This window comes from Ochlerotatus camptorhynchus, unplaced genomic scaffold (genome assembly GCF_037179485.1).
Source record: "Ochlerotatus camptorhynchus isolate MF236.1 unplaced genomic scaffold, CSIRO-AGI_Acam_v1.1 ptg000137l, whole genome shotgun sequence".
In the NCBI taxonomy this organism is placed as follows: Eukaryota; Metazoa; Arthropoda; class Insecta; order Diptera; family Culicidae; genus Ochlerotatus; species Ochlerotatus camptorhynchus.
In genome coordinates, this window is record NW_027040627.1 from 3,506,287 (window position 1) to 3,578,375 (window position 72,089).

General features: G+C 40.2%; 3 protein-coding genes across 3 annotated transcripts; 2 read left to right on the plus strand and 1 right to left on the minus strand.

The window, feature by feature from the left end:
* Window positions 1–18,227: 18,227 nt before the first annotated feature.
* LOC135700492 (proton channel OtopLc-like) lies at window positions 18,228–30,406 on the plus strand. The gene is made up of 4 exons (XM_065221025.1): window positions 18,228–18,444; window positions 28,045–29,480; window positions 29,538–29,969; window positions 30,041–30,406. Exons 1-4 carry the CDS (start codon window positions 18,286–18,288, stop codon window positions 30,180–30,182), a joined length of 2,169 nt encoding a protein of 722 aa, XP_065077097.1. The 5' UTR covers window positions 18,228–18,285; the 3' UTR covers window positions 30,183–30,406.
* Window positions 30,407–35,985: 5,579 nt separating this feature from the next.
* LOC135700482 (golgin subfamily A member 6-like protein 4) lies at window positions 35,986–37,303 on the plus strand. The gene is made up of 2 exons (XM_065221001.1): window positions 35,986–37,003; window positions 37,077–37,303. Exons 1-2 carry the CDS (start codon window positions 35,986–35,988, stop codon window positions 37,301–37,303), a joined length of 1,245 nt encoding a protein of 414 aa, XP_065077073.1.
* Window positions 37,304–45,815: 8,512 nt separating this feature from the next.
* LOC135700475 (uncharacterized) lies at window positions 45,816–48,458 on the minus strand. Its single transcript, XM_065220993.1, has 3 exons — window positions 48,351–48,458; window positions 47,683–48,288; window positions 45,816–46,193 (listed from the first exon to the last, which is right to left on the minus strand). The coding sequence occupies exons 1-3, from the start codon at window positions 48,456–48,458 to the stop codon at window positions 45,816–45,818; spliced, it is 1,092 nt and encodes a 363-aa protein (XP_065077065.1).
* Window positions 48,459–72,089: the final 23,631 nt, after the last annotated feature.

The window sequence follows — 72,089 nt, forward strand, 5'->3', positions numbered from 1 at the left end:
ACATTATTGAAATTTTGTTTATCTATTGTTATTGACGTTATACGTCCATTGGAACTCATAATGACGTTTTCAAAGTTAACGCTTTTTCTCACAAGAATAGCTGTGCTCTTGTGTTCAGTCCCTATATTGACGATAGCGGCATGAGAGGGGAGAAACCCAAAATCCTCAAAAGCCACCTCCTGTAAGAACACGATGTCAATATCGTTATTCCATACGAAATCTCTCAGAAGAGACTTCTTTACAAGCGTGTTAATAGCGTTGATATTAATTGTACATACCGTTCGTAGAAATACCATTACTCTAATAAGCACTCACTCTCTCAAATTAAATTCGTGCTCAATATTTATAACAGATTGCATCGTACTTACGCGCCTTTCTTTGATTTTGAACGGTTGCTTATTGTTTCAATTACCTGCTGATGCCCTGTTTTTTGTTCCGTTTGGTTCTCTGAGTAAGGAAGGGACCTTCCGTTTCTTTCTCACTGTCATCTGTTTGTTTCTCATCTGTTCGCGTTGATTTTTTTGTTTTCGTCGATTCTGGGGATGTAGCTGCTCGCTTTTGTCCTTGCTTCGGATCGATCTCCATCGATTCCGGTTTATCATCTACCTTGGGTTGTTCTGCCACGGTTGTCTCCGGTTTCTCGCTGGATTCGGGCTGGGGTTCTTGTACTCCTTTCGGGCTGGGTGTCATTTCGTTCGATTTGTCGTCTTTCTTCCTGGTCAGAGTCTGCATGTTGGCCACTAGCGGAGGTATGGTTGTGTTAGGCGTGGGTACTGGTTTCCCGTGAGCAGTAACCGTGCTGTATGACCGTGCACCTCCACCGTGGGAAGCAGAAACGGCTGCCAACTTAGGACAGTTCGCCTTCAAGTGCCCTTCTTCCTTACAATAAAAATAGCGATTCTTCAAACCATCGTAATAAATCCGCGCTCGAAAATGTCCAATGAATATGTTCGCTGGGATTTCCTTAGCAATCTCCATATGAACACCACGCACACCGCTGAACACACTCAGATTATATTCAGCTGGGTAGCGTTCTCTCACCTGTTGCCTGACTGTTCCAAATTGTCCCAAAACCAAAGCAATGGCCTTGTCATCGATTTCGGGAGGTAAATTGAAGATTCCCACATAGCGAAATATGCGACTGGCCATGACCAGAGTGACTGGCGTCTTTGAACTGTCGTCATACTTGAAGGCGTAGACCTCTTCCACGTGGTTACAGAATTCGTTGAATTTACCTTCATCAAGGAACTTGATGAAGAATAAACCGTCGTTTTCGTCTTTGTAGACTGAATGCAGGTCTGCTGAGCTGAGATCAAGTTGGCCTGTAATAAATCTGAGGACTTCCAGATGCGAAGGTATCGTAGCACCAGATTCGAAGCACAGTTTCAACGTGTTCTTTCGTACACTCGATTCCATTTCCATCCTATCTTTCAATAGATTCCGCTAACACTAACACTACTGCTACCACGGCAAGGCCGTGTTCAAGGCACGGAAATAATACGAGAGCAATTGGTATAGTCGACTGATCGGTCCAACGTCTCATCCGAGAATGTCTAGGAAGAATTTTACTGTCTTATCAAAGTCTTATAATTAGGACAATTGATCTAAATTCGTTGACTTTTGTTTACATCTGTATTCGAAGAATTTATGCTTACAATCTGTATCAGAGATACCCTTTTTTATTAGTTACAAAATCTTGAAAACATATGGGCTTGGGATCCCAAATTATTTTTATTTGAACATTCATAATGTTTAGAATTGTGCATCTGTAGCGTATTTTTTTTTTGATTTTTTAGTTATTTCGACGCTTTTGGACAATGCTTGACATTTCCAATTTTTTCAATAGTCGTCCAATTTTATCAATAGCATTGTTATCGATGCGTAGAAATATTTCTGATCGATTGGTGATACAATTATAGAAATTGGTTCAGGGGTAGCTGACTTATTAACGTTCAAAATCTTTCATAATTTCGTTACATGTTCCATGTTCAGTTTTCACAAAGTTTACTCCCATATATAAATCACAGACGAAGTCCTACGCAATAAATTGTGCATCTTGAGTATTTTCCTACGTCCTAAATATATTAAATTTATTATGTGTACACTTTACCTTGAAACAGCCAGAATAAAATAAAATTATAATAATCCTCTAGGAGTAGGATTTTGGTTCCAAAGCCTGAGATTTGACTGATTGTAAAATATTCAAAATCTTAAAAAAAAACTAGTTACAAAATTCATGAAATTACCTAACTCTGATAATTTTCTAAAGTTTGACATGCTTACATTTACAAGATCCGGACTGGACCATGAACAAACGATCATTGCTTGTTTAAAATCAGTAAGCGTTTAAGGCTCTCGCAATCGAGGTCCCTATCGTTGTTATGGAATAAATATAATCAAATTTATTGTTTCACCATTAAAATAATAGTTAGCCTCAATGTCATATTGTTGGACACAGAAAAAAAATGTACCCAAAATAAGTTGCCTTGCCGCAATTTGAGTGAGTTTTTATCTAACCTTAGGTCCCCCCTTCAGATAAATTTTCTAGCTACGCCAATGTTAAACCCTTCCTTCGAATTCAATCAATTGAAGACTGTTGCTTCCTTCAACGTCAGCTGAATGCTTTTGCTGATTGATGCATTCTGAATCGTATGGAGGTTAACCCGTTCAAATGCTCGGTTATCTCTTTTTCGCACAAGAAAGAGACTTTTATGTTCAAGTATGTTGAAATTGAGCACGTCAGCCAAATTAAGAACCTAAGATTCAAACGAGACGGGAGGAGCAACACAATAGTTGGGTAAAGAAGAACTGCATTATAACACACCATCAACTGGAAATGCTCTCGCGACGTGGGGCTTTAGGTAGTGATGAAAAACGTCGCTAGAACTATTCCACAGCCGCAGTCAGTTTAAGAGCAACAAGAATGACGCACATTTTTGCCTGTGGACTTGGAGACATACTTCAAGTCCCCGCGTACATCGTACGGGCTAGGCAAAAATGTGCGTCTATCTTGAAAACTGTCGCTTTAATGGCCCTTCGCTCATTTTCAACTTCTATTCAATTTTCATACTGCCGTACTCTAACGGAACTATCCACCTACACTCTTCTAAAGATCATTCTCTAGCTAATAAATCATCACACTAAAGCTTCATGTTAGCATTTCCAACCAACTCTGAACCTAAGATTGATTCTGGATACACAACTCTCTTTCAAGCAGAACATCTCGTATGTCGTCGACAAAGCTCCCAGAATTCTAGGGTTTGTCTTCAGGATTGTCCAAAGTCTTCACGGATATCTACTGCCTTAAATCGTTGTACAGCTCCTTGTCTCGCTCCATATTAGAATACTGCTCGGTTATCTGCACTCCTCACTACAAGAACGGTGTCGGAAAAACTTGAGTCTGTTCAGCGACGGTTCCTGATATGCGCTCCGTAAACTGCCGTGGACGGATCCCTTCCGATTGCCTAGCTACGAAAGTCGTTTGCAACTGATCAATCTGGAGCCCCTGTCGGTCCGAAGAGATACAGCAAGAGCATTGCTAATTGCGGATATTTAGCAAGGACGCACCGATTGCACTCTGCTTTAGCAAGTTGACATCAATGTTCAACCCCAAGCCCTGGGGGTTTACAGAGACGCACGCAATTGGTGGTTTACAGAGACTCTTCAAAAGGGTCTCCTCACTGTTTGACTTTGACCTAAAATTAAGTTAGTTTTTTTTCTAGATCAGTTTAGTTTGTCTGGCAATGATCCTTTTTTAACGAGATGAATATCTATGTACTTATTGATGTTTAGTTTTAGTACTTTTCATGTTTAGTTTAGGTTACATCATTTGGGCCAAAGACGCCTGTTGATGTTTAGTCATAAATAAAGAAATAAAATATGCACGCTGTGAAAGCTTCGCTTCTAAATCCTTTAAACAAAACTGAGTAACCTATGATTTTTAGGCACCATTAAAATAAACTGAGAAAATTTTATGCAACTATTTTTAAAATAACGTTTATTTTCGATAATCAATACTGCGCATTTTGCCCCAAAGTAAAAGCGAAAAGAGTCGTCACACGTTATTTGACGTAGGATTACGGTTTTCGGCAACATATTCGGGGTGAAATTTCAAAAAACCAAAATCAACCACGTTACGAAAAGTGGTCAGGATTTGACCACTTATAACGCTGTCAATATCGGATGGATTTTAATTGTAAACAAACAAATCGATTGGAAATTTTTCTACAAATCTGTTAAAATAAAACTTTTATAAAATTTTCAATAGGTGTTCATTTAAAATTGTCACCGATTACCTGCAAAAAGCGCTTTTCCATCCGGTCTCCCCAAACGGTGCTTATTCAATCACCGTGTGTGTTGGTGTTCGGTCGGTCGTCATCAGCAGTAGCAGTGCTTTTGGCACGTGGCGTTGAACATTGTTATCCAGTACACAACGAAAGGCTGCTTGCACATGAGCGTCCATTCACCGAAGAAGCTGAGCCGCTACTGATCGGATTCAGTAGCTCTTCGTGAGTCGCTGTAGACCATCTTTGTCAAGCGCGTCACCCTCGTTCCAAACAACATACAGCTCGCCAGCCTCATCCGTGTTGAACACCTTAGCTCAGCATTACTCAACCATCACGACAAAACGGTTCTTTCCAGGACTACCTTTCATTGAACGTTCGCTCGCCTTGCTGCCAGTTACATCACCCCCAAAGCTCTTTGATAATGTACCCAGCAACCAAACAATTGTGGTCAAATGCGTAACTGTATGTATGTATGTACATAAAAATTCTTGCAATGACCGAATATCACATGATCTTGTCAATTAATCAGAAACGAATTAATGTAAGGTTTTCTCCAGGATGCTATAAAAAGCAAAAAAAAAACTCGAATTTATATTATTGAACGCAAATATCTCACGATTTAGCGAGAGATTCCTCCAATCAATTTTCGCTTTTTTTAATTATCTATTGAATAAACCAAAAATTCCGTGCGTTTTGTGCACGAATGTGCGTAATTTTGTCATCAGAGACGTTTCCGTGATGGGAAAAAGTAGTTTCCCTATCACAGTCGCCGAATTGTCTTGGAGACAAACTCTTACTTTTTTTAAGGTGTGATTATGGGCAAGTGGCTCTAAGATATATAATTTTAATTAATAAGCATAAATGTTCTTAACTAGCCAAAATTCAGTCATAATTTGTATATAAGGATACTGGAGATAACGGAACTGTCCTTTGGAAGATCCGAAACATCTGTAAAAGTTATCAATCCACGAAACTAATCCTAGAGATCCGCGGTTGTTTTTAAAATATTAGGAACTGTTATGATAGAATTAATTTGTGGTCGTGTCATAAACATGGACCCGGATGGCCATGGGATCATTCTCCTGAAGATCCGAATCATCCGTAAAAGTGGTAAATTCATGAAACTGATCCGGGAGCTCCACAGTTTATTGAAAAACACTAGGAACTGCGATGATAGCGAGGGGGGTGACACATCCAGATCATCGCCTTTTTACCATAAATCACGCTCAGCCTTTATGTATCTAATCACTGTGCGCTATCTGTTTTCATCTGTGATACCTACTTCCATCGACTCTCGCAACTTTCATTTTTCTTCACATCGCTTGCATCTTCTCGTGAACGAATCAATCACCGAACGAAAAAAAGCAGCAAGCCATGTTGTTTGTTTACATTTTGCTCCGCAGTTTTTTCCACAAGTTTTCATCGAACTTTTTGCAGCTCAAGTGATAATTTCATGTGTGGATAATTTTAGAAGATATTGCGGTAATTCTTCATAGGTTTAAGTCAGAAAAAGCTGAAAAAGCCGCGCAAGGGGCCATTGCGAGATGGCATGGAGAAAGATTTGTACACCGATTTAGTGCCTAATCGATAACAACATGCGACGGTTGAATCGAGTCACTTTATTTCAGCATTCGTAAGTAACTTTGTAGTTTTGTATATAAGTAGTTATTGTATTGTTATTAATGTGATTTTTAATTTTCTCTTTGATGCTCGTGATGAAAACAGAATTAGATCTGGAAACTGGCAGCATCGATTCCGAAACCTATCCCAATACAAACACCTGCATTGGAAGATTGAAACAGTAGATCTCGGTCCTGGAGGAGCGTAACCTTAATACAGGAATTGAATAATTTTAAAAGAGAAGTGTTTATGATTTCATGTTCTTACACCACATAACCTTTCAATATCTCTCCAGACAAAGTTTCACAATTGAACAAACTGCCAAGAAACTGATTCGTTTAACGGTCATATTCCGCTGCCGGATTCCAAGTCATTGGCTGCATCTTGGGCTGTTCGACATTTGTGTCGTGCAATCTGATACACAATCCAACATCTGAAGCAGGGGTTGATACAGTTGACGTTTTTTACTACACTCGCTTCGTTGTCGTGCGCGACAGTCTGTTTGTATTCGAACACTCATGCTCTACCGTCGTCTCTCTCACACAACACGAGCAGTAGAATAACATTCGAGCTAAAAGAAAATTATCAAAATAGCTATCATATGACATGTGTGATTTCGTTGTAATTCCTCAATTTGGTGTAAATCAAACCATTTCTGATCAGAAATATTATTACTAGGACATCATTGCTTGCCATTTTCAGAATTCACACAAGCACACCATCAGCAGCTGACGGATTTCACGCCAACTCATCCAGTGGTTGGCAGCACCCTCTCAAAACCTTATGGAACTTTGTGGGTGTGGAGATTTAGCAATTTTAAGCAACTTTGCGTACTTATTTTTTTTCAAAATTTATCTCGCCTAACATTTGATAAGGGTCAAAGTTTTTTGTCGATTTTTTTTTTCAAATCGATATAGCTTAAAAATAACAAGTCCTACAAAAAAGTGATGTATGGCGAACTTTTAGCAAATAATCTGAAATTTAATAAAAAAATTTAAATAAAATAAAAAATCGGTTTCTACACTCTAAAAAAATATATTTAAAAATTAAAAGTCATTTTCCCAAAAATGGTACCCCTCAGATTTGCTTGATATTTTTTTTCATGAAAGGCAATATAATTACCTAACTTTTCTTCATACATCGCAAAGTGGACGCTTTTAAGGAAAAAAAGTTGTTCGAACATCAACTTTTTCATGTTAATTTTTTTTTAGCGTGTTTCACTCAAAGTCGAATAGTAATACGCGCACAACCTTATTAAAATTCGATTAAACTTTATGGGTATACTTTTCGATAATCTGGGCGAAATCTAGCCTAACATTTGAAAAGGGTACAGAGAAGTTACCTGCAAATCGTCCAATAAGAGTTCAGAACAAAACGTTCTAATGAGGAACAGCCATCTCAGCATGGTTTGCACTTTCCTGTGATGGATTGTATTATAATATATGCATACACTCCCAACAAACAATTTTAGCTGCAGCTTAGCTTATACAGGCAAAAATTAGCTGCATAAGGCAAATTTTGGCTGTATAAGCTAATCTGCAGCTAAAATTGTTTGTTGGGCTCTATCCAACTTCTATAAAACCACCCTCAAATTGTTCCAAATCAACAGGTAAACTAAGTAAAAATCACTTAGTATGTTTTATTCATGAAAAGATTTCAATTCATGTATTTGTGATTAATTTAATTAGAAAAATAATCATTCATTTATTTTTATGTATTAGGTGTGTCCATTAGTAAGCAATATGCATATATGTTTATACCTCATCTCTCAAGTGAATACATATAATAGCGCAGGTAACTTAACGATTATTTAAGGCATGCCTAAAATAATCGTTAAGTTACCTGCTATATAGCAGTTATATAACAACGCAGGTAGTCACATGAGAGATATAAGGTATAAACTTAAAGCACCGCAGTCTGTTTCTACCGACATAATCTAATATTTAAGTTTGGTGATATCACAACAATGCTCATAGTTGCTGTAGTGCATAGTTGTTGAAAGTGTAGTGCTGCATAGTTGTTGAAACGAAAAAGTGTTTATATATACAACAATGGAAAAATCTGCTGAATTGATTATTAAAAGGGTGCAATTTAGTGCCAACATAAACAATCCCAATTGCAGCCGCAATAATTTACGTAATTTATCATCAAGTCTAATAGAGAAAATACATTCATGGGGCTTTGATCATCAATTGGATGTAACAATGCGTATTTGTGAATCGTGTCGTGGAATTTTAGTGCACAATAGGACACCTCTCCCGAAAAAGAGGCGATCGGATGGAAAAGAATCAAGCCATGCTCGGAAGTTTGAAGAGCCGCAACAAGTCATCAGCAATCAGAACATCAGGAATTTGATGATACACTAGGTAAATAATAATAACTTTAACTGTTTCAACTGTGTGGTTTAAGGACTGTACATCGAAGATACAACTTCATTTTCAACATTTTTTTAAAGCACGAGCTGGATGAACCGCTTATCGTACAAATTTGATCGATTGGTAGGCCAACCTCGGTGAACAATCTATCAAATTTTCACGACTGTACGATATGCGGTTTATGCAGCTCGTGCTCCACAAACATGGGGAAAATTCAGATGCGGCTTCGATGTACCGTAAACGGGGATGTCTTTGATAATGGAGGTAACTTTGATAATGCAGCTAATCCAAAAAGTTATGACTTAATGCTCTTCGTATTCATTATTTTGGAAGGGAACATCGGTTTCCTATCCAAAATATTGCGTACGATGTGCCTTAAGTCATAAATTTTTGGCTTAGCTGCATTACCAAAGTTACCCCTATTATCAAAACCACCCCCGTTCATGGTACTATCACCTTAACAGCGTTATATATTAATGTGTGGTATTATTTTTTTTTTCTTTTCTTTAATTTTACAGATACAGATCCATCGCTAGTATCAATCCCATCAGCGGATCAGATCCAAGGTCCATATAATGTGGAACAATTCAATTGTATAGCTTCAACCTTACAGTTATCACCAATTTCATCGAGAAGTATGAGAAGTATGAATTATCGTGTTCAAAAATCTGCAGAGATCACAAAGGCAGTGCGTAAAAATATATTTGGGATGGATTCAGACGATGTCAACAAATCAAATGATTTTGACGAAATGATCATGCAGTTAAAGGAGAAATTTAATTTGCCTTCTACGAGTACAAATGACAAATTAAAAGTGTTATCAGTGCTCCCTAAATCATGGTCAGTGAATCAAATAGTTAATGAGTTTAATGCACCCCATCATACAGTGAAACAGATGAAAAGGCTAGTCAGAGAACAAGGTATTCTTTGTAGTAAGAAAGCAAGAAGTGGTCATGGATTTAATGATACTGAAAAACAAATTGTTTTAAATTTCTTTGACAGTGATGATATTAGTAGGCCTATGCCAGGAAGTAATGATTATGTTTCTGAATATCGAAATGGATATAAAGAGCATGTTCAGAAACGTCTATTGATGATGTCTCTTAAAGAGGCTTTTATGATTTTTGAAGAGAAATACAAAAGTGTTAAAATCGGAATTACTTCGTTCACTCAGCTCCGACCAAAGCATTGCATACTGTTGGATAGTACAGGTACACATAATGTATGTGTCTGTACTATACATGAAAATGTTAAATTGATTATTAATAGTGTAAAATTTGATTCATATAAAGAAATTGCAGACAAAATACTTTGCAGTAGTCCTATTAGAACCATAGATTGTTTTTATCGTACATGTGAAGAATGCATTTCCACAGATAGTATCGTGAGGGAACTTACATCAGTATTAGAAGCAGATGATATGGAAGAAGTTTTATTTCAACAGTGGTTGACTACCGACCGTTGTATTTGGAAACTATTATTAAACCTGCAGATGAGTTTGTTCAATATTTGACGGAAAAAGTTGAAAAGCTCATAACCCATGATTTTATTCATAAAGAGCAATCATCTTACCTAAGTAATAAAAAAAATTCTCTTCAAAACGGTGAAATTTTAGTGATTTGCGACTTTTCTGAAAATTATTCATTTATTATTCAAAACTCAGCACAGGGGTATCATTGGAACAATAATCAAGCTACGATACATCCTTTCGAAATTTACTACATAAAAGAAAACAAGTTGGAAAATTTAAGCTTTATTATTATTTCAGAAGTATTGACCCATGATACAATAGCAGTTCAATTATTTATATCAAAATTGTTAGATTTCATTAAACAATCTATTAGTTTCACAAAAATTACTTTCATATCAGATGGAGCAGCGGCTCATTACAAAAATAAAAAGAATTTTGCCAGTTTGTGCAACTTCAAGTCCAAGTATGGATTGGAAGCAGAATGGCACTTCTTCGCAACGTCTCATGGGAAAGGCCCATGTGACGCAATTGGAGGAACTCTCAAACGAATGGCAAAGAGAGTAAGTCTTGCTCGAGATTATGGAAACACAATCACAACTCCACAAGAACTGTATGACTGGGCAGTTAAACAAACAGATACAAGCATAACAAAATTGAACTTCTGCTTCATATCAAATGATCAATACACAAAGATGTCCGATGAACTCAAGGAGCTGTTCAGTCATGTAAAAACTATACCTGGTACACAAAAATTTCATTGTTTTGTACCTATTTCTCAAAACATAATTTCTACTAAGCGATTTTCACATTCAAAGGAAACTCCGAAAAATTTCACTCTGTTTCCGATAGACTAATAATCAATGAAAAACTCAAATTATGTATGGAGAATTATAGGAAAATAAATTATGCACTAAACAAAAACACTAGAGTTTTCATTTATTAAAACACCATTCGAAATGCAGGAAAATCCTCTGTATTAGGCCCTTTCAAATGTTAGGCTAGATTTTTGTTTTAAGCACGCCCAGATCATCAAAAGGTCAAAATCTTTATGCTCATTAAGTTTCAACGGATTTTAATAAGGTTGTGCGCGTATTACTATTCGACTTTGAGTGAAACACGCTAAAAAAAATTAACATGAAAAAGTTGTTGTTCGAACAACTTTTTTTCCTTAAAAGCGCCCACTTTGCGATGTATGAAGAAAAGTTAGGTAATTATATTGCCTTTCATGAGAAAAAATATCAAGCAAATCTGAGGGGTACCATTTTTGGGAAAATGACTTTTAATTTTTAAATATATTTTTTTTTATAAAATTTCAGATTATTTGCTAAAAGTTCGCCATACATCACTATTTTGTAGGGCTTGTCATTTTTAAGCTATATCGATTTGAAAAAAAAAAACGACAAAAAACTTTGACCCTTATCAAATGTTAGGCGAGATAAATTTTGAAAAAAATAAGTACTCAAAGTTGCTTAAAATTGCTAAGTCTCCACACCCACAAAGTTTCATAAGGTTCTGAGAGGGTGCTGCCAACTCCGAAGACGAGTTGGCGTGAAATCCGTCAGCTCTTATTATGAGAAAAACTAAAATAAATACATTCGTGACGGTCTTCGGCGGCAGTGTCGTATGACAGAGCCTGTCATACGACTTCTTAGTTTGGTACTGTACTATGATAGCTTGTTTTGCAAGTGTCGGAGGCAAAGGCAGTCAATTATCACAGAAAATGTGTCGACTACCGTGATCGCTTACAAGACTGATCTGAAGTGGGCACGGGAGACAGCGCGACAGTTATACGGGTTTGGCAAGAGCGTAGGAAGCAACCGATGGAGACTGATATCCTTCCGACGGAGAACGTTCTGGTGGAATCATAGGGCCCTATTATGTAGGACGTGATCACACCCACTATGGGACAAATTGCATCTACACCTTGATCTACACACTTAGTTTTTTTTTTACCGGGATGGGCACCACCGAGCAACTCAGCATTGTATTTTGCTGGATCGCAGTGAAAAACTTGTCGAGATTCAGCTAACAAATCGAAAGTTTGCCCAGATTTCAGCTAACAAACATAAATTTTGCTGAACCTAAAATGTTTAGTTAGGTAGGTTCTCATTCTACACATTGCACAGTGGTACAGAATGCAGATTTAGCTGGAATGATATGTTTTGAGCCTGAAATTGAAACTTTAGACTAAAATTCTCTTCTACAAAGTTGTTCCTTATAGTTAGGCCCTCATTTTTATGACAATTAATTCTAGGGTGGTTCCTATTATCATTAAAATCAAAAATCTAACTTTTTTGTTTGAATAAATTAAGGTATACATTCTTCAGCAAAGTTATAGCTGAGCTAATTTCAAGCAACTTTTTTGAAAATAACTTTTTTGTATCTCTTAAATTGGCCGATTTAGAGCTATTTTCTTGAATTGAGTTAGGGTGGCTCTTAAAAAAACAGTTTTTTTGCTCTATTTTTCTTATTTCGAATTTCTCAGCAAAGGAGTCTTCAGATAACTTTTAGATATTAAAAAGGCGCAAATTTTTGCTGCACAAAGCTTGTCAATACCTTTCGCCGATCAAGAGTTATTGACGTTTGTATACTAAAAATATGCATTTTTCAAATGGTAATATCTCTGGTTGGGGCAAACAAAAAAAAAGTTTTTTTGCAGCATTTGAAAGGGCGTATGTTATTCTCAATAATATGAAAAAATTGGAGGTATGTTATTTTTTAAACTCGTATAAAATTAATTTGAATTAATTCATATTTTTTACTTTATTTGAGTATATCTTTTTTATTAGAAGAGATACAGGCAACAAATTCAGCTATAAAACATTCGTCTTTAAGAGTTTAAAAATGCTCTAGAAGATAACTTTCATGAGAATTTTCAAATAAAAAAGTTATTGCTAAAAAACTATTTTTCCAGGAACACCATAAGTCAACTCCGAAAAATTACTCTAAAATGAGAACGTTAAGAGATAGAAAAAAATTTTCTTCGACAAAGTTGCTTGCAAGTAACTTAACTACAACTTTTTTCAACAACACATGTTTATATTTTGTAAAACAAAAAAGTTAGTTTTAAAAATTCCCTAATTTGAGGACCACCCTGACGTCTGCAAACACCAAAAGAAGGGAATTTTTAAGAACAAAAACTTCTTCGAAGACACTAAATGTCCAAATATTGAAACAAATGTACTATCTCATTTTATATAAATTTGTCATTAGAGTGGTCCTATGAAATCCATCTTTTGCCAATAACTTTTTTATTTGAAATTTATCATGAAAGTCATCTTCTAGAGACTTTTAAAACTCTTTAAGACGAATGTTTTATTGCTGAATTTGTTGCCTGTATCTCTTCTAATAAAAAAGATATACTCAAATATAGTAAAAAATATGAATTAATTCAAATTGATTTTATACGAGTTTAAAAAATAACGTACCTCCAATTTTTTCAAATTATTGAGAATAACATACGTTCTTTCAAATGCTGCCAATAAACTTTTTTTTTGTTTGCCCCAACCAGAGATATTAACATTTGAAAAGTGCATATTTTTAGTATAAAAACGTCAATAACTCTTGATCGACGAAAGATATTGACAAGCTTTGTGCAGCAAAAATTTGCGCCTTTTTAATATCTAAAAGTTATTTGAAGACACATTTGCTGAGAAATTCGAAATAAGAAAAATAGAGCAAAAAAACTGTTTTTTAAGAGTCACCCTAACTTAATTCAAGAAAATAGCTCTATATCTGCCAATTTAAGAGATACAAAAAAGTTATTTTCAACAAAGTTGCTTGAAATTAGCTCAGCTATAACTTTGCCGAAGAATGTATACCTTAATTTATTCAAACAAAAAAGTTAGATTTTTGATTTTAATGATAATAGGAACCACCCTAGAATTCATTGTCATAAAAATGAGGGCCTAACTATAAGGAACAACTTTGTAGAAGAGACTTTTAGTCTAAAGTTTCAATTTCAGGCTCAAAACATATCATTCCAGCTAAATCTGCATTCTGGACCACTGTGCATTGTTGATTCTTTTTTTCTACCTGTGATCTTGACATTTTATCTAGAGGATGAGTACTTAGGGGGGTTAGGTTTGTGATAAGTTTTTTAGCGGGAATAACACTTGTAACGTTCGGCTGTGATAACTTTTACGGAGAGGCATCCGTACAGGTTCGCGTGGTGAAATAGAATAATCTATATTCATTAAGGAGACTATTATGGAGCTAAACTCTACACAACTTATTCTAGGGGAAGGTGCTTAACTCAGTATGAAAAAGATGTTCCAAAACATAGTCGACCAATCGCGTACGTTACCGTATGTGTTGGCGACGAAGGTTACCAAAAGAAGTATGCCAGAAATCTGGGTTATGTTATTGCAACGATCGTGCTGTGTTTGGGACATGGATTCTAGACCACCGGAAAAGAAACATGTGGTAATAATAATTTCGAGTGTGGCAGTTTTTCTGGGACAGCAAGGGCAAAGGCACTTGCTATTTATTGTTATGGGTTTACAAGTCTGTTTACTATGCTATCAACTTGGAGGGTCTTGGAATTTGAGATGGTTGCATGTTAAACTTTAGCTATTGGAAAAGGTTGTAAGATAATATGCTACACACTGATAACGGCTGAACATTGTAGTTGAAATACGTATCTGTAATGGATACCAAAATTAATTAGGTGGAATTAAATGAAAGATAACCTTTTTTGCAGTTTCATTTAAAGCATTCCGCTAACAACCCAATTTTATTACTTCATAAAAAAACATTTTAAAAATAAATACAATTTTAGACTTTACGAAACATGTTTTGTTCTATTATGTTACCTGACTCATTATGAATATACGTTGTATCCGTGACTCTTGTCTTGTTTAACATACGATAATGAATGCACAATTAGACGGGTTTATGTTGAACTCTGTATGTCTGTAATGAAAGGTAGGTACACCCGTGTAACGGTTAACAAATATTAACTTGTACAACATGGCTCCTGATTCGACAGGCCCAGAAGCTGTGAAAAGAAAAACAAAACATGTAGGGGTTGATGCATATATTATGTCACGCTCTAAGGAGGGTGCATTAGGTATAGGAAAAACGTGACGATAGGGGGGAGGGGGTAATTTTTTGCTCGATTTAGCGTGACATAATTAATGCATGGGTCCTAGTTATTTATTATCGTTTATTCTCTTTCTAAAATCCATGATGTGTAAGGAAACAGCATTATACAATAATACATGTTTCAATCTGTAACAATGCGACAATCACATATTCATAAATCTATTGGGAAAACAATGTGGAGGACACAGTATGCACAAAATTCATAAACATTAAGAAGATCATGAAATTGATGGTTGAGACCGTTGAGACATATCAACATGTGTGGAAGAAGTTCTGCAAACTTAAGAAGAAGCTTATGACTACACACCCGCTTTATAAACGTCACTTCGGTCCTTTTTCTGAAGTCTTCGTTTGCTTACATAACCTATTTAAGGAAGGAATGGTAGTTTGGTTACAATTAGAGAATAAATTATCACTTTTAACCTAAAATCCAGTAGAAAATTTGAGTAATGAGTAGAGAAGGACAATGCCAGTTGAGAGAACTTTTGTTTTTGCTAATTGAACTACAGAATATTTGTATCATGTAGAAGTTTTGCCTAAATTGATAATAATTAAATATAAATAGCTGATGTCTAGTTTTACCATTGATGAAGGTACCCAATTTCCTAATGAAATTCTGAAATAGAAAAATCTTGTTAGTTTAACAGTTTCACTGCAGGCATGCTTAACAAAAATAGTATCGATGTGTTTTTCTATGTTGATTCATTAAACATGTATTTTGATTCGGTAATCTAGCCATGGAATGGTTTGACTCGACAGGTTTGCTCTCAATTTTGGACCTACATCCCAGCCTTCACGAATGATGCATGGGGGTGGACCTTGATGGTTATTTACTGATTGTTGCGTGCTTGAGACAGGTCTTTGGAAATTCCGTGTACTACTTGTGTAGGGATGAATCCTAAAATGACGTTAAACAATTACGCTTTTCTCAAGTACCTACATACATATATTTATTTAAAAACTGACTTTCTCCGAAAAAATATTCAGACCATACCAGATACATCTGCAGTTTATATGTTTCGTCAATATTGATTGCTGGCAATTATTTCATCGATTCTTAGCTGAAGTGAACACGTAACATGCATTATTTATGGAAAGTTAAACCAATTTACCTGAAGTATAGAGTAACATCCTAGTTGTTTTGCGGTGTTGCATCTGACGTATATAGTTAACATAAAATAGAACTGGCCACAGCGAGGGCCATAGCCAAGCAGCAATCACTTATCATTGATCCAACCTTGTCAAAAAAAAATCACAGCTGGCAAAGTTTGGTGTCTACTAGATTCACACAAAAATATAATTTACTCCTAATATCATTACTAACCAAGCTATTAACACGTAATTTTAAGCGCCCAAGTCCATTGAAATTTTTATAAAGCAAACATTTTTCGCTACGTACGCAGTACTCCGCTACGTACGAAGTATTCCTGCTTCACTCGGACATGGAGCATAAGGCTAGCTTTTTTCAAGGCCTTAAAGTTGTTTAGTTCACTAGACTTGAAGTGAACTAAATAAAAATCATTAGAAATCCCGTTGCGCGAATCGCCAGGGCGGGATTTCATTTTCATTTTGATTACTTGGAGTGGCACAACTCTAAGTATTTTTGCCAGTTCATCTTTGATCTGATCCAGGGGTTCACCACTGGGCAGTCCTTTCATGACAACCTTGATCACACGTTCAGTTTTGGTGTCGTAAGTAAAAAAAATATGCTGCTTCTCAGTAAGATACTTGAGAAGACGTTTGAATCCGTTCAAGGTTTCATTCAATACCCGGCTTAAATTTCACGAAGTTCAAAAGTTCCGTGCAAAGAGCATGGCAATCGGAAGTGGATACAACAATAAGGGGAATTAAGCTGGGAATGTTTAATGGAATTTTGCCTGGATGCTGGATCATTCTCATCATCCGCAAGCATATCAAATTGATTGCTCAATTGAATTTCATCAGAAGGGGGATCAAAAGATTGCGCAAAATCTGTTTATTAAGCTGTGGCTATCAAAAGTCGATGAAGAGAATCGATTACAGTTACTTGCACCCCTTTCCTTATAACCGCCTCAATTATACAAAATTAAGCTCTTTATATTTGGCGTACAGTCGACTTCACGCATTTGGCTACCCCGTTTTAAAAGTCGATACAACGGAATAATCACCTTCACGGCATTTGAAAAAAATTTGATATCAACAAGATAACCTCTTCTTCTTCGTGGCTTAGCGCTTTTACCAGTGTTTATTCTTTCTCTCAACTTAGTGTTCTTTGAAGCAGTTATACGATTATTAATTGAGAGATTTATATGCCACCTAATGCATGAATTTGTATTATGAGGGCGATTCATTTAGTACTTCACGCTAAATTGAAAAAAAAATCATTTTCCCCACCTCCCTTTCCTCAGGTTTTTTTTTCTTTACTTAATACATTGCTTTCACAAATTCTGAAGCGCCTATCTAATCTTAAACCATGACATACTTAATGGATGCCCCCTTATGTGATAAGCACAATGATACTCTACCCAGCAATAAAATAATTTTAATATCACATCAAAGTGGATGCACTTCAATCGTGTCGAAAATATGGTGTAATATTATTTGGCAAAAAGGACTAAATTATCATTAATACAGTGCATGAACTGAGATTACGCTGCTTTTATTGCATTGTTGTTGTTGTGGCCATAAAAGTTGCATGAGATTTTCGACATGATTGAAGTGCATCCTCTTGGATTTAATATTAAAATTATGTTTTTGCTGTGCATGCCCAGGAAAGTCGAGAACATGTTCAACCCTAAAGATCTTCTAGACCACCAAACCGGGAATCAATCCTGCCGCCTCCGGCGGAAAAATCTTCACGTGCAGCATTATAACTTGAAATTCTCATCTCAACGGATAACGCGTAATTCCTCGGAATTCAAAATCAATTGACTCTAATGCCAATGCATTCGCGTGACATTGTCCGTGTGTCACGTGTTGATTATCCTCTGCTTCCTGTTGGATCGTGCCAAATTGACTCATCAGATATTCGTAAACACCCTCCTCGACGGCATACAGACAGCAGACAGCAGACCACCAACCACATTACTTCGTCAAAGCACCTTTACACAGGTCGCTCGATGGAACGACAACAACGACGATATCTGTCATCCGAAATCAAAACGCCGAAAGCTTATCAATCGTTGGATATCCGTCTCGAGCCTGCTGCCACTTATCATTGATTTCGTTGTAATTCTATGGAAAGACAATAAATTTTCTCCGTTTCATTAGGCGCCTCTCTGTGCTACTGGATACCTGTCGTATCGTCGGATTTTGCACTTCCAGTTCCTCAGTCTTCGTTCGGATATCGTCGCGGACGCGTTGCTTTTTATCTTTTCGTTTATAGTGGTTTGATTGTTTCCGTGACGTTAATCATTAAGCTGCGTAATCCGGTGTAAAGTGTCGAAAGATGCCTATCGAAGGCGATCAGGAGCCTGCTGGGCCGGCGGCGAGTTCACCGGTCATTCCAACAGTAGTCATAGAGCCTGCAGATGATCTAGTAGCCACAACGGCATCCAAACGCATCACTCTGTATCCAACGTTAGACATCGAGGATGAGAAGCCCACGGTAGGTGAAAGGGTGGATTAGTTTTGCATAATTTATGACCAGTGATAGTGGAAATTCCCACTGGAAATATGTTTGCTCTGATCGGAAAGCTTTTTTTTTTTCATTATTATTTGTCACTGATTTGCCATACCTAAATGAAGCAAGAGTCCAAGAGACATCGAACACCTGTTCGGGTTTCCTCCTCTGTGTGCTTCATCAAATGGGCGATGGGGCCAAATTAGTGATTGAAGTTCCGGTGCGATGAGCCGGATTTTAACGCTCGAATAGTTACTTTGCATTTACCATGTAGCGCCGATACACGATGGGCAAAGGTTGTCATTTTCCCCGCAAAATCATAGCGGAAATGCAACTGAAACAAGAGGGAACATTACTTCCAGTGGGGGACTGCTTTCAAAGGAGCTCCTTTTGCTGGTGTGTCTTTTGCTCATTTGGATGAGCGATTATGAAGTTATGGTCATGTTGGGAATGTCTAGAGTCGGTGGAGATTTGGATATGCCTGCAATCGTAAATATAGGCACAAGGTATTCTTCGGTGGAACCTTTCAAGTATAACTTTTTGTTTTGGGTGTTTGATGAAATGGTATGCATATTTTTTGAAACTTCGGATTAGCAGAGTACAAGAAACCATATTAGGAAGCCTGTGGATTTTGAATGTTGTCTTCATTGGTTATGCATCACTTCCTCGCAACTCGGTGATCTCGACCTCACAGTGAAAACATTTCGACAGTGAGCATGCATAAGGGCGTAAACGCGATGATCGATTCTCTTCGTCGATTTTCTCTTTTGTTAATAACTCGCTAGAATTAACGTTTCTCGGTGCATTTGCTGTTGCTTTTGATAACCAATACAACCTGTTACAACTCTGCATTGAACAAATTCTAGAAAATTGTCTCGCTTAGCTGTGGCAATGCAAAGAGAAAATCGATTTGGTTGTTGAAAAGTAAGAAAACTGAGTTTTGTACTCACAAATCTTTCGTGACCGGCCATATTCATTATTCAATTAATCATTTTGTCAAGCTTCTGCCTTCATGTTGCATCAGATGTCACTGCTGTTTTTTGCGGTGACATCTATCGAAAACTACTCATAATCTGTTTTCGTTAATTGCTCACAGAGGACAGTGCAGTGCAAAACATGGCTGGTACCTCTATATATGCATTTAGATTAATATTCGAAGTCCCTCCTTTTTTACACATTCTGTACGCAAAATAGCTCACCCCCCCCCCCCACAGAATTTCCCGCCGATTTTTATGTATGGGGCAGGGCAGAAAGTATCTTTTGTGCAGAATAAGTAAAAAAGTAGAGACTTCAAATGATAAACTAAATGCATATACCTATAGAGGTGACAGGCATGTTTTGTAGTGACTCTTTTTTGTTATCTGTGAAAGAGAAATCACAAATCGAGTATCATCAAAATACATGGCATGTTGAGAGATTGAGCTCGTGAGAAAGAATTTTCTCTCTCAAATTTGTATTTTTTTTGGCTCTCTGGTAGTAAAGCAGGTAAAACTGTATGGGGAAAAATCATTTTTATTAATTGTAACTTGTTTAACAATAATTTCCGGGAAAAAAACTAAACGACAAAGTCCCTGAATAATTTATTTAGGTTGTCGTTCACTTTTTTGACCTGAATATGCACCGAAAGCGAATTATTCGCACTTATCTCAAATTCCATATGGGCATTTTTATCACTTCCTACTAGCGGAACAGAACCATCTCTGTGCAAATTATGATATGATTAATTGACCAGTTATTTTTGTTTTGCGAAATAGCTTGGATGAGTTTTGTTAACCGTACCGTTGGATGCCTGATTTTTTGTACGTGGAGGCATTTAGGTACATTTGTTATCCTTTCCAAAAACTTAAAATAAATTAGACAGCAACCAAGAAACCAATAGGCTAACAGTGCACGGCATAAAAAGATCTACCTATGTCGAATGTAAAAACGCATATAAAACTCATTTATTTTCCAAAAAGTCTGTTGATTTATGATTTATGTTTTCGATACATAAATAACAAAACTTTATGTTTCGTCCAGTGGTTGATCAGGACCCTACGTTATGATTTTTTGGCGGTTCGATGGATTTACTCCAAACAGGGTGACGGCAACGGATACTCGATAATCTGGATGAAATAGGACGAAGTAAATGCAACCGGTAGAAACTAACAATTTTAAATTTGCTCACTACTTGACTAGCCTATTGGTCCTAAGCAAATCGATTAACGTCCATCATCATCATCATCATCATCATCAACGTACCCCATTCTAGTCGAAATTTTAGTGCTACACTATGTTTGTTTTGATTCGCTATGACAGTTGTGATGCAACACTTAATGGCTTTAGCAGCAACTTGCATACAAGTTGTAACATGTTATAACGGTTGTCAACTAATTGCAACACAGAAACCACCATCAAGAGAGCGTTATAACATGTTACAACTCTGTAGTCTGAACAAGGCATTATTCTACTGCTGCATGGGAATTGTATTGATCTGCGAGATCTAAGAAGAAGAGTTAACAATTGGCTTCTTCCTCTTTTATTTCTATCTCTATCTCTATCTTTATCTATTTCTATCTCTATCTTACGCACATGAAATCGGCCAATCAGGAGCTGGTTCATATTTTCGCCCCGTATTGTCACCTCTTCTCTTAGTGCGAGATTTGCTCTTCATTTGACAGTTGAGACAGAGCCGAGTGCAAACTATACAAAATAAAAACAAAGTATATAAATAGAAACAAAATGAAAACAGTGAAACGCAACATACCTTGTTGTCCTCTGCTGTCCGAAGAAGTCGTCTCCACTCTACTCGATCCATGGCCACACTTCGCCAGCCTCGTAGTCTGCGAAGGGTCCGCAAGTCACCTTCTACTTGGTCGATCCACCTTGCCCGCTGCGCGCCTCTTCTTCTTGTTCCTGTTGGGTCGCTTTCTAGAACCATTTTCACTGGGTCGTCGTGCGGCATTCTTACGACGTGCCCAGCCCACCGTAGTCGCCCAATTTTTGCAATGTGGACGATGGATGGTTCTCCCAGCAGCTGGTGTAATTCGTGGTTCATTCGCCTCCTCCACGTTCCGTCATCCATCTGCACTCCACCGTAGATGGTACGCAACACCTTCCGTTCGAAAACACCAAGGGCGCGTTGGTCCTCCACGAGCATAGTCCAGGTCTCGTGGCCGTAGAGGACCTCCGGTCTAAACAGCGTCTTGTAGACAGTCAACTTCGTGCGGCGGCGAATTTTATTCGACCGGAGCGTCCTCCGGAGTCCAAAGTAGGCACGATTCCCTGCCATAATGCGTCTTTGAATTTCTCTGCTGGTATCATTTTCTTCGGTCACCAGTGAGCTCAAATACACGAACTCATCGACCACCTCGATTTCGTCACCGTCAATCTGAACTCGGGGTGGGAGGCTAACATTGTCTTCCCTAGAACCTCTTCCTTTCATGTATTTTGTCTTCGATGCGTTGATGACAAGTCCAATCCGCCTAGCTTCAGCCTTCAGTCTGATGTACGTTTCCGCCATCATCTCAAAGTTCCGTGCCATAATGTCAATGTCATCGGCGAAGCCAATTAGCTGGATGGACTTCCTGAAGATCGTGCCACTCGTGTCTATCCCAGCTCTTCTGATCACACCTTCTAACGCGATGTTGAAGAGCAGAGACGAAAATCCATCACCTTGCCGTAACTCCTTTCGAGATTCAAAGGGACTCGAGAGTGTCCCCGATACTCGAACAACGCACATCACTCGTTCCATCATCGCCTTGACCAATCGCGTCAGTTTGTCCGGAAATCCGTACTCGTGCATAATCTGCCATAGCTGATCTCGATCGATTGTGTCGTATGCGGATTCGAAATCGATGAACAAATGATGTGTGCGCGAGTTGTATTCGCGGCATTTCTGCAGAGCCTGCCGAATCGCGAAACTTTGGTCCGTGGTAGCGTGGGCACTCCTGAATCCCGCCTGGTATTGCCCCACGAACTCTCTTGAAAATGGAGACAGACGGCGGCATAGATTTTGGGAGAGTACCTTGTAGGCGGCGCTCAGTAGTGTGATCGCGCGGTAGTTGCAGCAATCCAACTTGTCGCCCTTTTTGTAGATTGGGCATACGACACCTTCCATCCACTCCTCCGGTAATATCTCCTCCTCCCAAATCTTGGAAATTACCCAGTGCAGCACTCTAGCCAATGCTTCACCACCGTATTTTAATAGCTCACTTGGTAGTTGATCTACACCAGTTGCTCCGACCGATCTCCTCCTCAAATTCTTGAAGATCAGGGGCCGGTAGCCTGTCGTCTTCTGCGCGTGCTCCAAGGTCTGTTGCCGTGCCACCTTCGTTTTCTGCTGCTTCACCGTTGAGGTGCTCGTCATAGTACTGCTTCCACCTCTCAATCACCTCACACTCGTTCGTGAGAAGGTTACCGTCCAAGTCCTTGCACATATCGGCTTGCGGCACGTAGCCTTTGCGCGAACTATTTAGCTTCTCCTAGAACTTCGGTGTGTCGTTTACGCGGTACAGATTTTCCATCGTCTCGCGATCTCGGTCTTCCTGCTGACGCTGCTTCCTTCGGAAAACCGAGTTTTGTCTGTTCCGCGCTTGTCTGTATCGCTCCACATTCAATCTCGTGCGGTGTTGCAGCATTCTCGCCCGTGCTGCATTCTTCTCCTCTACTAACAGTTTGCATTCGCCGTCAAGCCAGTCATTTTTTCGGTCCGGGATTGCAGTACCTAGTGCCGCTGCAGCAGTACTACCTATGGCTGAACGGATGTCCCTCCAGCCATCTTCAAGAGACGCTGCCCTTCCGTGGGTAGTGCAACTTCCAGCTGCTGCGCGTAGTCCTGGACAACTCCGGCGTCCCGTAGTTGCTCAATATTGGGTCGCGGCGTTCGACTTTGACGTGTGTTATGCACCGTTGAAAGTTTTGAGCGCATGCATACTGCAACTAGGTAGTGGTCCGAATCTATGTTCGCACTGCGGTACGTGCGGACGTTGATAATGTCGGAGAAGAATTTCTCGTCGATTAGAACGTGATCGATTTGGTTTTCTGTGTGTTGGTCAGGTGATCTCCAGGTGGCTTTGAGAATATCCTTGCGGGGAAAAAGGTACTTAGAACTACCATACCCCGAGAGGCTGCAAAGTTCACGCATCGTTGGCCGTTGTCGTTCGATACGGCATGCAGGCTGTTTGGCCCGATTGCAGGTCTAAACATTGCCTCCCGTCCTACCTGAGCGTTCATGTCGCCGACAACGATTTTGACGTCCCGTTGCAAACAGCCATCGTACACCTGCTCCAGCTGCACCGATTTGGCCACATCCAGCAATTTTGCCAACTTGGCTTGTGAGAACGTCGGATTCTCTTGCTGTGCAAGCAAAATTTTGACACGCTGCTCCTCTTGCCTGGACGTCATTTTGAAAACTGGAGAGCAAACGGTGAAAACTCACCATAGCAACCATTGTATATACACTCAACTTCCAAATGCAGCATTTCAGGTTTTATTTAATGCATTTTTAACAGAAATACACCAATTTGAAGTTATCCAATTTTGCGCGTTCCAGACTTTACAATAGACTGATGCAAAATTTGACTTTTTCACTCCACAGTGCTTAAATGGTTTCAAATCTGGTCCTGATTAGTCTCTCAAAGATACAAATCATTTGGTTAGAAACAGACTTCGCACAAGCCATTTGAAGTTTACATGTAAATTACTATGGGAAATCTCAACTTTTTGTTCATTGCCTTCTAGTCTTTTTCCATATTGAGCTGCGAATTAGTTCGATAGCAATTCTTATAGAAAATTTTCTCAGCTACAACTTAGCTCAAAAACATTTCTATGTAAAATGAGACAGGAAAAAGTTATTAATTATTTAAGAGATTGGTAAACTTATGACATGATCAAGCAACACTGTATTTTGCAGTGTGACATAGTAGCCATGATTTTTGTGTCCTATTCAACGCCCCAGAAACACCAATGTTGCCTGCTGAGCAGTTGATTGAGCATGATCATAAGACATCAGCGTGGTCTTCAGCAAAGTTGTAGCTGGAAAAATTTCCTACAAGTACAGTTGAAAGTTTTTGAAGCAGACATGAACAAAAATCATGGTTTTACCATAGTAATTCCCATACAAACTTCAAATGGTTTGTGTCATCTCAGCTTTTCACAAAATGGGTTCAAATTTTGAGAGGTTAGTCAGGATCCGATTTAGAATCGTTTAAGTATTGTGGAGCGAAAATTTAAAATTTTGCATCACTCTACTTTACATGTTCAGGTGTAAATTGAAAAATCGGTAAATTTGAAATGAAAGTTAAAAAAAAAAAGGTAAATAGTACCACTGAACTGTCAAGAAATTCATCCGGTTGAGGTTGGCCACTAACGATGCAAATCCTTTTTTTATCTAATTCGTTTATTTGTAAGACTCAATCGCGTTAGCTTTACGGAGCCGATAATTCATTGTTCTTTGTTTGTAACAAAATTACTTAATTCTATGTCTAGTAGAAGTTGGGCCGAATACTCTCGGCTTACTCGAGGTTAGAAGGGTGCATTATCGAAGGATAGGAAAAGGGAAGGAGCTTGGGGGTCGGGTTTCGTTGTCTCATCAGAGCGATGTCGTCAGTATGAACGGTAGTGTGGATCTTTCGACCAGCACACCCATCTGCTCCCTTACCTTTGAAAGGAATTAAGATGACTGGAGGAACCTACCTGGTTTCCTCGACCGAATAGCCTCAATCGAACTGAGACAATCCGAGAAGATGAAGTAATGGTCTGCGGGCATGTTGGACATCATCCCCAATGCGAAGTTAATTGCTGCCAGCTCAGCAACATAAACGGAGCAAGGTTCCTGAAGTTTGCGAATGACGCTAGAGTTTTCAATGAAGACACCGAAGCCAGTGGATCCATTGAGACGTGACCCGTCTGTAAAATATCTTTTCACGCAATTGACGTGTTGGTACTTTTCAGTAAAAATACGCGGGATAATAATAGGTCGAAGTTGATCTGGAATCCCATGAATCATTTGTTTCATGGACAGATCATATTAGCAAAGTAAAATTTTTGGCCCAGGATTTGTCCAAAGTCCATTTTTACGTAAGTTTCATCGTCCATCAAAATGTGAGTGTGCAGAATTTTTTCACGTCAATCACGTTCGACAACGACAACTAGAGGCGCTACATTTTTTCTTCTTTATTTAGGAGATTTTTAGCCGTAGGCTAGTTCATCTCAGGCGCTACAGTAATTAAAAATAGCGGCCAAATACTAACTGAAACAGACTTTAGTTATTTTATAAAGCGTTATGAGGTCTCCCGGATGAGCACCCCACCATGTGCCGCAAATCGAACGCAGAAAGTTGATCTTCTGTTGACATTTTTGCTTCAAATACGTAATATGGGTATTCCAAGTTCACTTTGAAGACCCCAAGGTACTAGAAAAAACAATGATTGAGTAATGTTTCTGCCCAAAAGATTAAGCTGCATTTGGGCTGGGTACCGATTTCGAATGATTTTCGTCTATGTACCAACATTAAAAATCCGATTGTAAAATTTGATCGAAATGTTCACGGTTTGCTTCACTGCTAAAGCTTGCTTCATTTAGAATTGGAACAAACTTTTGCTCATATTGTGGTGCTCCTGGTGGACGGATTTGAAAGTTCTTGGCGCCCACGTGTCGGGAATTTTGTCAGCTTCACGTATGTATTTTTGACATTCCGCAAATCGACTGTACTTTGTAAACAATCAACATGGAAGCCGAAAGAAGGGAAAAAATTGTGCACAGTTATTTGGAAAATCCATTGTGGTCTGCATCTAGGCTAGCTAAACAGCTGAAATTGCCCAGAAATACCGTATAACGCGTTATTAAACGGTATAAGGAAACATTGACGACGATTCGGAAGCCTCAAGCCAATCGTCGGAGTGGAACTGTCGACCGGAAACTGCGTAGTAAGATTTTGAAGACGATTAAGAGGAATCCCAATCTGTCGGACCGTGATTTGGCCAGAAATTTCGGTGCTGCCCTTAGTAGCGTGAGGAGAACTCGACTCCGGGAAGGAATCAAGTCGTATCGAGCTAGCAAACAGCCAAATCGGACCATAAAACAGAATAGTGTGGCCAAAATCCGTGCGCGGAAGCTATACGACCAGGTGCTGACCAAGTTCGACGGGTGTCTTCTGATGGACGATGAAACCTATGTCAAGGCTGACTTCGGGCAAATCCCAGGTCAAAAATTTTACTTGGCAACGGCTCGGGGGGATGTTCCAGCCAAATTTAAATTGATTTTTGCCGACAAATTTGCACGAAAATTTATGATTTGGCAGGGCATTTGCAGCTGTGGCAAAAAAAACGAAAGTTTTCGTTACAAATAAGACAATCCTAAGACAATGACGTCGGAACTATACCAAAAAGAGTGTCTCCAAAAACGAATTTTGCCGTTCATTCGATCTCACGACCATCCCGTAATGTTTTGGCCAGATTTGGCAAGCTGTCATTACAGCAAAGTCGTTCAAGAATGGTATGCAGAGAAAGGGGTCCAGTTTGTTCCGAAAAATCTTAACCCACCCAACTGCCCCCAGTTCCGCCCTATTGAGAAATACTGGGCAATCATGAAGAGGAGACTCAAGGCAAACGATGGACGAAGAAAGTGTGCGCCGCCTAATGAGCCGTGTTACAGGAAAAATTCGAGAATTCCTTCGAAACCGTGACGAATAATTTTATCCGTAATTTTTCTTAAAAGTATGAAGAAAACGCTACATTTGTATGAAAAAAGATCTTGAATTCAATAATAAATAACTGAAATACAGGCTATTGTTTTTGTTCCAATTCTATCTGAAGCAAGCTTTAGACCGTATTTTTCATGAGTGCTTCTTGTTACAATGAGAATAATCAAAATGTGCTGTCTATGAGCAATACCTTAAATAAATCAGAATAAAAGCCAAACAAGAAGAATATATTGAAATCCTTGAAGAATACTTATGATAAAAATCACGGGATCAATTTCTACTTCCAGATATCGGAGATTTATAAATTTAATTCTCGGGATTTGGAAATCGCAGTATTGGTTAAAATCCCGGGATTTTTTATCCCAGGAAATCCCGGGATGGAAGTTTTAAATTTTTCCAGCAGTTCAATCAGATGGAATTTTTAGTATTTCTTTCAAGCTCTTAGCAAACCTTCGGGTACCTCGTTGATATTCGCCTGAAATTTATTGCAACTTTCTGATACCCTAAATGCTTTATCGACGTTCTTTTTCTGGCTTCCAAAACTTCATGGTACGCGGGATGTGGCTGAAGAACCGGTTCTCTAACGATTTGATATGCATTCTATATCTGAGATTTGCTGCTTCAATGATTTCCCAGCTGCTACAATTTCTGCAAATCGAATATTCATCATATCAGCAAACGCCTCTGGATAGGTACGAATTGATACAAATGTTACAATCAATCAAAATTTCAACACATACTGTCTGTTTCTGGATTCCGAATTATCTGAAGATAAACCCAAATCCCCACGGAAAGAGACATACGTCGCAAAAAGACGTCACCGAACTTACTTACTAAAGACTACCGAGATTAATTCAGCCAGCTTAGACTAAATTTCCGTTATCTGTCATCTTTCCGAACAGTTCGTTCCTGCTATTCCAGCGACAGCTCCACCGGAACGCGATATGGCTGTTGGCGACACCTTCGATTCTACTCACACACCGATGACATCGTTTCGAAAACGACCCATCTCGGTCATATCCACCAGCAAGCCTCCAGTGATGCAACGAGCGATTTCATATCAACCTTCGATCGGAGGTCACTCACATCGATCACATGGAACGGCGGCGGCCAGCGAACACCTGATCCCTCCCCCGTCGTCGGCGGAGGAAAAGAAGAAGTTTACTCTTCGGTACTTGGCCGTTGTGACGGCGTTGAGCTATATGTTGTTCCTGATAGTGTTTGGTCTGATTGCCTTCGTGACCGATGCAGTGGAGAATAATAAACGCTACCCGTTGGCGGAGGTTTTCGGACTGTACATGGTATCGGTTGGGATTGTGTACTTTGTGTTTTTGTACATAGATATTCGACTTCACGTACACAAGACTCACAAGGCAATTGAAGAGTTGGAACGAAGACAGCAGAACTATGATGAAATGATGGCCAGGACTGCTGCGCAGTTCAATTTTGGGCCACTGGCTCTGAATCCTAATGCCCCACAGAAGAACACAGCTCACGAATGGGAGCTTCCAAGGCTAGAACCTGTTCCGCATAGCTATTGCTTTGTGAGCGGGCGGCATGGGGAGTTTATTTATCTGAAGCTGGGAGCTACTTGGTTCTGCTTTGGATTATTGATTCATTCGGTTTTGCTTCTTTCCTATCAAGGAATTTTGATGAATAGCACAGATGGAAAGTGGGCTGCATGTGCATCAAACGTCACCATTGCAATGGAAGTTCTGTTTCTGTCCTACTGCTTGTTTTTGGTTTTCTTTTTTTGGAAATATGCTAATGTTGTAATCAATCACTACCGTGGATTGGCACGGTTTGGATTAATGCATGCCATCGGCACTGCGCTGGCTTTCTGGGTTTATACGATCGTTCGAGAAACTCATGTAGCTATTAGGATCAAGCAATCCTATGATGATAACCAACAAGAGGAAGATGGTTTGCACGATGGGCTGGTGTTGTATTTTTGTCCTGGACCAGAAGAGCTGAACGACATATTGACAACATTTTCGCCTTATCTATATCCGTTCGTAATTGAGTTCAACATTCTGATCGTTGGTTTGCTGTACATGATCTATGCGAATATCAACCGCTGTCCGAAGAAACTCTCCACCAAAGGACACAGCGGACACGGACAAGGCCACGGTAGTCAGAAAAGCGTGCATACCAATGATGGTGACAGCGTGTGCTCGGATGTCCAGGAAAATACTATCGACCATGATATAGAGGTCAAGGGAAGAATGGTTGTTTACGGTGATTGTCATGCTTCAAGCCGAGGATTATTTGCTGGGCTGATTCTGGTCGTGGCTACAGTCGTCGTCATCATTTTGTTCCACATTGCCGCCAGAGATGAGTGAGTAGTTTAGTTGTTCGATTCACATACCTATTCTCATGCAATTATTGTTTTCAGCGATTATCGTGATACAGGCATCCTACTGGATTCCATATTCGAATTAGTCGTCTTAGTCATCATGACGTTCGCCGTCATACTTGCATATTTCCAAACTAGCCAACTGGACATCAATCAGCATCCCATTTCCCGCATGGACGACGTACTACTTTTCATAGCAATTCCTGCGTTCTTCTCGGAAAGCCTTTTCAGTATGCTTCCAGCCTTCGTGAACCAATCGATCCTCAACGGTTTCATCATCTTCACGCAGCTGTTGCAGATCCTGATTCAAACACCATGGATCATCGATACGCTGCGACGGTGTTCAAATACACCAGAGCTACGGAAAAGGAAACCTGGCAAAGAACTCGTCACATTCCTGACTATTGCAAATGTATCGCTTTGGATCTACTACACGTTTTCCGTCAAAACGGGTGACTTTGGCGATGAGAGGTAAGCTTGTTTTCAATTATCTTAAGGTCTTTTAAATCGAAACTTTATCCGTATTAATCGCTAATCCACAGATACGAGTTTTACGGTTACGTTCTGTGGTCAATTTTGAACCACCTTTCGCTGCCGCTGATAATGTTCTATCGGTTTCATGCTTCCGTCTGTTTGGTGGATATTTGGCAACATTCATACGAGCCGGGAGAGTTCGCTCACTGAAAGAGAATAAGACAGCTGAACTACACACCACGATATTAGATACTGGATTTCTGTCTGCTGGATCGGAGGAAAACGCACGAAATAACAGGAAGGCGATCTACGATGATAATCTACGTGTAGATAACAAACAACAGGCCATTGCGATAGGGAAGTTGATATCAAAGCCAGCTCTGCCAATGTCGTGCTGATACTGATAAATACATTACATTAGACATTAATTCATACGTAAACAGGAATGATAAATCAATATCACAGCGCCGCTTGGGAACGTTGAATGAGTTTAAACAAGAATTATGATGGGTTTGACTGGTCGTTCAATTCATTCCAATGTGATTTATCACCTGATGGTTGTGAATTGGGTAATCGGTTCAATTTTCGTAATATTAGTGCGCCGATAGCGTAGGAGGTTATTCAATTTAAAATATTTGGATAGGCGTTTGTAATCTACATCTGTATTACAAATAATTTCAACTATAGGCTCAACTAGAAATCCTTTGAACGATATAAATATAGGGGAGATATACCAGTCAGGCATGCCAAATCATTTACATTCATTTCGTGCATTCATTTACATTCATTTGCCTCTAACTTTTTTCATTAACATAATACTATGAAATGAAGTATGAAGCTTTTGTAGGTTTTAATATTAGCTTTTGAATAACTCAAATCTGTGTATCTTATGCATAATGAACCAGGGCGAACATAACTTACCTATGTTTTTCAGTGAATGTAAATTACATTCACTGAAAAATAGTAACAAGTTCTGCCCGCTCTAGTTCGTCATGCATAAGAGGTACAGATTTGAATTAACGACAAAAGTTGTAGTTAATATCAAAACCTACAAAAGTTTCATACATCATTTAACGGAATTCTATTGATGGAAAAAGTTAGGGGCAAATGAATGTAAATGAATGCACGAAATGAATGTGAATGATGTGCCATGGCTGGTAACAGTTACATTACCAGTTATGAAACGATCCAATGCTGACATTTTTTTTTTTTTTTGTTTATTAATTTATTTGATAAGGCTCAACCGAATTAACTTTACAGAGCCGAGGATTCTTGGTCACTATACAATACATCTTAAAACTATAGTCAAAAGGTACAACACAATAAACACTTTATCTTCCGCTATCCAAAAAGCCTTCTCCATCAGAACTGGAGCCGCTTCCAGTGGTATCATTGTATGGCAAATTGTTGTACGCCAACGAGGGTCAGAGCGCGTCCATTGCAGCAATGGACGCAAAACGTGGTCAGCACTCACACACTCATCACGAAACGGTTGCTTTCCAAAGTCGACGACGCATCGACCGAAAGAACTGCTGATGAAGAACAATGAGGAGGACCACACAATGGTTACTGCCGAGAAAATAGACGATCGCGCAGCACACATCGAGAGTGGCCTGCTTTTGTCGACAGCCGAGTGAACACTGAAATGCTGACATATGGAGTTTATAAAAATAAGTGCCTTAGTTGGTTCGTGAAAGCAGTATCATCTCGATAATACGACACTCTTTAATCCGGCTCTCGATAATCTAAAGATGCCGGATTAAAAAGTGCGTCACCAGTATGAAATATGATTCTTTATGGTAACTAAAGAGCTGATTATTAATTGGTTTTTTATATGAGCCCCCTTTAATCAATGACCATACTTGATATGTCAGAATGTTCACCCAATTTGGTTACATTTAGCTAAAGCCAGAGTACAAGTAAACTTGTGTTCTATCAACTTGCCATACAACTTATTATTAATTTATTTGATAAGGCTCAATCTAATTAACTTTACAGAGCTGAGGAAGTCGCTTTCAGTGGTTTCCTAACAAACTATCGTCTATTAAAGAAACGACTTCTTGACGATTTTATTCAACAGCATGCCTAATAGTATTTGTAATATTTTTAATAATATCTTCTGTTCAGGCTTTGTTCACACAAATCTGGAGAATTTATTCAACCACAACATTGAACTACTTGGTGCTATATAAGGTATGTCGAGAAGCTTTTATTCGACTTATATGGGTTTGTAACAGAGTTTTACGATAATTTTTTTATTATTATTCAGCGTTTATTAGACATGCTCTGTATACGCTTGATTCTCATGTGATACTTTAATTAGACATTATTATACATTTATTAAACGATTATTCAACTGTGGGAAAATTAAGAGGGACGAGGGGGGACAAGGAAGGGTGTGTTTCTTAAGTGATTATTTTCATTTTTTCTGACATGGCGCGAGCCACACAGATATTAGAAAATTTATTGAATACTTATACATGTCGTTGCATGGGATTCGAACCATTTACCTTCCGATCACCAGCCGCTTGCCTTGTCATCTGAGCTATCCTAGAATTCATCAAATGGGCAACTCAATAATCAATAAAAGTTTGCTTGATAGTTCCGGAGTGATTTGAGATTTGGGCGTAATTGTATTTGTAAACAAACTGGTCAATCGCCAATTTCTCGTGAATAAAAGGTCAGTTTTATAAAACAAACTATACCAAATGATAGAAGAATCGTACCTCTACCTCATAATATTATTAGTTTTCAAAATTGAGTTATTCGCTATAAATCGGCGATTGACGTGTTTGTTTACAAATACAATTACGCCCAAATCTCAAATCACTCCGGAATTAATACCTATCAGCACTCCCGATCGCAACTCTAGCTCCTTCGAAACTAGCTTGGTGACATTTATTAAATATTCCAATTATTACTTAGTAATGAATAGTGAGTCTAGCTGTGAGCAGTAGTTATTCATTATTATATTATAATATGTAATGCCGGCACCAATGGTGTAGTGGTAAGCGTGACTGCTGAGGTCGGTGGGATTTTTCTGAGGCATAAAAATCTCTGGTCACGCCTTCCTTCGGAAGGGAAGTAAAGCCGTTGGTCCCGGCCCATGTGTGTTGAATGGGTACGATATCCTACGCAGGTGTGGAAGCTGCCTTCCTGCACATTCGATTGCCGTCAATGGATGGCAATCGATGTCCGTCGGTGATTGGCACTAGATTGTGGAACAGAGACCGACGTTAAATAAAGGAAAGAAGGTTATAAAGGGCGAACACGAAATTATTGCGACACATTCAACAGAGCATAACTTTTTTACCATTGGGTAAAAATCAACCAAATTTTGCACACTTTCTCATTGATGTGTATTGTGTACATGCTGTCAAACTCGAAGTCGTGTTTTTCGATTCAACGAAAATGGAGGTGAACCAACGCGAGTTGAGAGAACAAATTCTTTCCAAACACCTGGAATTTCCTGACCTGTCGCACTGGCAGTTGGGAAAAATGTTGAACATTCACCATTCAACCGTCTCCAGAGTGTTGAAGCGGTTCCAGGAGCGGTTGACGTTGGACCACGGCAAAGGAGCTGGAAGAAAACCGGGACCGGAGAACAAAAAGACGGAGGGAAAGGTGAAGCGGATGATTAAAGCAAATCCTAACGTCTCAAGCCGTGATTTGGCTAAAAAGATCGGCATGTCACAGAGCTACGTGCAGAATGCAAAGAAGAGAGCTGGACTACATACATACAAGGTACAAAACTTCCCAAACCGTGATGAGCGGCAACAATCGACGGTTAAAACTCGGGCACGGAAGCTCTACGAGAAGATGCTGACAAAATATAGCTGCTGTGTGATGGACGACGAAACGTATATAAAAGCCGATTTTAAGCAAATTCCGGGGTTGGAGTTTTTCACCGGCAAGAGCAAGTTCGATGTGGACGACAAATTTAAGAAGAAGAAAATGTCGAAGTTCGCCTACAAATATCTCATTTGGCAGGCCATCTGCTCTTGCGGACTGAGGAGTGAGCCTTTCGTGACAAAGGGCACAGTAAATGGCGAGATCTACAAATCTGAGTGCCTCGAGAAGCGCCTTTTGCCGTTCTTGCAGCAGCACGATGAAGCTCCGCTATTTTGGTCAGAATTGGCATCATGCCACTATTCTAAAAGTGTCCTGGAGTGGTATGAGGCCAATTCTGTCCATTTTGTTCAAAAGGACATGAATCCGCCAAACTGTCCGGAGCTGCGCCCGGTGGAGCAGTACTGGGCAATAATGAAGCGGGAACTTCGGAAGAGCAAGAAGACAGTCAAAGACGAGAAGGACATGTTAAGAAAATGGAAAAAAAAAACTGAGAAACTGGTACCGGATGACACTGTAAAGACTTTGATGGAGGGCATCAAGCGAAAATGCGTTCAATTTTACACTCAAGGCTCCATCGATTAACTTTTCTTTTGATTTTTGAAGTAAATATATGTATAAAACTACCCTAAAATTTTGGTTTGATTCTAAACATTATAAGAAAATTGGCATGACATTTTCGGTGTCGCAATAATTTCGTGTTCGCCCTTTAATATGTATTTATAGCCCTAGGCCTATTCACATCCTTCGTAGGTAGTCGGTCATATGTTCTGTAAAAATTGTATTAGTATCAAGTTCTGTTGTACGTGCCATGAGTATGATATTCTTGATATTTTCGAAAGCTTTTAACCTTAATTTGCACTACTATATAATAATGCACATCACAGCTTCTTATGTTAAAATAATGAAGTTTTGTGGACTGGAATTTTTCTGAAAACCGACTGGAAAGCCAGGGAATTTTTTTTTCGCCTTTGAGTCAACACCGTGATAATCTTTTAATAATCCTACTAACCAACACCAAATAACTTATAAAAACATGACAGTACATTAAACAATCATGCACAAATTAAAAATTATACAAATATTGTAACAAACGTTTACAGTAGTAATCTAAGATGGAGAAATAAGGCTTCGGTAAAACTGTGAAACACTCTAAACTATGAATATTTTTGGAGAGGAGCGGAGTGAGTACAGACCTGAAATCGATAAATGACGCCATTTTGAAATCCAAGATGGCAGCTTCCGGTTTTTTAAAAACTACAATATGGATATTTTAAGAACGGAATCGAATCCATGTCTTCGTCAATTGACTAGGCAAACTGATATCACCGATTCGAAGGAGGTCCCTTTCATTTTCATCAATAATGTTCAATTGATTTTGATAATTTACAGCACTGATCTTGATCGCCAAAATTAACGGAATTCGAACTTTTGTCACGCTGTTTTGGCAGTTGTTTGGAATTTCTTTTAGAGTCAGACTTTCCCCAAAAAAATCAAAAAAATAGGGGGTGTTTTCGAAGATTATAGGAAAAAATGTGTGCCGGGATGTCAGGGCATGATAGCCTTTTTTTGAAGATGAGTATCAGATTGTTGACGCCTGCATCTTACGGCTAGCTCAACTCCAATTTGCAGGGTCGGCAAACCGCACTAGAAAAAACTCACCTGAATCCAACCAGCGACAAAATTCCAACCTGAAACTTTTTTTTTCGGTGCATGCAAGATTTAGAACACTAGTGTTGGTACTGCTACGAGCCATCCGCAGTCCCCTTGAACTCGTAACGGACGGACGAGCGAGGAATCTGGTAGCCCTACCGCTGCTTGTCATCGCTACAGCCGTCAGTGCAACTGTCATTCGTCGAAGATTACATGAAATCAAAAGGTGAAGATATTTTGTGAAACGTGGATCTCAATTGCATTGTATTCGATAAAACTATTATATTTTCTTGCTTAAAACTATTAAAATTTGCTTAAACACTAAACGTAAGTTAAATATAGATATTCCTACTTAAAATCTACTTAAAATAATAAATATTTGCAGCTTAAAGCGAGTGAAATCTACGCTAAAGAGGAGTGTTTTTCATTCTAACCTTAGTTGCAGCGGCAACATTCTTTAAGGTTTACGGAATATAGTGAATTTCGGTGGTTTTCGAACGATCCGGCCAAGATGCCGAAGACGAAGGCTTCCGCTCCAGCAGTGCGATGTGGCCTGTTTGAAGATCCGGACGACGAAAGTATGATCGCATGCGATTTATGCGATATGTGGTATTACTACAAGTGTGTGCATGTAGGAGATTCAGTAGCGGATCGTTCTTGGACCTGTCCAGGTTGCAGTGAAGAACTGCTTGCGGCCAGTACACCGGTTGGTCGACAAAAGAATTCCGTTTCCTCACGTCGTTCGTCGATCACGGTAAGCACCAGTGCATCAGCCCGTGCAATAAGAGCCGCTTTGGAATTGCAGCAGTTGGAGGATCGGAAGCGATTGGAGTTGCAGCGGGTTCTCGAGGAGGAAGAGCGTCGAAAGCAAGAGGCGGAATTGGAGAAAGCCCGCATCGAGCAGGAGAAGCTGCAACGTGAGATGGAGGCGCAACTCGAACGCCGTCGTTTGGACGAAGAACGTCATCAGCAAGAACAAGAAAGGCTGCAGCGCAAAAGGGAGGCAGAACTGGAGCGAAAGCGGCTGGAAAACGAACGTCGGCAGCAGGAGCAGGAGCAAGCACTAGCGAAGAAGAAACTGGACGATGAGAAATCCCGTTCTGAATTGCTCCGGAAGCTGGAGGAGAAGTATCTCGCCGAAAAGTATCGGATTTTGAACGCCCAACTGGAAGGATCAGTCCGTAGATGTAGCTCAATGAGCAGCATTAGTTTCGATCAATCGTCTGATGGAGCAAAAGCCCTTCCAGATCACCAGAGCAGAGGAACCAAGAAGATCGTCGAAAAATCGATCGTGCGCAGAATGCCAAAAACGCAGAACGGGAATGCCTGTATAGGATGCGGATTGAAGAGAAGAAACGCCGTGAAGAGTTCCGGGTTCCGGGAGTTGGAGCAGATGGGTTTTGCTGAAAAACACAAAACATTGTACGCACCTCGCGCGCAAAGGGTAAAAGACTCGGTGGACAACCTCGAAAAGGAAAACTCCAACCCACCGGAGGTACTCTCAGTTCCCCTACCGATGGAAAAATCCGGTAAGAAACGGTACACCGGGACGAAACCAAAAGCGAGCAACAAAGTGAATGAAGATGTTCCTGTTCCTGACAGAACCTCCAAGGACCGAGGACAGCGTCCGCATATCCGGGATGATGGGCCGGGGCCCTCTGACCATCGTGACCAGAGACAGCCTGATATTCCACGCAACAGGTCACCGGGTCTACCAAGGATTCCCGAAGAAAATCATCCAAATCCAGGTTCGAATGCCCCTAGGGAAGGAACACGCCCAGACCAATTACGGGCACCTACGCAACCCAATCGCGGAGCATTCGGCCTGACGAACTGCGAATGCTCTTTGGCAGGCCAGAGGTGCTGATCAACTCGCTATTGGCCAAGATCCGAAATACGCAATCCCCGAAGGAAGGAAGGTTAGACACACTTATCGCTTATGGGATGGCGGTGCAGAACTATTGCGATCACCTAGTTGCAGCAAATCTTGAAGCACATTTGGGCAATCCATCGTTGCTGCATGAGCTTGTCGAGAAGCTTCCGTCGGAGATCAAGCTCAAGTGGGTGGACTTCAAGGATCCTGTACCGGTAGTTAGTCTGGACACCTTCGGGCAGTTTATGGCGGATATAGTACGGAAAGTAAGCGAGGTAACAACGTATCGACCAGCGACTTTGGCAAAGGCACCGAAAGATGAAACGAAGAAAAGCGGGAATGCGAAGGCTCGAGGATTCGTCAATCACCACAGCGATACTCGGGCGTCAGGTGATGACCAGTTGAAGCAAACACCATCGGAAAAGGTATGTCCGATCTGCAGCAAAGTAGGCAATGGAGTGGATAGTTGCGGTAAGTTCAAAGCATTGAATTCTGATGAACGTTGGAAGATGGTGCGGCAGCACAATTTGTGCAGATCCTGTATGAGGAATCACCTTCTTTATCCCTGTCGGCGACCCAAGGATTGTACGATCGACGGGTGTCGACTACGTCACCATCCCTTGCTCCACTCTTTCCCTTCACAGTCGAAATTAGCAGCTAGCTCACAGAATTTCCACTCCGTCAGTCAGACCGTAATGTATCGCATTCTCCCTATTACGGTGCATGGTGCTTCTGGTTTCATTAACACATTTGCGTTACTCGACGAGGCTTCCGAGGTAACGATAATCGAGAAGAGTTTGGCTGACGAACTGGGTCTCAAGGGTTCACCAGATCCATTGCACCTTCGCTGGACCGGAAATGTGTCCCGAGTAGAGGAACAGTCTTGCGTGGTGAAGCTGGAGATTTCCGGAAAGCAAAAGAAACGACGTTTCAACGTGGTCAACGCACGTACTGTAGAAGAGTTAGAACTTCCTGTTCAGTCGATCAACCCTAATCAATAACTTTCCGTACCTCAAAGGTTTGAATATTGATGGATACGATGAAGCTCGTCCGCAGCTACTGATCGGCCTGGAAAACCTCTACTTGTCCACTCCGCTGAAGATTCGTGAAGGAGCACGGGGTCAACCAATCGCCACTAAGACAAGATTAGGGTGGTGCGTCTACGGAGGAGCATCTACCAAACCAGACGATTTCCGAGGAGTTTTCCACGTCAGCCGTATGACTGAAGATCGTCAGTTGCATGACTTGGTAAAGCAGTCCTTCCTGACGGACAGTCTCGGTGTCACTCCATTGACTACTGAGCTTGAATCGGCAGAAGACAAAAGGGCCAGACAAATTCTCGAATCAACAACTCGACGTGTACCAGGTGGATTCGAAACTGGCCTGCTTTGGAGATGTGATGAGGTCCACTTCCCCAGCAGCTATCCTATGGCTGTAAGCAGACTGAAGAGTTTGGAGCGAAAGACTCAAAAGGTTCCAGGTGGACGCCTATTTGGAAAAGGGCTACGCGCGTATTGCAACGGAGGATGATCTGTGTTCCGAGGATCAAGACCGAATATGGTTCTTGCCGCTGAGAGTGGTAATTAATCCTAAGAAACCACAGAAACTGCGGTTGATATGGGATGCTGCCGCTCAAGTCAAAGGTACATCGTTTAACTCAATGATGCTGAAGGGTCCCGATTTGCTGACGCCACTAACGAGTGTGCAGTATCGATTCCGGCAGAGACGCGTCGCGGTCACGGGGGATATACGAGAAATGTATCACCAGTTCAAGATCGCGTTGAGAGACCAGAAGTCGCAGATTTTCCTGCATAGAAAAGACTCATCCGAAGAGCCCGTCATTTACGTGATGAATGTGGAGATTTTTGGAGCAGCCTGTTCCCCATGCTCAGCACAATACATTAAAAATCTAAATGCGAAAGAGCATGCACTAGAGTTCCCGAACGCTGCTGACGCTATCATCAATAGCCACTGGAGGAGGTCATTCGTTTGGCCGAGGAAGTCAGATACGTCCATAGCCAAGGGGGGTTTGAAATTCGAAACTTCATGTCAAATTGCCGAGAGGTACTGGAAGGACTTGGAGAAAGAAATGCTGCGAAGGAGAAGATGTGGAATTCAGAGGAGTCTAACGTTGCAGAATCTGTCCTGGGTATCCGCTGGTTACCACAATCAGATGAACTGACCTTCTCCGCTTACATGCCTGGTACAGAGGAGGGTTTGTTAGACAGTTCAGTTCGTCCTACGAAGCGCCAGATCTTGAAGACGGTTATGAGTCTATACGACCCACTTGGATTTCTCGCCACGTACGTGATTCAAGGGAAAATCATCATTCAAGACTTGTGGTGAGCCAATGTGACTGGGATGACTTGATAGATGACGGGATTTTTGGAGATTGGAAGCGTTGGATAAACTTGTTGCCAAAGCTGAACGATGTCCGTATTCCAAGGTCGTATTTTGGAGACGCTGTTCCAGAAGACTGCCAGCCACTGCAACTTCACACGTTCGTCGACGGAAGCAGCACTGCATACGTCTGCGTAGTGTATATTTGCTTTATCTATGCTGGTCAGCCGCATTTTGCGCTGATAGGAGCGAAAACCAAGGTCGCTCCAATCAAAACACTATCAATCCCAAAGCTCGAATTGCAAGCTGCCATCCTGGGAACCCGACTAGCACAGTTGATTTTGGAGAATCATCAGCTTCCTATTCATCAACGGTTCTACTGGACCGATTCATCGACGGTCCTTCATTGGATCAACTCCGATTTCCGCAGGTATCGACCGTACGTTGCTTGCAGAATTGGAGAGATTTTGACATCGACCAACCCAAGCGAATGGAAGAAAGTACCAACGATGTAGAATGTAGCGGATAAGGCAACGAAGTGGGGCAACGGGCCGTGCTTTGATCCTGAAGATCCATGGTATCGAGGACCACAGTTCCTATGGGGTCCAGAGGAGTTTTGGCCAGAACAAAATTTGAAAGGAACAGATGCAGCAGAAGAACTTCGCCCGGTACTCGTTAACCGACGGGTGAAAATAGAGCCTGTGATCGATGTGAAACGTTTTTCGAGATGGGAAAAGCTGCAGCGAACGGTAGCGTACGTTCTCAAATTCGGAGGAGTGATGAGCGAAGATACGTCGTTGGAAACACCGATAAATTTAGAACTTCTGTGCAAAGCGGAAGTGAAGCTGTGGAAGATGGTTCAGCTGGAGACGTTTCCTGAGGAGTTAGCTGTGTTGCAGAGTTGACATTCTACAAAGCCTTCGGGGGCGGTGCCGGTATCGAGCCCGTTGTATAAATTGTCAGCTTTCATCGATGAAGAGGGATTGGTGCGAATGGATGGTCGTATCGGCGCCGACCCCAACCTGCCGATCGAAGCTAAGTATCCCGTTATACTAGCTCCGAACCATCCAGTAACCTTTCTCTTCGTAGATTTCTACCACCGTCGATGTCACCACCGTAACCAGGAGACGGTAGTCAATGAGCTTCGTCAACTGGTCTACATTCCAGGTCTCGTGGAATCTGGTCCGCAAAGTCGCCGCTAGATGTCAGATGTGCAAGGTTTACAACGCATCGCTGGGTTCGCCGAAGATGGGCCCACTACCGCGGGTCAGGCTGGAAGCATTTCTTCGTCCGTTCACCTACACCGGGCTGGACTACTTCGGGCCAGTGACAGTCAAAGTTGGTCGCAAACACGCTAAGAGATGGGTTGCCTTGTTCACGTGCCTGACAACTCGAGCGATACATTTGGAGGTGGCACATAGCTTGTCTTCGATGTCCTGCAAGATGTGCATCCTTAGATTCATTGCTAGAAGAGGTGCCCCATCCGAGATATACTCTGATAACGGCACCAACTTCCGCGGTGCCGCGAATGAGCTACAAGACCAAATCCAGCAGTGCGCCGAAACCTTCACCAATACCACGACCAAATGGTATTTTAATCCTCCAGCCGCACCCCACATGGGTGGGGTGTGGGAACGACTTGTGCGATCGGTCAAGGTCGCTATAGAAACAATGGCCTCCGCACCAAGAGTACCCGACGATGAAACCTTCGAGACAATCATCCTAGAGGCCGAGAGTATGATCAACTCAAGACCTTTGACACGTTTCGAGCCAGTATCGAGCGCTATGCTAGCGATATGCGGAGCGGATACCAGTCCGGACAACATCGTTCATAGGATGTGTGGTACCACCGAGAACTGGAGCGCGGTGGTGACTGCGGTCACCCACATAGTTTCGGTATTACAACGACAGTGGCGAGCCGAGCAGCAGTTACCTACTGCCCGACCAGATCGTTAGAGTATTGCTAGAGAGGCGCCATAGCGCTACAGCGGCCCCTCCCACGAAGTAATGCCTTCGGGCGGTTCCGGGGAGGCCAAGGGCCAAGCGCACAGGGTAAGGTTTAGTGGGTCGGGAGTGAAATTCTCCCATCCCCACACCCTGAGTTCCTTCTCAGGTGTCTGTGAGCAAATTCCCCCCTGTATAAAAAAAAAAAAAAAAAAAAAAAAAAAAAAAAGACCTTTGACATACATCTCGCTGGACAACGCCGGCCAAGAAGCGCTGACACCCAATCATTTTCTTTTGGGTAGCTCAAATGGAGTTAAGCAACTGCCTAAGGAACCTACGAAGGCCACCGATTGTCTACGCAGCAGCTGGAACCTGGCACAACACATTCTGGATGGATTTTGGAAAAGATGGTTGCGCGAATACCTTCCAACGATTGCCAGGCGAACCAAATGGTTCCGAGACACTAAACCAATTGAAGTGGGTGACTTGGTTTTCGTTGCCAACGAGAACAAGAGAAATACCTGGATTCGAGGTCAGATCGTCGAGGTTATTCGGTACGGAAGCGGGAGTCATCCGACGTCCGACAGTGAAGCTCGCCGTCATCGAGGTAGCTGAAGATGGTAAGGTCGAGGCTAGTGGACAGGACCAAACTCAACATTACGGGCCGGGGAATGTTGGTACTGCTACGAGCCATCCGCAGTCCCCTTGAACTCGTAACGGACGGACGATCGAGGAATCTGGTAGCCCTACCGCTGCTTGTCATCGCTACAGCCGTCAGCGCAACTGTCATTCGTCGAAGATTACATGAAATCAAAAGGTGAAGATATTTTGTGAAACGTGGATCTCAATTGCATTGTATTCGATAAAACTATTATATTTTCTTGCTTAAAACTATTAAAATTTGCTTAAACACTAAACGTAAGTTAAACATAGATATTCCTACTTAAAATCTTCTTAAAATAATCAATATTTGAAATCTACGCTAAAAAGGAGTGTGCATCGGCAACAACTAGCGTTACGTTAAGTTAAGAACACCAAGCCAAAAAATATATTCAGGGGAAATTCAATAATATCCAGAACCAAACTTTGGAGCACTTTTGTATTATATGAAAAAGAAAATGTTCTAAGGTTTAGACTAACTGCCTGATGTCTGCTGATGCTTGCCTCGCTGATGCCGACGCCACCGCTGCACAGTGGTTGAAAAGTCCATTTTGACGCTCACCATGCAGAGCGGATTTAGAGTAAGGACGTCTTCAGCAAAGTTGATGAGTATGACATGCTTCATATGGGTTTTGTGATTAATTCCCCTAAAAGTGAAATGAAAAATTTATTTTTTCACAATTTCGAGATAAATGATTGACGTCTTCAGCAAAGTTGTAGCAAAAATGATTACAAACAACTTTACTGAAGACATAAAAGCCCTGAATTTCACTCAACTCGAGATAGAGACCGTTGTCGAGAGGAATTCAACCTAAATCGCACCGCGACCCCTTGTCTAACCGGATTTTACTTCACGGACAGTTCTTCAGGGTGTCGACTTAAACTTCACAAACCGGAAGAGGACCTCTCGGAATTCTAACTGGCCTCAACGTTAGTGATAAGGAGGTCCAGTTTACCACCACGTGGTCACTAAAGCGCACACTACCGTGTATTGTTCTTGGCGAGCTAGGTTACACTTGGAGCTAAGATCCTTTAACGTTTCTACTTAGAGACTTAACCGGCAAGAGTAATTAACACTGGCTGTCCAAAGCTTCTCTAGCTCCGGTAAAATAACGGGTTTGAATCTCACTTGCTGAACTTTTAATTAACTTCTCTAGATGCACCAATCTGTTTCGCTTCCCAGGGTACAAGAGGACTCTATTAAGGATCGGGGACCCATCATACGATCATCAGCCCATCGAAGACGATCGTATCACGTGATTTACGCGCCTTCGGGGTTTTTTTTCTCACTTCGTGCGCACAGTAGGTGGTAATCTTCGCTGTAGCAATGATCGATCAGTGGAGCCACCTGATTCCTTGTGCTAGCTAGATTCTCCAAAAACCCTATCTGCACAACTCCTATCTCGTAGGGTTTTTTTTTATGCGTTTATTTTTCCAGGCTCATTTGCCGTAGCTTTGCGGAGCCGATATTCATCGTTTGGGTTACAAATTTACTTAAAACTAACGTTAGTAAAGCGGGGGCCGATTACTCGCGGCTATCTCGAGGTTAGGGGTAACAAATTGTAACAAACGGGTGGCAGGGTAGGGATTGAAAACACAAGGTTTTTTAGAGCAATGTGCTCTTTATCTAGAACTAAGCGACATACTGGAGAAAAAGACAAACATGGGGGTACACCGATGGAGACCTAGCAACTTGAGAGAACGCAAGATGACACTAACTAGTAAATCCTTAGATCGATCCGTTTTAAAAACACATAAATTAAATTAAAATATACGAGATCTCGGCTCGCCAAGATGTCTCTAAGGGGCTGCATAGGTTGTTTTCCTCGGGCCCTGAGGGATGCGGATAACTCGGATCTAGCAACACAATGTAGGGTGCATAACCAAAGCACGTGGTCGATATCGTGATAGCCACTACCACAAGCGCACAAATTGCTGCCTGCGAGCCCGATAAGGAAGAAATGCGAGTCTAACGAGTTGTGATTGGACATGACCCTTGATATGACTTTAATAGGTGGCCCGCTGACACGGTGCCGGAATGGACACACGTGGCAGCTGACGCATTTGGTGGCCAAAAGCTAGAAGCCTACCGCGCTGGCCCACCTGGCTACAGCAGAGTTTGCTGCCTGGGCCTTGATCCTGTTACGTGCTGCTGTTGGGCCGGTAGCAACGATAAGTACATCGTCAGCATACACGAAAATGTAAACATTTTTCGGCAGTCCTCCGAAAACTCCGTTCATGGCTACAAGGAAGAGGGTAACTGGGAAAAGCTGGGACCTCGTGTTGGCAACTGCAACTCTGAAAGAACGACCTTGTACCTTGCTTTAAAATAGAAAAGACGTAAACCCTAATAACGATTGGTAAAATGTCCACAATAAGGATGCCGTTTTATGTTATATTTTGACGTGGCGATCAGTGCTGAGTTGATTAACCCTTGAACATCCGAAAGTTGACTCAACATGTTTTGGACCTAATTATGAATAATATAGGAACCGATTTTCGAATTCCAAAATCTTAATTTTAAAAATAATTCAGGCTCTTATTACCGTTGTCACTTCACGGTGAAATGACAACTTATCACTCACAATGAAGTGATTCCCGTTTGATTTACACGGCTATCACTGCACCGTTAGTGACAAGTGGTCACTTCACTTCGTTTTCACCGTGAAGTGACGGGTATCAAAAGGGCCTCAATAACCACCTAATTTCATGTCTTTGAGTAATGAATTGAAATTTTGTTAATTTTGATATTAAATTTATAAATCATTCATTTTGTTATTATTATATTATTGAATGGAACAACACAAACTACCTGGTAGTCCTACGTCTATAAAGCGGTCATGTTTCGGACACAACCCTTAACTTTTTTATGGTACGGTTTCTATCACTTTACAACACTTTGTTTTCACCGTCATTTCATGAAGACATGCGATTTATTGAAATATATCGATCAAGACCTTTTGAAAAATGTGGCTAGACTCTAAATAGCCTAATTGCAGCACACATTTTAAAAATTATTCATAGTAAACAATTACACAAAATTGCATGCAAATATGAGCTGCGATTATGTCCTGCGATATAACCTGGAAATGCTCAATTGACCATAATTTGAAAGATCAAATAAACAATTGTAAAAATGGTTTAAAAGTTCAGTGAACGATAGCAAATAAATGTTAACAATGACGAGCCAAACCGCGAACCTACAAAGTGAGGAACTCCCTTGAACATGCTGAACCTTATACGGCATACTGAACCAACTGAAATTTGTCACCTTACGTCACCCACCGTTGCACCCCGACTGATAATAGCTTCTATTTTGAATTAACCAGACAGACGAGCGTAGACTGCAGAAAAACAACAATACAAAAAAATGGTTTGCATGCGTCAGTTGCACATACGATTTATCCTAGTCATGGTTTTATCCGTATCGGTTGGGAATTATCTACGAGGAATTTCCATTCCAATGTTATTTAATCTCCAGACGCTATTTAATTATTTTCTAATAAACTGTTCCGAATTCAAGATTACTGCAAATCCTTTCCTGATCCCGGGTTATTTTTGAAGTAATGCTTATACAGTGGAACGTGGTCGGTCGGTTTCACCACCTTCGTCTTGAACATTCCCTGATTCACCAGGTACTTGGGTCTGTGTATCTCCGGATGCTCCTTGAGGTGGTCCACCAGAATTTTTACCGACCGCAAGTGACAAATCCCCTTGAACACCTTCTGGAACGTTTTGATTTCCTCCGGGAAGTTGGGTACAATTTCATCGATGTCTTCGAAGCGTTTGAATTTGCGCATGTGCAACGGCAGCGTACGGCCAAAAGCTACATGCCGCTCGCGGACTTTCGCCTGACGACGGTCGCTTTTCATCACCTGGGCGATTTTGCGCTGCAGTGCCATCTGTGAGATATGAAAGCGAAGATAGGGTGAGCTTTTTTTTTTTGGATAACGATAGGCATGGTTGCCGGTATTGTTAGTGCCGGTGACGGTTATCATTGGATGAGTAATTGATAATTGGCGAATCAAAGCAAAGCGAAAACTGGTAATGCGATAGCTAGTTTTTAGATCCGCAATTACAAACATGATGATGTACTTAAAAAAAATTCATGCAATTTGACAGATATCAAAACGTCATTACCATTTTCACCCACTCGCCATCTGTGAGTCAATCGCACTTTGATTCTTCAATAATAAAAGGTAAAATTTATAAACTTTCATAACAAGTTCCTATTTTTGGTTTGAGCCTAAAAAACTGGGCCCTTCGCAGCCATCGTTAAAATTCATGGATGACACAAATTTTATAATATTACACGGAATTCGAAAATAAGAAAACTTCTCTCTCAAACCTCATCGTTCAAAATTTTGATATCCGCATCCGCCGTAAGAGTGAAAATTTTCAAGCCTATATCTATGTATGTGTAATCAATTTGTAATGATTAAAATCTGCAAATGGAACACCCCATACCTTCTTGTTCTTAGCTTTAGATGCTCTCAACTTCGCGCTCTTTGAATCATTCCTGAGTTATTAATTGAGAGCTTTGTATGTCATCTTAGATAATTAAACGTTTTAATTATCTAAGATGTCATCCAATTCACAGTGGGGATTATAGAAACAAAAAGGATAAACACTATCTGCTGTTGAAATCCTAATTATAATATTTCCGGAGTGATCAAAAACGAATAACGCTATGAGGTAGAGGAATGATATTTCTATCATTTTATATGGTTTGTTTATGAGATTGAATTGAAATTTAAGAGAAATCTGCAATTGACGTCTTTGTTTACAAAATAAATTACGCCCAAATCTCAAATCACTCCGGATTTATGAATTACATGATTTGTCAGGGTAAATAGTCCACAGAATCGATTCCGCTTGCGTTAGCTGAATTTATCGGTAAAAATATTGTTTACTGTTTTTCAGTTAAAGTTTTGTGATGCTGATCATGTTCCAGCAAACCGTTTTACTGATAATGAAAACTAAAATTTGGTGTGTAGTGTCAGTAGATAATATTATGACATACTCTACATATTCTCTTATTTCATCATATTTAAGATCAAGTTTTGCGAAAATTTAGTTTCCAAAGAAACAAACCAAAATCCGCCTAAACTCATTGAAGAATCAAAGTGACGATTGACTCACAGATGACGAGTGGGTGAAAATGGTAATGACGTTTTGATATCTGTCAAATTACATGACATTTTTTTAGTACATCATCATTTTAGTAATTGCGGATCATAAAACTAGCTATCGCATGACCAGTTTTGGCTTTGCTTTGATTCGCCAATTGACTTTGCTTGTCTGGAAAATCCCAATAATCACACACATTTCCGAAAACCAAAATCGGCACCACTGCCGAAAGCGTTCGGATAAAAGCTACACTCTACTCACATAGTGCAAGTTCCAGTCCCGTGCCACCTCCACCGGAATTGCTCGAATTTCCTTCGGCTCGACGTACAGCGCTTTCGCCGAATCGCCTTCCACCCCAATCGAAAACAACTGCTTGATGATGTCCTTTGTGATGTTGGACTTTTCCGCTCCCAGCGTGTTCAGCCATTCGGCGAAATCCTGCGCTCCGAGGTCAATCAGCTCCTCGACCTGTTCGAACAGTGGCTTTTCCAACAGCTTCTTATCTGACTTGTAGAGCTTGGTCTGCCATTGGATGCGCTCCTTGCGAGTTTTCTTCAGGAAATTCTCCATCCAGTTGACCTCTTTGAGTTTCAATTCACGTGGCTTGGTTTTGGGGTCTATTTTCAGCTCGAATTTCGAAAGACGATCGTCGTCTTCGACATCATCACCAGTTTCCGGACTAAGGCTGTCGGTGTCCTTCGTCTCAATGCTGTAGTAGCGGAAGGCTTCATTCAAGCGACATTTGACGATCTCTTCGAATTCCTTGTCGTCGTACGGATGAAGACGTACAATCTTCGACGCCTGGTTGTACATTCGACGCGGTACGACATGGGTAAGGTCTGAATCAACTGGGTGGTGGTTCAATTTCTTGAAGAATATTTACAAAAATGTTATAACTTGCAATGAACCGAATATATATTTGCGCTTACCGTTTTAAGGCGATTTTCGAATTCTTCGATGAATTTCCTCATTTCCTCTTTGATGGCAGGATCACTTGATTCAAATTTTGATGGTCTTACTTTAAGATTCCTAGACATTTTTATGTGAAATTTGCGGGACACAACGAAAAACTTTTAGTATCAGTTTTTAAATCAATATAGCCGTTGTTTATTAGTGATTTACCAAAGCGTTCGAGCAGTTACCAACGAAATGCCTGGATCATGCGCTATGATGGATACCTTATCTTATGGAACACTTGTTGCTTAAATTGTTTTGAAAACCAGCAATCTGTTGCATGTTTGTTTATTGTAGGTCACTAGATTGAACATTGATTTTCAACACATTTATTATGATAGTATGACGTATAATCGAACCAAACACTCGACATCCAGCAAAGTGCTCTTGGATGACTTTCTTCCCACCGGAGTGAGAAAAATGGACCAATAATCGAACGTTATAAACCCTTCCTTTAAAAAAATTTGTGCTCAACGGTTCAACAGATTTTAAAAATTCAAATGTTTTGTAAAATAAGTTTAATGTACTTTCAGTTATCACTTACCAAAGTTTATTTTATGGAGTTGATGTCTCATTGTAAAAACCAACAAAATGAACAGGTAGGGGAAATTCTCCTCTACCCGATTGTGTTTTAGGCTTGCGAACTTTGGTTTCGGTTGGCGAAAAAATGGCCGTACAAGATTTGTGTAGAAAATGGAGTTAAGGCCTTGAATTTAATGTTAGAGATGTTTATATCACGAGATCCCAATCAACTTCGGTTCGCGATAAAATGGCCTTACAAGGTTTGTTAACAAAATGGAGAGGCCTTTTCAATTGTTGGCCTTAAATTGACACCGTCTTCAACCAGAGGTTGTACAGACTGAACACATAATAACGGACAACACACAACACCCAGTAGACCAGTGGGAAAATGTTCGCAAATTTTCGCAGCTTGAGAAACACGGAGTATCTGGATCCTTCATCTCGTGGTTCAAACCTTACCTTACGAACCGTTCGCTTTGTGTTAAGATTGGAGCTTCTCGTTCTGAATTGTTCACGAGCGTTTCCGGCGTTCCCCAAGGAAGTAATCTGGGACCCCTGCTGTTTTCGCTTTTCGTCAACAAGATTTCGTGTCTACTGCCCCCTGGATGCCGGCTATTCTACGCTGACGATGTCAAAATGTATGTGGTTATCAATTGCATCGCTGATTGTGGGGAGTTGCAGCTGATTGTGGATCGTTGGTTGCTGCTCCCGTAATTCTAAACGCTCAGCATCAACAAGTGCAATGTGATATCATTTCACCGCAAACAAAACCCGATAATTGGCGTCTTGCAGTGAAACTTTTCCAAGCTTCCGCCTCCTACATTCCGAAGTGGGAACTACTAGAAGGAGGATAGTTTCCAAATTTTCAAAGTAAAACAGACGATTTTTGGGGCAAAAAAGGAAAAACTAATAATTTACGGTGGAAATTTTTGCTTGAATCGTGTAAGAAAACGTGTTTGAAAACTAATTGTTATTATTTCGGTATGGATCGGAGTTTTCATGGAAAATAATGCATAACAAGTTTGCACCCACAGCGAGAGGTTACCTCCTGCGCAGCTGCATTTTTCGGAAAATGGTGAATATCCCAACAAACAATTGAGAGCTCTTATAAAACACCTGAGTTGATCAAACGTTGAATAATAGCTTCCAGAGTTGAACAAGAATGTAGTTGTATTGCCATTTGATTAAAAGTTTTAAAATCTGTTGGAGCACTCTTAAATGATTGTTTACGTTCGGTTTAACTATATGCTTTATAAGACCTACGATAACTTTTATAGCACCATTATCATCATCATGCAGTGGCGACATCTGCGTTGAGCTTTTACGGCAATCTTCCAATATTTGATTATTCCATTTCCGGGCAAACATTAGAGAGGATTAGGCAGATCAGAGAGTTGGGAATAACACTAGACTGTGAATTAACCTTCAAACCCCACTACTACAATGACATCCTAACTAAAGCTGACAGGCAGCTTGGCTTTATGTTCAATATATCTGAAGACTTTCGCGATCCGCTTTGCCTGCGGGCGCTGTATTGTTCGTTAGTACGTTCAATCTTAGAGTATAGTGCTGTTGTCTGGTTCCCGTATCAAGCATGCTGGATAGCCAGATTTGAGAGTGTACAGAGAAAGTTTGTTCGTTACGCGCTTCGTCATCTGCCCTGGCGTGACACGGCCAACTCACCGTCTTACGTGGATCTCTGTCATCTGCTTGGAATTGACACCTGGGAACAAAGAAGACGGAGCGCGCAAGCTTTGTTTGCTGCTAAAATCATTACCAGCGAGTAGAGTTCTGCATTTTCGAAACAAAGAAAAGAAAATTAACTCTCCGCAGAATCGCTTCATTTCGAGCAATATTTTTTTCGTGTAAGTCATCGTGTTCCTTGTTACCGAGTAACGATGAACATTCCTCCTATCAAACATGACTTGACTATCGCTTGTTTCGTTCGTCAAGTGCATCAGTTCATTTCATTTGAAGCAAAGACTTGTTTCAATTGACGCAATGAATGACTCGAAATCTGCTTCCTTCGTTTTTTCCACTTTCTCTTCAATTTGGGGATCATTCGACTTGTGACGCGTCGCGTCGTCAAGCATCCATATATAGTATTCAGATAGTATCCACACAATAACGGCACCGGTGGTGTAGTGGTAAGCGTGATTACCTCTCACCCCAGCAGGCCTGGGTTCAATCCCAGTCGGCGCCACCGGGATGTTCTGAGGCATAACATCTCTGATCACGCCTTCCTTCGGATGGGAATGTCCCCGGTTCATGAGTTGATGGGTCGATAGGTAGGGTCCAGGTGTGGGAGCTGCCTTCCTGGCACGTCGGAAGCATTGGTGCTCAGCACGGAAAACAAGATCGACGGAAAAAAACAAACCAAAGAAAAAAAAAAGTATCCACACAATATCGGTTGCCGATAGGGATGTCATCTGGACTATGTAGTAATAAAATGTTATTTTATATTTAACGAAAATTAAATTAACGAATTCAAGATGGCGGCCACCGGGATAAGGAAAAGTCTCAAATACCCTACAATATGGGTATATTCGGAACGGGGACGACGCGAAGGTGCCGAAAATCGATGTCTGACGCCATTGTGGAATCCAATATGCCGGCCATCGGGCTCAGAAAAAAATGTAAAATATCCTAAGATATGAAAATCGTTATTCGACGCCATTTGGAGGGTATTAGACACTTCTCCTAAAATCGGAAGCCGCCATCTTGATGTCACTCCGATTGCTAAAGTACCCACATTGATCGATATTTGACAGTATTTCACACTATTTCTGAACAAAAGTCGCCATCTTAGCTTTTAACATGGCGTCAAACATTGGTTTCTGGACTCTAGACATTGCTGGAGTTTTGAAAAAAAACCCGCATTGAAGGGTATTTGACAGTATTTCCCACTTTTTCTGAAACCAGAAGTCGCCATCTTGGTTTTAAATATGGCGTCTGACATCGATCTTCGGCATCTACGTTCTGAAAATTTCCCATATTTTAGTTCCGGAAATTCTCTTATTTTAGGGTATTTGACACTTTTTCTCAAATCGGAAGCCGCCATGTTGGATTTCACAATGGCATCGGATATTGATTTCCAGCTTCTAGACATTACCCTGATTGAAAACTGAATGTATGGATATTTGATAGAATTTTCCATTTTTTCAAAATTTCAAGAATTTAAAAATAGCGTCGGACACCGACTTTCATTCTTTAAACGACATCCCGATTCTAAAAATACCCATATTTGTGGGTATTTGTTAGTATTTCCTATTTTTTCTTAAATCGGAAGCCGCCATCATGGATTTCAAAATGGCGTTAGACATTCATTTCCGGCCTCTAGATGACATGCCAATTACTTAACTACCATTATTAATGTGTATTTGACAGTATTTCCCACATTTGTTTGAAACGGAAGCCAAAATCTAGGATTCAAATGACGTCGCATATCTGTTTCCAATCTCTAGACGTCACCCGATTTCAAAAATACCCATATTGAGGGTCGGCATCAGTATTTTCCCCTTTTTCTGATATCGGAAACCGCCATATTGGATTTCAAAATGTCGTCGGATAACAATTTTCAACCTCTAGACGTTATCCCGATTAAAACATTACCCTATTGATGGCTATTTGACAGTATTTCCCACTTTTTCTGAAAAAGGAAGCTGCCATCTTAGATTTCAATATGGCGATGATCGTTGATTTCATGCCTATAGATGTCATCCCGATTCCAAAAATATCCATATTGGTGGGTATTTGACAGTATTTCCCACTTTTTCTGTTATCGGAAGCCGTCATCTTGGATTTCAAATTGGCGTCGGATATCGATTTTCAGCCTCTAGACGTCATCATCTTTTTTTTTAAATGGAAGCCGTCATCTTGGATTTCAAATTGGCGTCGGATATCGATTTTCAGCCTCTAGACGTCATCATCTTTTTTTTTAAATGGAAGCCGTCATCTTGGATTTTAAAATTGTGTCGCATATCAATTTCCGGTCTCTAGACGTCACTCCGATTCCAATAATACCCATATTGATGGGTAAACAAACCACCCGACAATGCTTATTTTTACATCCACGTGCACAGATCTACATGAGCATGCATTTAAATTAACCGAGTGAACAATCAACAAAAGTCAGAAAAACTGCGTGAATTTGGATCGATTGCGCAAGTAAGTTCATTTGACAATGAAAGACGAAATGAACACTAGTCAAGGCTATACAAACAGCATGAAAACTGATCGAAAGTGGTTCTGTTGATGTTGAAGAGCATCTGCTCGTAGAGAAGACAGAATGACTTTCAATTGAAAGTGATGATTGACAGCTTCGTCGTCGCTTGACGATTATCGACTGAAAGTGACTTTGTTGGGCCCTGCCAGCGAGATTGATTCCCCCGAGTTACTTCGGCAGCTTTTCTTTTACGCACCTGAGAGAGTGATTAGACAGCGTAATTTTGTACATCTCGCAACTCGTAATCGGCAATATGGGTTGAATGAACCTATCCGTTCCGTCGCTAATGCGTTTAATGACGTATGCATTGTTTGACTTTAATGTATCGTTATCTGTTTTTATTAGAAGACTGTCCTGAAATAAAAAGTGCCCTGTTGACGTAGAACTACGTCTTTGTCGACTATACTGGGGTGCAAATCAAAAAATATGTATGGTGAAGGAGTGTTAGGTTTTGAACGCTTGTAACTTTCATTTATAAATGAAATTAAAATTGCCAATCGATAGGATATTACATTCCGAACCTGCTGAAATAAATATTTTTTTCCAATTTTTATGTTATTAAACTTTTGAAAACGTACAAATAATAATGTTATCATTGTTTTCATGAAACAAGCCTTTTTACCAAACCCAGTCATAATAAACGAATACCACTTGGTTGCACATCATTCTGCTTGAACCTGAAAAAAATATAAATCAGTGCTGCTCTCCTGCCTCTGCTCATAACCGCTTCGGACGGCGTGGCGCTAGGTCCTGCAGCAAGCAGGACTAAGCCAGCAGCTAAAAGTGGATCACGGCGTGTCCACCACATTGAGGAATGAGACTTGGAAAAACGTGCATGTAAAACCCCCTGCCCCCTTAACATAACCTGAGTGATGCTGGAAATCCACAGCAACAGGCATGGGTAGTGATGATTAATTAAACAAAACTTCTAAAAACTGAGCGTCCACCGGAAGTCCACCCGTTGATCCGGATCAACCGTAATCTTGATTATTATGTATTTTTGATCAAAGTAGGCCTTGATTATTCTCTGCAACTAGAGTTAGAATTTCAGTCCTTGCAACCTCATGTGCAAGAAGGTCAAATTTGTATTGTATTAAAGAGCTGGTGTAACTTTATTATAAATATATTATAATCGGAGTAATTGGATTAAGAGAATTACTCTTCAATTAATAAAGCGATAATAATCAAGGATATCCAGTCATGCCAGATTTCTCCAGTCATTTTAAATTCCGTTTGTGTCACAAGTTTTGTGTTTTTTAGACTTGTAGAATGCTTCGTAGCCTCTAAAAAACTTGAAATTTATCTTAGGAAGGCGCCATCTGGGTTGAGTCCGTATAGTTCCGTAAAATAAGGCATAAATTCGTAAAATTCCGTAGAAAATACATAAATTCCGTAGATTTTGCCTACGGATTCGTATTTCCGGAAAATTTAATCGATTCCGTAGATCTGATATCGCTGAGGACATCCGTTCCATGTCACAACGAACTGCACTCTGCACTGCCTAACCTTATGTACGGACAAGATTTTATTCCAAACCAAATGCACGCATAAAACATGCAACAAAATCATGCACATTTCTAGTTAGCACAAACATTGCTCTCTCGTCGTTGTTCAAAAAATACGTATCTGTGTCCGATCATTTTCCACTCTCTCGCATAACTTCCCCTCCAAGAGAGAGAACGAAATCGTTCGAAACAGAGAAGGAGAGCAGCGAGCACGTGTTCGGGTTTTCCAGTAGAAGAAGACATTCCTTCGGGAAAGCGACAAAATAGCAATCAGTTCGACAGAGCTATCCCACAAATGTGGATGGTGTCACTGATGACTGACTGCGCGTTTGGAATTCAGGCTTAATTCTCGTAGGCATGCGGCCGTCATGTTTTGGACACATTATTTATTTATTAGGTGGCTGCAAACGTTGAATCATCCAGGTTTTCTTCATTGGCTGTGTGCGTTTGAAAAATAATTTAACGGTTTCTGAAAGTTTATTTTAGAATGAATTTTAAGGATTTTGAGCTGATTGGGCTTGTTGGCATTCAAGTGCTACAGTGATGTTGAAAGATTTATGTACGTCTTAGTTTTCATCTCAAAATGATGCCTACAAAGATTTCGGGTTTTAAATATATGAAAATAATGCTTTTCATAGCCGTATATTTCCCTAGGCTCAATGCATGAAACCTTAAAACACTCAAATGTTAAGGTGAAAAAAAATCACGACATTATTCCCTTCATACATTTGAATAGTGATATTTTTGTGGTACATTTTCCTATGAATAAAAATTCCATGATCATACTAATTAAGTGCATTCTTCTTCTAACATGAATCGACACATAGTTTAAATTATGATTGAGCTAAGAGTAAGCTGGGGTAAAACCCCGTAGCGTGGGTAGATCACCTTTTCGAGGTACGTTACGGGATGTAAGACCTACCACCGATTCCTAGTCATGATCACTTCAAACTAGGGGTACAGGATTTTCTTCAGTTATCAATGGAACACATCTTAGTCCTTGTTACTTTGTATGCCTTGTTGATAGTGACAAGACCCCGCTGACTCGAACTTTTGCTCCACTATAGGCCATTCCAGCTTCCTGATGACCCATCAAAAGTCTGAAATTATCTTCATCTTTCTTTTGATAACAGATATGGCGAATCAAATTTCTCGGATCTCTTTCTGTTTTCTGGGTTTGGGAAATGTTCACTTTGTCCGAATTCTTTCCATCAAGCTAGTGAAATCTAATCTGAATGTCGGAAAATCTCTTGATCAAGGAATGAAAACTACCGATGCAGATGAAGATATTGTTAGTTTCATGATTGTTACACTCATGATCAGTACAATGCAAAAAATCACATTGGACAGTTCTAAAAACGATAATTCGATTATCATTGTTGTTACTTACCATGATAATATCCAATAGCGATAATCTCCGATCATCAGCATCAATTGTCGTCACAGAAGATTGTTAACATAACCAAGGCCTTGGGTGCAAGTGTGCTTGTGTGGGAAGTTGCAGTTTCTGACAAAGATGTTCAGATTCTGATGATCTGATAACTTTAGAGTTCTGCTCCTGCGCACATAACAAGAAGAACAAACTATAATTCCGTGTGTGCTATCTGTGTCTCCCTCCCAGTTTCGCACCATGGCTTCTTATGTAATGGGATAACACGTTTTGCTGTTTTTCCAAAATTTTCCAGAGTTGTTGAGTTTATCCAATATTATGAAAAAGCTACCATTTCCATTGAAAAAAAAAATGAGTTTTGACAAAAACGCAAATGGAAGCGACTTGCGAGCGGCAATATATTTAACATCATATTGCCAAACGTTGATCATCGGTGGCGCGTGTTTAAGTTCGTCCTGAATGCCCTCGGGCAAGGGATGTGGTCCGATCCTGAGCTGACTTTCCACAACGGTAACTTTTCAATGACCTTCCAGATTTTTGCCACGCCAGGTCAACAACGGGCAACGCTCCGTGTATGTTTTTGTTTATGACTCCAAAAACATGGTTCCATTTCGCGTTATAACATCGGCATAATTTTTATAATTCAGTAAATTCATGTTGTGCTCTCTGCCAGCTGGCGGTACTGGTGATGAGACTGTGGCTTTGTGTAGACCTATGTGTGATTCCTCGTGGATTTTTGTGACACTCGTCGACGTAGTGCCAGCCAGAAGGGAATGCATTGACACGCAATGAATACTGTACACTGGTGGTCGATCGTGTCAGTTGATGCGATGGAATTTCGTAGCGGACAGGATGGAGGCTGCTTTCCGAATCGTTCCGATAATTTGAACGAGCTTTCAAGAAGAGATTTTGTCAACCAGATTATTATTTTTACTAATGGAACATAAGCCTCATCTTTCAATCACTTCCACTATGTCTGTTTTTTTACGCCATGTAGGTACAACAATACCATACGTGTTACTTTGAATTTCCAAAGAGCTATCGAGGGATCAATATCGAACATTTATGATATATAACTTTGCAAACCAAAAATTACATTGATTTCATAATGCTCTTAAATCTCTGACAACTTTTAAAGTCGAAGCAAGAGCTGCCTCAAAATGCATGGTAAAATTCAACTCAATTATAATAGACGACGATCTCCATTTCTTGATTTGGCTGAAAAATGTACGTAAGAGACATTATAAGCGAACAAACGCAATAGAAGTTATCTAAAGGGACATTCTTTTAAAAAGCTCACACTTTCGTAATCCGTGTATTCAACAACTATCCCTATCAACCACTGCTATAAATACTATACACATATTGGAGAGCGGTATATAGGTACACATGTACCACAACATGCGACAAGGAGAAGATAGATCAATTTTTACTCTTCAGTTTGATATGATCTGATCGTACAGTGATTTCTATACTTCTTTATACTCATCTATACGTACCATACTGGCGACCTTGAGTTTACTCAACACAAACTTGATAGTTGAAGATGCTAATTTCAAATAACAGACTGTAGTGGTAATTTTTATACGATAGATGGAGTAGATGAAAGCATAGAGTTGATAGTTCCGTTAGAGTACGGCAGTGTGAAGATTGTATATAGATATTAGATAAGCGAGCTAGGACAACTTTTAAGAAACTTTTTAATGCCGTACTCTAACGGAACTATCAACTCTATGCTTTCATCTACTCCATCTATCGTATAAAAATTACCACTACAGTCTGTTATTTGAAATTAGCATCTTCAACTATGTAAATCGTTGACTTCACGTAGAAGTAATACTAAAAACATATAGTCAAAGTACAAACTTGATACTATTTTTAGAACAATAAAAAATACTTGGGACTACAAAGCAGCGTTGCCAGGTCATTTTTAGAAAAATCTGTAACAGTTAAAATATAAAATCTGGAAAATCTGGAATGCTCCAAAAAATCTTGTTTATAACATAATGCTATTGAAATCAAAGTGATCTGCCGATCTTCCGTAAAAATCGGTCAGTTTGATCATCTGGAATTTATTCAAAGTACCAGAATGTTTATGAATTCCATGATTTAAAAAAATATAAAATTATACTAAGCAAACTTGTTAGCATTGCTAAAATCATACCAACATTAAGAAAAGTATTGACACAGTGTACCTAAAAAGTATAAATATCCATTACGCAGCATTTCAAAATTGAGTTAAATTGTTGATAAAATTATGCAGAAAATATTTTTAGGATTCTTAGGCAGCAAAGAATCAAGCAACCGATGGGATGATGTTTTTTTAAAACTTATATTCGATTTAGTCCTTAATATTTGATGTAGTACCCGAATATGGCATAAAGATTTTTTTAGTTCTAAATAATTCTAATATTACCCTGACGTTGATCAGACTTAAAATTAAATTCTTGGCATCATACAACTCACAACACACGGTAGACCAGTAGGCAATTTTATTTTAAACTAAAATTATCCTGGCTGAAGTGAGAATAAAAGCCTAACATCATGATATTCACACACAGTTTACCTTAACTACGGGGAACTCCACATGACCATTACAGATAATTTTATGCCAAAGAATAATTTTACTATAAATATAATAATGAAATTCTGAAAGCGTTTCCCGAGACTTCAATCGGGATCTTTCCTAGGTCTCAAATCATTACATTTTATGTTAGTCTGAATTTACTTGGAACTCATCACAGAATATCTTCGTCCTGTTTTTTAGAGTTCAGTTTGAATCATCCTAGAATTTCATCATACTTCTTTTCTGGATTCCCCTAAACTAATCTTGAAAATATCCAAACAGCAACATTCTAAGAGTGCTTAGCACTATCTCTTGTAATCTCTTATAAACCGCTGTAACGCACGCCTCTCAGCCTGCGAGATCTCGACCACCGAATACGCTTCCTGTCTCTAAAAACGAGTGGCTTAAGCGCCACCTCCGAAGAGGACCACTCGTCAAGGTTTGATTTGCCCGGCAAGAAACCCAACCTCAGGGCGGGTTTAGGAATGGAAGAGACCGAAATTTAGTTTAAGAGCGATTCAGCAGACTGAAATTCCATGAGGGATTGAGATCCTCACAAACAGAGGCCGCTTCCAATGGTCTTAAGCGAAAGTTGAAGTTAACCGTCGTTCTACCGTAACACAAAAACCCCACTCACATTTATCATCACTGGATGAACTCTCCCTTTCAGCTTTCCTCCCCCGATCCTGACACGTGAGTACGGAGACTGTTTTCCCAGGCAGTCCAACCTGGAGTAAATTCAATTACAACAAAATTACTACAAGAAAATAACGCAAAATAGAACGACCAAAACGTGAAGAATCTAACCAACAAAAATTAACATTACGGAGAAAGCTTTTACTTTACGAAAACAACATTTATTTCATGGCTAAATAACGGAAATCATTTATGTTTTATTCGTATTCCTAACCTAGGTTTATTCATGACTCTAGTTCCTTTCCCATTTTTGTTCGTTTGTTTGCTAGCTCTCCCTAAACGTGAGTGCAGTATCCTGATCTGGTTCTAGCGATTGCTAGCCTAACTTACTAATTTTCTTCGAGCTCATGTGTTTGTATGTGTGGAGATTCGCATGCGTTTATTACTCACGGTAGTCATTGTCGTCGCTGTTTCATCCGTGTCGGCACATAAGCATCCCTTTGTCGGAGTGAGGTCGGCAAAGTAGCAGCCTATTCAAACGGTGGTGGTGTTGCACATTGCACCCCGGACTGATATGGTGCGGAAATTCCCAATCGAACCCTCGAATTGGTACTGAACTAGCGCCGACTGCCGGTGGCGCAAATGTCAACGAGGGGATCGTCGAAGACGAATAATGTACGTGGGTTCACGTTGTTGACATTGAATTGGCAGATTTGGCCAACGCTCTGCCGGAGAACAGTTGAACGGTGTCTCCCTTCCGAATTCTCCCCTGAACCGGGAACCTTGAAGTTGAAGCGTGGGGTCTAGAGAGCGCGATTTATTTCCTCGATTGCGGTGTGCTGAGCAAAGCCATCTATCGCTAGAAGCGATGCGGTGCAAACTCCAATCCGCACAAACGATCCTACACAAAAGCGATCCTAAACAAAAAGCCGTCGAACGGCTTTCGACACATTTCAGTTACATCTCCACACAAAAGACACTATTCACCTTACCTTTCTATAAACTTTGCACACACACAATAAATGGACCGCACGGAACTTTTTACATATAGTTTGCACTCTACAGGCTAACGGAAAGGAACAAAGTTGTAACATTAAAATCGGTCTTTTAGACTCCTCACATTTTTAACTTCACATACCACGAAAAACACACCGCGACACAAAGTACTAATTACACGTACTCCCGCCTCTTCCACGGTTCAAGTCAAAGTGAACGAGTAGAAGTTCCAGCTAACCTCAGATAGGCGTGATTTCAACGGTCATCGTGGCCGGAAGTACGTCAAATTACCGAAGTAATTCAACGACCTTTTAAACGACAATTTTCATCATCTTTCTCTCAAGAACATTCAATGCTACATCTCTTTCCTTGTCATGCAATTTCAGTATACTATCATGCTCCAATCTATTTTCGGTTATTGTTTTATAAGAGAGAACGGTTCGGATTCGAACCCCGGACTTTAACGAACAGGTAGCGTATTCGGGTCAAATGGAGTGAATTAGCTGTACGTATCGGGAACTTGTTGGTTTTTGTATGACAAGTGTAACTATATATATATATATATATATATATATATGGACGTACGTTCCTTGGCGGTGAATACATTTATGAATTTAATTGTAAAAAACGAACGTTCATGCAATATACTTAAATGTGAAAATTGTATAAAAGGAATTCTGTGCAAATAAATAACTAAATAATTAAATGGAAAAGCGTACTTGTTACACCGCTCTCTTATTCCACAATTCCCTCAAACTGGTAATAATTTCCAAGAATTGGCATAATTTTGTCTCAATTTTTCTTTATGAAATTCCCTTGGAATATTCTTAATAATTTCCTTGGTATGCTCTTCAGAATGACCGTCACATTCTTCTCAGACTTATCCTTTGAACTGCTTTGTAGGTAAGATCAGAATTGTTTTGAAACCCTCTTCAGTATTTCCTACGTGCTCAAGTACTTTGCAAAAATTGCCCTGAAAGTATCGCAGAAATTGCCAGATTCCTTCAAAATTTGATAAAATTGAATCTCCATAGAAACATTAGACAGAACTCCATTGAAATTATTCTCCCGATTCTTATCAGCATTCTTCTAAGTTTCATCTTAAGAATTTTCTATGATTTCTCTTCAGAATTTTAACCATTTCCTTTCTTCACAAAATATCCATGCAATTGTCATCTTAGTTTGTAAAAGACAATTGACACTGTTTTTCAACTAGAGGTTGCACTGACTGCATACTCACACTTCACTGTAAACTATTTTCAGAATTACCTTACAATTCTGAAATCTAGAGCAATTTAGAATTCTAAAATATTTCAGACTGGTGTAACAATCCCTTTTGTTACGCCCGCTCAGCCCACAAGTGACTCTAACCACACTCTGGGTCGGCTTCTTTCCGCTGAGGTTTGCGAAATTAGAGGTCCCTATCAGCCCTATCTCTTCCTATCTGTAACTACTCACGGTTTCTGTTTGTGTGTGGTGTCAATGTCGGGCCCGTCGATGAACGTTAGCTGGCTGGTTCTGTCATGGCTGGCACGAGGACTCCGTGCCTGGTTGGATGCTACGGACTTTGTCTCCTTCCTTGTCGTTCACGCCAATCGTGCCAAATGCCCCGATTGCGTCATTCGTGTCGATTACGCGGATCTGGCTTCTCCGAATCTGGTGGGATGGTTGCGCCAATCGTGCCGATTGCCCCGATTGCACCGTGTACGTCAAACACGCTTATTGTGGAGATTGCACTCGCTGGTTCCCCGGGCCGTAGATGGTTCCACGCCGACACGTGTTAAGACGGGACTACCCTCGGTGGATCGTTGATTCGCAGCCTTATTGTGTGGCTTCGTCCACTTGATGACGGTGTCGCTTGCCGTTTTATTCAAGTATGGCAGTCGATCGTGGTTCACAGAACTTTTCCACCACTTCAATTGGTTTTGGTTTTCTTCGAGAGCTAAGGTCTGGATGCTTTCCTGGTGCTCAAGCAAGTGACCGAGCGTATAGATTTCCAATGCTCGGGAACTGGCGAATAGGCCTTTTTCTGTGGTTGTTGTAGGTAGCAACCACCCATCATCAGTACTGCTACCATAATTACCAGCGTTTAGGGTAGTAACATGGGTAGTAACAATTTGGGTTTTATGAGGGTTCTGTAGATCATGATTTAGACTTGTAGAAGACCGTAAAACCTCGATAAAACTTTCAATGTTACTTGGGCTGTGGGTGTGTCGTGTTGATGAGGCTGTGTACAATACCTTCACAGTGTGTTTTGTTTTTTAATTTAGTCGTTAGCCGTCTTTTGCCTCCTGAACTTATTTGTCTGAATTTTATTATTTATTTAGCTTTTATATTTATTATTTTAGATTGAATTATGCCCCTATCTAGCTAGCTAAGGTTTTATTTATGATTTTTCCTCTAAACACATATATAAATCCCTATTTGTGGAAAGAATACTTTGGACTGACTGAACGAACGGAGTGACTTGTCACACTGCTAAGGTAACTCAATATTCACAGGTACTTTAATAAAAAAAAATATCAGATTCCTTTAAAATTCTCCTTAAAAATCTACTTACTTATTCTCAAAAACATCACGAATACCCTTCAAAGTCTAGTATGTGCTAATTTTTCAAAGCTCAATGTATTACTGAACTATTAAATTACTGAAATTTTTCAATTTCTTTAAATTCGAAAATTAGGAAAATTCCTCCATTTTGATTTTTATTTTTATGAATAAAGGATTCAAAAAATTATAATTATAGCCAACGTCTAAACAAAAGCTCCAAATAAAAAATATCCTAACTCGAAATTTTTAAAAATTTGAAGATATTTTTCAGCCAATAATCTTTACAAAATGTCTCAATTTTCATGATTCTGCAACCCATTGCAAACATGTTGTAACAATTCCATGTATTATGTTGCTTTTTATTTATTGACCAATTGCAGTGATATTTTTAAAGCAACACATTAAATCTGGGAAAATCTGGAACATATTTAATAAATCTGAAAATAAACGTGATCTGTCTGTGTATCTGGCACGAGGACTAAAAATCTGGAAAAATCAGATAAATCTGGAATACTGGCAACGCTGCCACAAAGACAACGGTAATAATTTGTGTTGGTTGGTTGTTCATCACAAACGGCTAGATGACCGGTACTTTTCAACAGGGCTCGTTTCTATTTCGTTGCTGTTGCGGCTTCCAAACAATAACATTTACTCAACTTCACTAAATCACTTACTTGATACACGTACCTGTAATATTTGTAAATAGAAGGGACATGAAAACAATTTTTTGAATTATACTTACCTTGGATATAACTTACTTTGAATTCACACCCTTGCATTGACAGCTAACACTGAAATGAAACTGAAATGAACACGACATGCAGTGTAGAAGACAGGAAACGAACAAGAATTAAAATTATGATCAGTTACCACCAAACCACCAGTGCGTATAGTCGAGGTTATTCATTACCTCCGAAATTCACATTGGTCAGTTTTACCAACAATCAATACGAAACTATCGATTTTAAATTGGCTCACTACTTGACTAGCCTATTGGTCCCCATTATAATCGAAATTCTAGTACTACACTATGTTTGTTTTTATTCGCTTAGAGTCGGTGTATAATGAGTCACGCCAAGAGTGAAGCCAAGTCTACCTATTGAACTGTCATACCGGCTACCTATCGGGCAAAGTAAACAAACATTACGTTGCTATGAAAGGTCCACGAAAGGTATTGCAATAAAATATTAAATATAACCGAAGAAACGAGCATAAACACGCAGTGAGTATTAAATTGTTATGGGATGCGTTCGGTAATGATCAGTAATGAGAATTTCTACTATTTTTTGTTAAGATAATTTGACAAAATCACTGATATAATGATTTACTACAGCCGCAATTTTTTGACGATGGACTACGTCTTTCATTTATATACTGGGGGTACACTTTGCGAAAACCGATAATGGAACATGAAACAAAATTATGAAAGATTTTGAACATTAACAACTCAGCTACTCCTGGACCAATTACAATAATTTTATCATCAATCGATCAGAAATCTTTCTACGCATCTATATCATTGCTTCCGACTGATAATTCTTAACGTGAAGCTATTGAAAAAGTGGTAAGTGATAATTTTATCACTGTTTTCATGAAATAAACGTTCTTCCCAAACCCAGTCCTCATAATCGAGTACCACTTGGTTGCACATCATTCTTCTTTAATCTGAAAAGATATAAAAGAGCGCTGCTGTATGGCATTAGCTCATTTTCGCTTCGGACGGCGTGGTGAACAGCAATAGCAGCAGTAGGAACGTGGTGGCTAGTCTACTCCTTCACACCCAACAAGCAACAATTGACTGGTCGTGGCAAAGGAGGAAAAGGTCTGGTAAAGGAGGTGCCAAGCGTCATCGCAAAGTTCTTCGAGATAGCCACCATCCGTCGTCTGGCTCGCTGAAGGTGTTCCAAGAAAAAGAGATCCGTGATGCTGTCACCTACACTGAACACGCCAACCGTAAGTGGCCATGGATATCATCTACGCTTTGGAGCGACAGAGACGCACTCTGTACGGTTTCGGAGGTTGAATCATCACCAACTTTGGCAACAAAACGGCCCTTCTCAGGGCCACCAAGCTTATTAAAGTAAAGAGTAGTTGTCCATATTCAGATCCACACGCCCCCAACGAACACACAAAATGCTCATGTAACCAAACTTGGAAGCAGGGAAACAAATGATTTTGATCCATTCTCTTCATCAACTTTCTCTTCGGATCGCCACGGCTGGATATTTTCGATGGAAGAAGCAACAATCTAGCTTCTAATTCGACGAAGACGGCAGGAAACATTTTTGAAGACAAGTTATTTACGAAAGAGAGAGAGTCGATGAAGAGAATCGATCAATGTAGATAGAACTTATTGAAAAGTGGCGCGAGATTTGTGTTCCGTGCTGAGCACCAATGCTACCGACGCCAGGGAGGCAGCTCTAACACCTGGACCCTACCTATCGACCCATTAAGATGTTATGCCTTAGAACATGCCAGTGGTGCCGACTAAGATTGAACCCAGGCCTGCTGTCGTGAGAGGTAATCACGCTAACCACTACACAACGGCGCCGCTTACTTTCAAGGTATTGCCATTGGAAAACTACGCAAAAGGAAAAGAGCTAGTGTCTCTACTTGATAGCAAACTACTCAAAATGGGAGGAGTCTTTGTAGCTTTTATACCACTTGGTTGCACATCATTCTGATTTGACCTTAAAAGATATAAACAGCGCTGCTGTCTAGCATCAACACATGAGTATTCTTTGCTCGACTGTCGAGCTGTTCAGTCCGTATTTTCACTCGAGTTCTCGATTCGATTTTGTTTCGTTTTGTGCTGTCGCGTTGCGCCGTGGAAGTGTCGCCACCTTCTCGTGTTCTGGCAAGTTTAATTGAACTTGCAAACACGAAACAAATGGTGCGTTAACGTGCCAATGAGCCAGCAGTGGGCCAACCAGTATGCAGTACTCCCGGAAGAAAATGGCGATGGTGACGCCGTTCCCATTGCAAGACGAGAGCGGATTCCCCCGCTTTTCACGCCGGTGAAGGATGTTTCCAAGCTGGGTGCCGAGCTGGCAAAACACAAGCTGCTGCCTCGCTTCAAGCTTTGCAGCATCGGTACCAAAATCATGTGCTCCAGCCTGGAGGAGTACAAACAAATAGGAAATTTCCTGAAGAACAACAACGTGGACTTCTTCACGCATGATCTGCCATCGAGCAAGCCACTGAAGGTGGTTTTGCGTGGATTACCGTCGTTCGAGGTGACTGCGGTCAAATCCGAGCGTCCCAAACAAAACACCAGCTTCCGTGATCAGTTGTTCCTGGTGCATTTCACGAAGGGATCCACCAGTCTTGCGGCTCTGAGATCCAATATCCGGGACCTGTTTCAGGTCATCATCAGTTGGGAGCATTACAAACCCCAACATCGTGATGTAACGCAGTGTATGAACTGCCTCTCATATGGCCATGGCACCAAAAACTGCCACATGAAGACAAACTGCGGCAAGTGTGCTGGAACTCACTCAACTGCGTCCTGTGAGCAATTCGATGACATCGAGCCAACGTGTGTCAACTGCGGTGGAAACCACCAAGCCTCCAATCGCAGATGTCCCAAGCGAGTGGAGTTCATTAATATCCGTCGGAAGGCCACAATCAACAACCAGCTCGGTCGCCTTCTTAATCATCGTTCGCCTCCTGTACTAACGGAAGTCCAGTACCCAGCTCTCCAGCCCCGTCGACATGTTCCAAACCTGCCTCAAAGTTTGACAAAGAAGGTTCTCATATAGCATCCATAACGGCAAACGCATCAAGAAATGTGTTTACAGCTGAATTATTAACGAAAGAGAAAGATGATTAAGATAATCGATCAAAGTCACTTACACCCCTTTCCTTCTAACCCTCTCAAATAAGGGGCGATTCAAATATGACGCCACCCCTTTCCGAATTTCTCAACCCCCTTCCCCCTTGTGTCACGCATTTTCCCATACCTGTTACACGTACTGTCACGAATTCTTAGACCCCCTCCCCCCTCAACAGTGGACGTCATATTTGAATGACCCCTAAAACACCGATGCGTAATCTGGTCTGTACGGTTTACTGTACCATCAAAAAACAGCTAGAAATGGTAGGTGATTCTGCTATCAGAAATTGCTTGCCCCGCTCCCGCAAGGGCCGTTTACCACAACTCTGAAATTAGCAAAACTAGGGAATAGGCCGAGACCCTATTCCCGCAGGAAGCTGTGATATAAATCAACAACTCGACGCGGTTGATGTTCTGATCAATACTGAATTTTATTAGAATTTTTCATTACAGAATTGGGTATAATTTTACTCTGCTGGTGCCGGGTGCACCAAAACTGCTGACTCGGCGGGCGTCGGATGACGCCCGCTTGGACGTTGAGATTGTTGAGTGATTTTAGGCGGCTCATGTTGCGCCGCCACTTCCATACAATGACGACGACGACGGCCACCAGGATGAAGCCACCGTCTAGCGAATAAGATATCATTTTTTTTTTTTTTATTAATTACTTTATTTGTACAGGCTCAATCGAATAAACTTTACAGAGCCGAGTTATCATTTTTGTTATACATTATTGATTTCTTATATTTAAAGTTAAAGGAGCTGGACCGGATACTCGCGGTTGTCTCGAGGTTAGTGGGGATTTACAATTTTTTTTGATGGGAAAAGGGAGAGGGAGGTTTGAAATGTGGTTTACGATACAAATATTTAATTAATCCTAAAACATGAACTAATTTCTATTCATCTTGAAAACAAACATAAAAAAAACCCACACGTACAAAATACAAACTAAACACAAGGTTAATAAAACTTACAATCTAATGTTAATATTCTTAAAGTAAACATATATGAGTTTCATAAACTCCAGATCGCGTCTAGCCAAAATATCCCGAACTGGAACATTAGGTTGTCTACCTCGAGCCCGAAGGGAATCGTACAGTTCAGATCTGACTCCGCGATGCTCAGCACAAGACCAAATAATGTGATCTGCGTCCTGGTAACCTTGTCCACATTCACAGAGATTGCTGTCCTTCAGCCCGAATAAGATATCATATCAATAAGATATCATATCATTGTGATATTGCTGTGCTCAAACGTTTCGTCGTTTCCAAAGGGCCACATTATCATACTTTGTTGCCGTGTTGGTTGCTATAGAATGATACCGCACGGTCGCGGTACGATCGAAGCGGACTCTTTCGATCCGCTCGGTGCACATTTTCTGCTGCGCTGGGAGTTCTTGGTGAGAACTCCGTCACCTTAATTTTCGTTGTTGCTTTATGCTGATGGTTCAATCAAAGTGCAACCATCAGCCCCGATCGATGATAGCGTGACCACCCGTTCATCTTTTGGTCACATCCAGTGGGCAAACTATTTTTCCAAAAACTAATTTGGCTAATTTTTTAGCTTTATATTGTTGAAATTGTTAGGAAAAATGCTAACTCGTTTTTTCTATTTACAGATGATGGCACATGGCAAAATTGGTTGCACTGCAATCTGCCGAGACAGCTGACATTTCTTGTTATTTTTTTCCTGCAACAATGAACCATGAATGACCGTGTGTTTTATTTAAGTTTTTATTCGTTAACCTTACATTTTTTTGATGATGCTGGCAAATAAATCAATGTTTTAATAATTAATTACTTTTAGGCAACAAATGTATTAGCATTTTAGAAAAATACAATCCTTTTAAACCGTTCACAACATTTTCTACAAACTCCAAGTCATACGAAACTTCAATCAACAAAAAATCGTCATCCTTCATTGAATACAATATAAAGTCACATTTTGGAGCACCTAAAACCCACATACACATTTGTACTTGACAATAATAATGATGTTTCTCGTTCAGCCTCTAAACTCCACGTTCAGTACAATATTTTATGTATTTTTTCACTGTTCCGCAATTCTGAATATCTTCCACTGAGCCTGTTTCACCAATCGTTGGGCATTTAATCTCAAGTATCACGTTTCCCAATGGGTCGACACCGTCGGGTGATGCTGCAAACCAACACTCCTCTGGTTTAATAATCAAGCCACATTTCTTCACACACGGATTTCGTTTATTTTTATAGCACAGAAACGCTTTTGCTCCAGTAGATTTTCCATACTTAATGGCTGCTGTGTTTATGTTCCGCATACCCCAATATTTTGAAATTTTTCTATTCCAATTAGCATTCTCATTGAATAAATAGGTATACAGTCCATAGCAGCAACTTGCAGTGATACGTATAGTTCTTTGGATTTCCCATTAGTTAGTGGACTGGTCTTTAGTATCCTTGGCGACTTGTAATATCTTGTCCATGTTCATATATACGTTCTCTTTGTAGTACAATTGTTTAGGAAGTGGCTCAAAGTCAGCATCAGCTACCCAACTAACAATTTTCACAATGTAAACGCTTTACTCATTTCATTTATACAGCCTCAAGCTGTATTCAAACGTTATACGATATGAGGAAACCTTTACTCAACCTCTATACAAGCAAATCTGGCGAACTTAGTCAGCTACTTATGGCTGTTGGAACGGTCGGGAGAAGCTCTTATTGCATATCCATTAACGCTTCTATACAGCTGTTATCCTGCTGTTTAGTTGTGTGTGAACTTGAAAGGCGCTTATTCAACCTTTTCCCGGTTATCCAATAATCACTACACAGCTTTCTCTTGAAGCCGGGCTAAATACTGTTTACGCTTTTTTATGAAGGAATTTATTGAGTTTATTTTGCTGTGAATCAAATTAATCGAAATTAGTTACAAATCATCACCAAATTATTTATCCTGCACCGGAACCTGGAATCGAACTCGAGACGACCTCATTGGCAAACCTTGACACTACCAACTGTGATACGCCAACACTTTGAACTTATGTAAACAAATCAACATTCCCTTCTACAACAAAATTGCTGAGTACAGACTTTATAATAGTGAACACGAATCACTTTTCTCGACTAGTTATAAAAGAGCAGAGTAAAAGCTGTAAAACTGCACACGTCTAAAAATAAACCTAGTTGACTGTGAAAATGCTTCCGAAGTTGCTCTAACACAGTTTATAAGCTGAGTACAGGTTGTTTAGTTGTTGAAAAAGCACTTTTGATGTTTATGTTATTCAGCAAGAGTGGTTGGTTGTTTAGAAGCCATCAAATGAGTAATATATTCCACTTTGTTAGCTTTTTTTTTGCAGCTACAAGTTGAAAGTTGATTAGTGTGTGTATAGAAGTGACATTAGCGTTTATTGGCTGATGTTATTCAGTGCGACTAACAAATTGAATAATGGTTGTGAGAAAGTTGAGTAAACGCTCTCCAAAACTATTTTTCTAGCTTTTGCTTGTAGCTGTATCTGCTGCTTCTTTTCAGCTACTTTACAGCACAACGCTGGAAAAGTTGGCTTACAAAGCTGAAAATGTTAGTTGGGTATCGCTGTATTTGAAGTTTCTTGCAATAGCATAAATTTGAGCTCATCTTCTGAACAGTATTCTACTGTTTCTCGTTCCAAAGCTCGTGATTGTACTGCTCGATTGATAGACACTATTGAGTCGTTCAGATGACGGCCATTCCTATGCTTACTGATAGCAGAATGGTTAGCAGCTAGAAATCAGCTGAAATTCAAAACAAACATCACATAACCCCACTTCGACTAGCAAACATTTTTTCAAGGCATGATAAGAAGGAAAATCCTGAGTTAATCGCCTCAACAATGTATTTCACTTGTGACAATATTGAATTCTTACCTGTGGATGCCATTATTTTATTCGGGAAAGGATTTTAATTTACTGTAAATTCAAGTTTCGTTTTGCGGACCGTGTAAACTAATGCGGGAATCGAAGAAACATCCTCTGTTCACTAGTTCTTATTTCCACACACAGAGTTCGCATGAGCTGTCATAGTTTTGCTGCAGGACGCCAATTGCTTTGCTAGCAATTGCGAAAGTATCATTGAAACAGCGGTGCCAGATATATTGCCTTTAGCAATGTCCAGCATTGTCCAAAAGCGTCGAATTAACTAACAAATCCACCAATTACCTACATGCATATGCTGCTTCCCCAGCAAGTCGTCAGAGAGTAGTAGTGTATGCAAAAGGAAAAGAGCCAGTGTCGCTACTTGATAGCAAACTACTCATAATGGAAGGAGTCTTTGTAGCTTTTATACCACTTCGTTGCACATCATTCTGCTTTAACCGGAAAAGATATAAAATAGCCCTGCTGTATGGCATTAGCACATTAGAATAACCAATTAACTAGAACAAAGATGAAGAGCCACAGGCTAACCAATTGAAATGTTAAATCAAATGTTGAAACATAAAAATCCCAGAAAATAAATGTAAATTTTACTACTATGGCATTAGCTCATTTTCGCTTCGGACGGCGTGGTGAGCAGCAATAGCAGCAGTAGGAAGGTGGTGGCTAGTCCACTCCTTCACACCAAACAAGCAACAATTGACTGGTCGTGGCAAAGGAGGAAAGGTCTGGTAAATGAGGTGCCAAGCGTCATCGCAAAGTTCTTCAAGATAACCACCATCCGTCGTCTGGCTCGCCGTGGCGGTGTCAAACGTATCTCCGATTTGATATACGAGGTGTGCTGAAGATGTTCATGGAAAATGAGGTCCGTGGTGCTGACACCTACACTAAACACGCCAAGCGTAAGTGGCCATGGATGTCCTCTTCAATAAAACGCCATCAAGCTTACATCAGTAAAGAGTTGGAATAGAATTTATCTGTGCTTGTTTGTCCATATTAAGAACCACAAGCCCCCAACGACCACACAAAATGCTCTCCAGAGATGTAATCTTGTAACCAAACTTGGAAGCAAGGATGCAAGTGATTTTGATTGATTCTCTTAATCAACTTTCTCTTTGAAAAATAATATTACAAATTTGGTACGCCTACAATTCATAAACGGAAAGAGTTGAGATAATAGATAATTGCTCAATTAAAAGAACTAAATGCTCTTCACATTTATTCCGTCCACTAGCGGTCCTACGTCAAGCTTCCGTTCGTGCCCCTAGGCACATACCCTTCTACTTTTGTCTGCTACATTCTCATCCACTAGATTGATGAATCTACGCGAAACTGCACCAGTGCATGCGACACCTAGGTTAGAAATCCAAAACCACAAAAGTGATGATGTACTAAAAATGTTCCATACGATTTGACAGCTAGAAAAACGTCATTATCATTTTCACATCATTTCCATCTGCTGGCCGACCGTAACGTAGATTCATCAATAGTGTGACATCACTTTTGCTGTTGTATTGAAATGAAGGAAGAAAAGAGATACCATACCAGTTGATATTTGTGAAACATGGGCTGTTTTGGCGTGGGGACATGGACTTCCAATGA

What these genes read in the sequence shown, in the direction of transcription:
- LOC135700492 (XM_065221025.1), top strand. Translation starts at nt 18,286, where the DNA reads ATGCCTATCGAAGGCGATCAGGAGCCTGCTGGGCCGGCGGCGAGTTCA. An exon ending in TCGAGGATGAGAAGCCCACG is followed by an intron (nt 18,445 to 28,044) that starts GTAGGTGAAAGG and finishes CTTTCCGAACAG; the next exon opens with TTCGTTCCTGCTATTCCAGC. An exon ending in GGTGACTTTGGCGATGAGAG is followed by an intron (nt 29,970 to 30,040) that starts GTAAGCTTGTTT and finishes GCTAATCCACAG; the next exon opens with ATACGAGTTTTACGGTTACG.
- LOC135700482 (XM_065221001.1), top strand. Translation starts at nt 35,986, where the DNA reads ATGCCGAAGACGAAGGCTTCCGCTCCAGCAGTGCGATGTGGCCTGTTT. An exon ending in CCTACCGATGGAAAAATCCG is followed by an intron (nt 37,004 to 37,076) that starts GTAAGAAACGGT and finishes TGTTCCTGACAG; the next exon opens with AACCTCCAAGGACCGAGGAC.
- LOC135700475 (XM_065220993.1), bottom strand. Translation starts at nt 48,458, where the DNA reads ATGTCTAGGAATCTTAAAGTAAGACCATCAAAATTTGAATCAAGTGAT. An exon ending in TCGAAAATCGCCTTAAAACG is followed by an intron (nt 48,289 to 48,350) that starts GTAAGCGCAAAT and finishes ATATTCTTCAAG; the next exon opens with AAATTGAACCACCACCCAGT. An exon ending in GGGACTGGAACTTGCACTAT is followed by an intron (nt 46,194 to 47,682) that starts GTGAGTAGAGTG and finishes CATATCTCACAG; the next exon opens with ATGGCACTGCAGCGCAAAAT.